At 51.9% G+C, this 68,895-nt stretch overlaps 2 protein-coding genes across 20 annotated transcripts in view; both read left to right on the forward strand.

The window, feature by feature from the left end:
* Positions 1–5,931: 5,931 nt before the first annotated feature.
* On the forward strand, positions 5,932–38,807 carry Ccdc136 (coiled-coil domain containing 136). Of its 17 annotated transcripts, XM_052722225.1 has the most exons (19): positions 5,932–6,059; positions 6,794–6,901; positions 8,899–9,153; positions 9,239–9,313; positions 16,202–16,522; positions 19,864–19,975; positions 20,726–20,894; positions 22,330–22,470; positions 22,778–22,936; positions 23,422–23,592; positions 23,960–24,145; positions 26,093–26,287; positions 26,730–26,954; positions 28,666–29,175; positions 29,531–29,752; positions 30,734–31,015; positions 31,608–31,898; positions 33,664–33,770; positions 38,479–38,591. In XM_052722225.1, the coding sequence occupies exons 1-18, from the start codon at positions 6,002–6,004 to the stop codon at positions 33,763–33,765; spliced, it is 3,582 nt and encodes a 1,193-aa protein (XP_052578185.1). In that variant the 5' UTR covers positions 5,932–6,001; the 3' UTR covers positions 33,766–33,770; positions 38,479–38,591. The 17 variants fall into 17 exon arrangements, with proteins under 17 accessions (XP_052578185.1, XP_052578184.1, XP_052578187.1 ...); XM_052722224.1 differs by lacking the exon at positions 33,664–33,770 and having other exon boundaries at positions 38,479–38,807; XM_052722227.1 differs by lacking the exons at positions 26,730–26,954; positions 33,664–33,770 and having other exon boundaries at positions 38,479–38,807.
* Positions 38,808–43,106: 4,299 nt separating this feature from the next.
* The window catches only part of Flnc (filamin C), a 30,896-nt gene continuing 5,107 nt past the window's right edge, over positions 43,107–68,895 (forward strand). The window contains exons 1-40 of one of the 3 annotated variants that reach the window (XM_052720989.1): positions 43,107–45,102; positions 50,389–50,637; positions 52,271–52,368; positions 52,487–52,637; positions 52,724–52,842; positions 52,969–53,046; positions 53,206–53,368; positions 53,536–53,736; positions 55,058–55,195; positions 55,529–55,655; positions 55,810–55,946; positions 56,158–56,351; positions 56,447–56,560; positions 57,167–57,310; positions 57,542–57,665; positions 57,805–57,965; positions 58,322–58,412; positions 58,503–58,672; positions 58,874–58,991; positions 59,077–59,339; positions 59,693–60,290; positions 60,882–61,055; positions 61,153–61,315; positions 61,586–61,746; positions 62,398–62,565; positions 62,655–62,778; positions 63,233–63,389; positions 63,465–63,654; positions 63,833–63,856; positions 63,973–64,220; positions 64,641–64,739; positions 65,050–65,149; positions 65,470–65,610; positions 65,890–66,018; positions 66,108–66,281; positions 67,209–67,370; positions 67,448–67,651; positions 68,107–68,259; positions 68,348–68,470; positions 68,608–68,850. In XM_052720989.1, the coding sequence (XP_052576949.1) occupies positions 44,748–45,102; positions 50,389–50,637; positions 52,271–52,368; positions 52,487–52,637; positions 52,724–52,842; positions 52,969–53,046; positions 53,206–53,368; positions 53,536–53,736; positions 55,058–55,195; positions 55,529–55,655; positions 55,810–55,946; positions 56,158–56,351; positions 56,447–56,560; positions 57,167–57,310; positions 57,542–57,665; positions 57,805–57,965; positions 58,322–58,412; positions 58,503–58,672; positions 58,874–58,991; positions 59,077–59,339; positions 59,693–60,290; positions 60,882–61,055; positions 61,153–61,315; positions 61,586–61,746; positions 62,398–62,565; positions 62,655–62,778; positions 63,233–63,389; positions 63,465–63,654; positions 63,833–63,856; positions 63,973–64,220; positions 64,641–64,739; positions 65,050–65,149; positions 65,470–65,610; positions 65,890–66,018; positions 66,108–66,281; positions 67,209–67,370; positions 67,448–67,651; positions 68,107–68,259; positions 68,348–68,470; positions 68,608–68,850 (6,730 nt within the window). In that variant the 5' untranslated portion in view covers positions 43,107–44,747. Of the gene's footprint in view, positions 45,103–50,388; positions 50,638–51,576; positions 51,802–52,270; positions 52,369–52,486; positions 52,638–52,723; positions 52,843–52,968; positions 53,047–53,205; positions 53,369–53,535; positions 53,737–55,057; positions 55,196–55,528; positions 55,656–55,809; positions 55,947–56,157; positions 56,352–56,446; positions 56,561–57,166; positions 57,311–57,541; positions 57,666–57,804; positions 57,966–58,321; positions 58,413–58,502; positions 58,673–58,873; positions 58,992–59,076; positions 59,340–59,692; positions 60,291–60,881; positions 61,056–61,152; positions 61,316–61,585; positions 61,747–62,397; positions 62,566–62,654; positions 62,779–63,232; positions 63,390–63,464; positions 63,655–63,832; positions 63,857–63,972; positions 64,221–64,640; positions 64,740–65,049; positions 65,150–65,469; positions 65,611–65,889; positions 66,019–66,107; positions 66,282–67,208; positions 67,371–67,447; positions 67,652–68,106; positions 68,260–68,347; positions 68,471–68,607; positions 68,851–68,895 lie in introns of those variants that run through there. The other 2 variants (XM_052720990.1, XM_052720991.1) reach the window with 2 other exon arrangements.

Consider the following 68,895-nt stretch of genomic DNA (forward strand, 5'->3'; position numbering starts at 1 on the left):
ACAGGGTCTTTCCCTGAACCTGATCTTGCCATTTTGGCTAGACTGACTGGGCAGCAGGCCCCTGGGATCCACCTGTCTCTACTTCCCAGGGCTAGAGTTATGGTTGTATGCTGCCACACGTGGCTTTTTAAGTGGGTTCTGAGTATCCAAACTCAGGTCTCATGCTTACACAGTATTTTGTCCACAGAGCCAGCTCTGGAGTTTAAAGCCAGCCTGGGCTACCTAGCAAGTTCCTGGCCAGTGTGGGCTACAGAGTGAGACCTTGTTTCAAAACAAAACAAACAGCAAAACAAAACAAAAAGTCCAAGAAAGGAAAATCTATTCCCACCTAACTTCCATTTAAGGAGTATAAAATCCGGACATTTTAAGAAAAAGACTGAGAGCCAGGCGGTGGTGGCGCACGCCTTTAATCCCAGCACTCAGGAGGCAGAGGCAGGTGGATCTCTGTGTGTTTGAGGACAGCCTGGTCTCCAAAGTGAGTTCCAGGAAAGGCGCAAAGCTACACAGAGAAACCCTGTCTCGAAAAACAAAACAAAACAAAACAAACAAACAAACAAAAAGACTGAGAATAATTGCCAGTCAACGACTTTTACTGACATGCTGCAAATAGATATACTTCATAAAAAGGAAACAGAAACAAGAAGGAACGGAATGCAAGCAAAAGTGAATAGAGGAATTGATAAGCACATCGGTGAGGCTGGAGATACCTTAGGGGCCCGGTTGGTAGAGATTTAAAGGAAAAAGATCTGGCTACAGGAAGCGTGGGTTCTAGTGCATAAACTGGGCATGGTGGTGCACACTTGGAACCCTAGCACTTGGGAGATGGAGACAGGAGGATCAGAAGTTCAAGGTCATTCTTAGGGCTCCAGTCCTAATGTAAGACACAAAACAAAACAGACAACAACAAAACAAAACAAACCAGAAAGAAAAAGAAAAAAGTGAATCTAATCAAATCACGCTCTGAGGGGGATGATGGTAGACTACAGGCAATGATGGTGGTGAACAGCCTTAGTGGGGTTAGAAACAAGTTGAACCCCAAAATACCAGATGGAAATACGGGCACCGGGAAAGAAGATTGTTGGCATGTGCTAAGCCACTTCCATTTGCTAGAGAAGCATGGTGACGGCAGACTTAAGGATCAAAGAACATAGCTGGGTGTGGTGGCGTACATACCTTTAACCCTAGCACTTGGGAGGCAGAAGCAGACAGGTCTCTGTAAGTTCGAGGCCAGCTTGTTCTACAGAGCGGGCTCTAGGCTAGCCAAGGGTACACATGAGATTGTCTCAAAAACAAAACAAAAAAGGAAGGAAGTGATGAAAAGAATTGTAGAAAAATGTACAAGGAGACTAGAATGAGCAGTTTTTATACGAGCGGCAGCTGGGAAATAAAGAAATAAAGGCCCCAAACTGTGGCCTTTAAATTGGCCCAACTACTTTACAGAGTAATCTGGCTACAATTAGTAAAATTTAGAGGCACCTATTTCGTGACCCAGAAGTTCCCTTCTGTGTATCTGCCCCTGGGACACAGTCACACACGTGCCAAGAAGGCATATACAGAATTGCCGGTTGCAGCATTCACTTTACTATGGAAACTGCAAGCAGCTCAAATGGCCACTAGAGGATGAATACAGCTGTATGGATACACCATGGATACCCACAGTGTTAAAGGTCCGCAGATGAAGGTGGACAGTGTAACATTATTTAAACAGATGTCTAAACCACACAAATCAAAATTATGCAATTTTTGTGAATATATATGTACAACTTTCTTTCTTTTGGTCTTTTGAGACAGAGTGTCTCTGTGTAGCCCTGGCTGTTCTGGAACTAGCTCTATGGATCAGGCTGGCCTCAAACTCACAGAGATCCGCCTACCTCCACCTCCCACGTGCTGGGATTAAAGACATGCACCACCATGTCTGGCTAGAGGACAACTTTCAAACCCAGGATGGTCAGGGTTGGGTTTTTCCAGGTTCCAGTCTGCTAATTAAATAAGGGTTGACACAGATCTGCAAAGCAGCAAGGAAACTTTATTCAAACGCAAAGCAAACAGCGTGGATCAGAAGGAAATCCATGGGATCAGTGGCCCACAGGGTGAGAGACTGTTCAAGGACCCCAACTATGACTTGAGGCTTCCCTTTATGGGGTCCAAGAGGAGTTTAGTTACTAAAGTGCATAATCAGAGTAGCTCTCTGTTTTGATTAATAGGTTAGGTCATATAATTATTTTTCACATATCCCTTTCCATAATGCATCTGGTTTTAATTATAGAGGCACCCAATTACACATAGGCATAAGATGACAAATAGAGAATTCTCCCTAAAAGTTTACTCAAGGACACAGTTTTACCTTTCTGTGGGCACACACCCAAAGCCCAGTTCTGGTCGGACTGCCTTTCTGTTCTTTCTACTCAGGTGTATTGGGAATATATTTGCCTTTTATTGTTGTTGTTGTTGTAAAATTAGCCTTTAACAGCTGAGACATCTCTCCAGCCCCATTGGGAATCCATTTGAATAAAGCACTTGATAGTTGTTAGGGATGGAGAAACTTAAACTACTGTTCAAAGAGTGGTGTGTGTGTACCCTGATGTAGGTAGGGGTCCATGGCTGCAGGTGCCTTGCGTGAAGAGGGCTGTGTATACACAATACATGCAGGTGAAGGAACCAGGCTGCCAAGCACATCACAAGAGGGAGTGAGGAGGGTACATAACTTAGCCCAAACAGGGTCCCAAGTTGCTACACTGTTCTCTGTGCTTACTTACCTTAGAATCAAATTCGGCAAAATATTAATTGTCCCAGAGAGATGGCTTAGTGAATAAGAGCACTGGCTGCTCTTCCAGAAGACCTGGGTTCAATCCCCAGAACCGACACAGCAGCTGACAACCCTCTGTAACTCCACTCCCAGCACGTCACACACGTGCTGCACAGATAGAAATGTGCAAAATGCTCATACACCTCCAAATAAGTAAATTTTAAAATACAGTTGTAAAAACCAGAATTACTTCTGGGAGAGAGAAATTCAGTTTTCTTTAATGATGTGACCCCTTGGTAGGCCAACCACACTCCAGGACAGGCCCGGCTCCCAAGGGTAGGAGGGCAATACAGAATGGACTCGATTAAAAAAAATAAGAAATTGGCCGGGCGGTGGTGGCGCACGCCTTTAATCCCAGCACTCGGGAGGCAGAGCCAGGCGGATCTCTGTGAGTTCGAGGCCAGCCTGGGCTCCCAGGAAAGGCGCAAAGCTACACAGAGAAACCCTGTCTCGAAAAACCAAAAAAAAAAAAAGAAATTAAAAAAGACAACTCAAAGCTGGGGGTAGTGAGGTGAGGGTGAAGAGGGTGGACACGGGAGGACTGGGGGAAGTAAACAGAATCAAAATACACTGCATGGAATTCTCAAAGAATTAATAAAAATATACAATTTGTTTCAAAGTGAAGATTAAGAATGGCTAGGGATGTAGCTGGGTAGGAGGGCACTTGCCTACCATGCACAAGGTCCAAGGTTCACTCCCCGGTATCCCATGAAAAATCAAACGACATGAACAGTCTGGTGTGCACACGTTTGTTACATTAGTCTTTGAACTTTACTTTTCTGCATGTTGCAAATGCTCATTTTAAAAATGTTTTAACGGTTGCTCTGAGCATTTAGAAATCAGGGTAAAGAGGGATAAATGGCTGCATCAGTCCTCAAAAAAGGATGATCTTCTGGGATGGGATTGGGGGTGAGGCTGAGTCCTAACCTCTGGGATTATGAGGATCAATCCAGATCATCCCTCTAAGCTGATCACCTGGCTGACACTCCCAGCATGCCTGGCCTTTCAGAGACACACCCGTAAATCACAACCCCTCTCCCTAGATCTGCTAAGTTCTTTCCTTCTGCCCCCTAACTTCACCCTCATCTCAACCCCATGCTGGCCTGAATAGAGTTTGCCTCCTACTAACAGACTGGTTCAGGTCCCCCTTGAATGTTAACCCAGATCAACAGTGAGTGGTGACTTGCACCCCAAGAACCAGGGAGAGCTTAGTCCCAGTGCTCAGGATCTAGGCTCCCCTCAGGAGAGCTTGGATGTCACACCTGACAACTTGTTCAAGTGACAACTTCTTCCTTTTGCCCACTGCCAACCGCTAGTATGACCTGCTGCTGAGACAGAATCAGGAGGTGCACAGGGCAGAGCCACTGAGCTGCGAGAGTTAGTCTCCTTTGATCCCCATGGCAGCCACATTCCATCATCTCTAACAATTACGTTGCTGCCCAGGCCTGGCTGGACGACCTTCTCCACCGCTGGATCACTACAGCCGTAGGTCTGGAGTGGGAGCCTGTCTTTCGGGGAGACCATGAAAATGAAACATCCTTCATTTCTCCATTCACCGGGCTGGGGTGACTGGGACTTACTACTGACTTTTGGGCATTATTGTTAATAGAAAACGTGAGTTTAAGTTCCTGAGTTAAAATTCTGTGAGGAGTGATGAGGCATTATTAACGCGGTTGGAAGATCCACGTTTACTCATTTTGTTCCACGCGCCAGGTTCTTTGTTGGAAGCTGGAGATACAAAGATGACTAGATCCAGGCGGTGGTGGCGCACGCCTTTGATCCCAGGCGGATCTCCGTGAGTTCGAGGCTAGCCTGGGCTACAGAGTGAGTTCCAGGAAAGGTGCAAAGCTACACAGAGAAACCCTGTCTCGAAAAACCAAAACCAAACAAACTAAAAAACAAAAAGAAAAACTAAAAAAACCAACGATGACTAGGATACTTCCCAACCTTAACTGCAGGAAATACTGTGATGCTCTTGAGGGGAGCACAGCAGAGGTATCTAACAAGAAGAGACGGGGTGTCTTGAGGCTCCCAACCCAGGGCTGAAATTACTGATAAGCAGGGGATGGGCAGGCAAAGAAGTGCTTCGTTCCTGTGGAACATGGAGGGCCCAAGAGCCTGGCAGCCTGAGGAGGTGAACACAGCCAATCCATGTCCAAACTTTAGGAATGAGACTACAAGAGAAAGAACTGTTATGTGTACCCAGCTTAGAAATGCCCCACAATTATGACCCGGGGAGCCTGTTCCTGTGAATCCACTTCTGACCTGAAAGAGACCTGCTGAGATGTCAGCTCTGCCTCAAGATCAAAATCACCTCTTGACTGAATAGTTGAAAAAGGGAAAAAAGCCCCGTGGTTTCCCACACCTTCTGTTAGAGGGAACGTCAGAGGTGCCCACACGGAACAGGCCATAGGGTGCGTGACCCAAAGGACAGGAGAGAGGGCAGGTCTTGGTGCACCGAGGCAGCACGGCTGGACTACGGAGGGCTCCTTCTAAGTAGGTCCTTGGCTCTGACTTGATGGGAACTCGGGAAAGGCAGCAATGATCGCCTTGCAGTTGGCACATCCAGGTCTCAGCTTCCCTACCCTCCAGCCCTGCAGAGGCTCTGGGGCACGTGAGGCCACCGGGAGGGGTGGGGATAGACTCTGTGAACTGCGGCCATGGGGACGCTGACCCTACGTGGAGACCAAGGAAGTGCGCGTGTGTCTGCGCACTTGCTGGAAACAGTCCATTCTTGGGGTTTGGTTTTTTTTTTTTTTCCTCAGTCACCAGGCCGGACCAGGCCCTGAAACCCAGCAGAGACCTCCCTACGAGCCGCTGACCCAGGGCGGGTTCTGCTGCCAGCACCAACCCATCTTATCACTCCTTGGGAGCATCCTTAAGACGCCGTAGCTCACGTCCGCCGTGCAGGCGCACCGGACCCGACCCGGGGCTGCCTCGGGAGAGCCTTGGGCACTCTGGGGACACGCGCTGAGCCTCTTGCACGGGTCCCTACCCGGTCCGGAGCTGGGGACAGGGAGGGTTTCCGGGCGGCTGCGGGCGGGCGGGCACCCGCGTCAGGTGGCCAGGCCAGGCCCCGCCCCCTCGGCCCGCCCTCTCTCCTCCCTGCGCACCGGGCTCCGGGTCCCCGGCCCGGCGGCTGCGGCTTCTGCTCGGGAGGCGGCGGCGGCGGCGGCGGCGGCGGCGGGAGCGGCCATGGAGGCAGGCGGCGGGGCCGGCGCGGGAGCCGCGGGCTGGAGCTGCCCCAGCCCAGGTCAGAGCCGCCCCTCCCTCCGTTCCCCAGGCTCCTTCCCCCCTCGGCTCTCCTCCTGACCCCCAGGTGCTCCGGCTGCTGAGTCGACTCCCTCCACCATGGCCTCCACCCGAGACCGCTCTCCATCCTTGGACCTGGGCCGTCCCCTCCCTAGCGGTCACTCCCCAAGCGCTCCCCACCTCGTCTCTCCAGCTCGTGAGGGGCGGTGGTGGGGGGCCCGGCGGCTCTAGAGCCTGCACCCTTCCGATTCATAGAAGCTCTGGACCACGGGGTGAGGGTGGGGTGGGCGAGGTCTAGAGAGGGAGGGGAGGAGAGAGGAGAGGCCTGGGTTGCAGCCCCTTCCCTCCAGGTCCGGCCGCCCCTCCCTTCCCTGCTTTGCGCCACCGCATCCTCCCAAACCCTTCTTTCGTAGTTCCCATCCTACCCCTCTTCTCCTTGTGCCCCAAGCCAAACACTCACCCTCTTTCTGTCTGGGCGAGGGAGAGGAGCCGGCAGCATCCTGGAACAGGGGTGCTGAGGTTGGGCAGCGCCGGGCCGGGGTCCTCTCCTTAGGCGGAGCGCGGGAGGGAGGCGGCGGAGGGAGTAGAATCACAGAGCTGGGCAGAGTGAGTCAGGCTCCTCCAGGGGGATTACAAATTCCGGGGCTCCCAGACTAGAACACACGACCCTTTCTTTCCCCCCCAGCCCCCAGCCTCTCTCGAATCCCACAGTGCCTACTTTCTCCCTGCTCACAGGACCCACAGTAACCACTTTAGGCTCTTATGAGGTATCTGAGGGTTGCGAGAGGAAGAAAGGCCAGCGCTGGGGGTCCCTGGAACGCCGTGGGATGCAAGCTATGGAGGGTGAGTTTTCGGGGGGGGGGGTGGAGGCTTTCCATCACCTTACTCCCCAATTCCCTTCCATCCTCCTTCCTTCCCTGACCCCAGAGCTCTGAGCCAGGACATGGCCCTTCGCTCACTTCATCTCAGGCCCCTCCTCCTTGGTGGCAGAGCTCCAAGCCTCCCCTGGGCTCAGGCATTGATGGAAGTTTGGGCACATCCCTTTGGGCTCCAGTCACCCAGCTAACCAGGTTGTGTGTCCTGGGGGAGCTGCCAGACAGAAAGAGGTCCTGCTGAACAGAGCCTGGAAGCGCCTTTCAGCAGGGGGCTTGTCCTCACTGCCTGCTGACCTGGATCCCAAGCTGTCTTATTTTTAAAAGCCAGGACACGCGCGCGTGTGAACGGTCTTTGTGGTGCCACCACTGTCAACTTTCAATGGAGCCTTGCGGTTTTAGTGCTTAGGAGAGAGCTAGGTGAAGCCAACTTCCCAACCCCACACTCATGTGACAGGGCAGGTATCCAGGACTTCCTGTGAAGTGTTCCCAGGCCCTTCTACAGTTCAGTACAGGCCTCCCCTAGAGGCTAGATGATATAAGGGTCTCAGATCAACCGTATGCTGTTGGTATTAGAAAGGGAAGACCAGAGATTCTGAATTTAAAAACAAAGCACTCTCCACCAAGGCAAGATTGCTCTTTAGGGCAACTGCATTGCAGTAAAAGGATGCTTCCCAGCCCGCAAATGGGACCAGTACCAGTTCAGGTGTTTTGTTTTTGGTTGGTTGGTTTTTGAGACAGAGTTTCTATGTGCAGCAGCCCTGGCTGTCCTGGGACTGGCTCTGTAGACCAGGCTGACCTTGAACTCACAGAGATCTGGCAGCATCTGCCTCCCGAGTGCTGGGACCACGCCTGGCTCCAATTCAGTGTTTTTTGTTTGTTTGTTTTGTTTTAAATAATTTATATTTACTTTATGTGCATTGGTGTCTTGCCTGCACATGTGTGAGGGTGTCAGATCCCCTAGAACTGGAGTTACAGACAGTTGTGAGCTGACATGTGGGTGCTAGGAATTGAACCCCAGATCCTCTGGAAGAGCAGTCAGTGCTCTTAACCACTGAGCCATCTCTCTAGCCCCTCCAATTCAGTTTTTAAAATAGGTTAACAGTACTGGAGAGATGGCTTATCAATTATCCAGTGTTTGATTTCCAGCACCTACATGGCAGCTCACAAACATCCTATAACTCCAGTTCCAGGGGATCCAATACCCTCTCTGACCCCCAGGGGCACAGCATGCACATGATGGGCAGACATACAATCAGGGAAAACACCCATATGCATAAAATAAATAAATAAATAATTTTTAAATGTGTTAAGGCAGCTGGCTTTCTTTCATACATGCGCTCAACTTCAGACTTACCCTGAAAACCAACATGGGTCAGCAGGAAAGAGGTGGACCTCATGGTACCCAACAGGAAAAAAAATGAGTGTGAAAAATTCCAAAACGGTATTTGATACCATACATTTGAAAGGGTCCCCCACATTTATCCAGTAAACAACTCAGAGTCATTTCCTTCAAATGTTTTCCTCTTTCACCCACAGGCCAAGCCCCCAGTGCTTTCCTATTGTGAAAAGGCTAATATTTGCAAGCCACTTGCTTTTGTTTGTTTGTTTGTTTGTTTTCCCCCAACCTTGTCCCATTTGGCCTAAATACGCAGCTGGTCGAGTCGTCTGAATCCTTTCTTGCCTCTTTATCCCACTACCCGTGATCAGGCTAGAAATGCCAGGTATCCTATGTCAGCTTCTTGTGGCTGAGCCAGCATCAGGATGCTGCAAAGGCTGTAGACGTTCCATATGAGGAGCTTGGCAGGGGAGCGGGTACTTCCAAACTGGACCCACCAGAGCCTCACCGTGAGCTCGGTCCTGCCCAGGGGAACCTTGGAGGACACCAGGTGGCACTATTCTACTATCCAGACCCTGGGGTGGTGACTCTGGAAGGACTGACTCTGGTGGGATGGTTGTCTCTCCTAGGGGAGGTGTTACTCCCAGCTCTGTATGAGGAGGAAGAGGAGGAGGAAGAGGAGGAGGAAGAGGAAGAGGTGGAGGAAGAGCAAGTGCAGAAAGGAGGCAGTTTGGGTTCCCTGTCCGTGAGCAAGCACCGGGGCCTGAGCCTCACGGAGACGGAGCTGGAGGAGCTGAGGGCTCAGGTGCTCCAGCTGGTGGCAGAGCTGGAGGAGACCCGTGAGCTGGCCGGGCAGCATGAGGATGACTCCCTGGAGCTTCAGGGTGAGCACTTGTGAACGGGCAGGGGTGCTGGACCCAAAGGCTCTGTGTTTCCCCAGTTCCAAACCAGATGTCCCTCTCACTGCAGGCCTCCTGGAGGATGAGCGGCTGGCCAGTGCCCAGCAGGCAGAAGTATTCACCAAGCAGATTCAGCAGCTCCAAGGTAACTGCACCCCAAGTCTAGACAGACACCGGCCACCCTAATCAAACAAACCTATAAGTCGGTACCTTTACCAGTCTCCTCTTTTTTCTTTCTTTTCTCACCCCTTCCTCTTCTCCTTGCCCCCCCACACACTCCACCCCCATTCTCCTCTCGCCTTGATTTCCTGTCTTTGCACTTCTACATGGGGTCCTGACCTCCTCTCTCTTGCCTCCCTTTTCTCTTCCCAGCCTCCTCTCCCCGCTCCCTCCACATCCCTGTTTGCCTTGTTCTCCCATCCAGGGCCAGGGGTAGGTGATCAAGATTGAGTTCTAGCTCTGTTTCTTTTTCTGGTCCTCGACAGGGGCCATAGGAGAGAGCAGGGAGCCAACGGGATGTGACTGGGGGACACTCCATGTGTCTTTGAAGGAAACAGATAATAACCTGAGTTTGTGGCCCCTGAATCCCCTGTTCCAAAGCCTGCATCCCTTTGTCTCAGGGAGCAGTGAAGCAGGCGTCCCACATTCCACTGGACTACCAAATAAAGAAGGAGCTTTTGTTACTTCTGTGGGCTTCCGGAAGGTTTTGAGGATCTGCCCTAGAAAACAGCAGGTACTCCGCAGAGAGAGCTGAGATCAAGCCACATGAAAAGTATAAACGGAGGAAAAAATGGTCTGGAAGCTGTCCTGGTGAGAGCAGGCGAGTGTGCAGAAGGAGGAGCAGAAGAGAAGGGCACAAGATGTAGGCAAAGGGAGGTGCAGGAAATGTCACAAAGAGAAGGGAAATGGCAGAGACCCATCGCACAGGGAGGGAAGAAGCGTGGGTGCTGGTTTCACGTCATCTGAGCTCTTGGGCTTAGCTTTAGCATGTACAAATTTTGTTACCTTAGGCAGGTCACTTTTATCCCTCTGAGTCTCAGTTTCCTGTCTGTAGAATGGGGTGAACTCACTGGTCTGTCAACTGTGGAGGTCCATTATATTTAAAGGACCAACAAAGAACACAATTGACCAAATTCCTGAAGAGTAGATTCCACGGCGGGGCAGGATGGCATAAGCCTGTAATCCCGGTATGTGGGAAGTAAAGGCAGGAGAATCAGGAATTGGATGCCAGCCTTGGCTTCATAGTGAGTTCAAGCCTTTCTGGGCTTTATGAGACCCTGTCTCATTAAAAAAAAAAAAAAAAAAACGAAAGAAAGAAAAAAAAGGAAATTCTAAAGGAAAACATAAACCAAGTTCAGTTGGCAATAAAGGCAATACATGTATGAACTCAATATAAATATGTGATATGTGGACAGAGATAACATAGGAGTTAGCTTTACATTGATGACTTTGAAAAGTCTTCTTCAAGAAGATGGCACTTAAGTTGAGTAATGGGAAGGATCCAGCCATTAAAATCTGGTGGAAGAACCTACTGGGCAGAAGGAACTGCAACTTCGAAGGTCCAGAGATGAGAATGAGCTTCATGTTGGGGGGGGGGACAGAACCAAGGTCATTGTACAGTACATGTGAAGGACCCTGGTCAGAGAGAGCGCCAAGAAGAAGGCAGAGGTCTGGTTATGTCAGCCAATAGGGTTAGCTTTCATTGTCCATGAAGTAGACACTATGGGAGGTATTTCCCAAGGACGGTGACTGATACGTTTTACATTTTCAGTTTAGCTTTGCCTTTTCCCTCCAGTGTTGGGGATTGAGTCCAAGGCTTTTGTCAAGTGTTCTACCACGGAGCAAAACCCTAACCTTCCAAAAGAGTCCTTTAGATCAAGAGGAGAGGGAGTCCAGTGTACTAGTAGTCTATTTAACCAATTGGTTTCTTGAATTAAGGCAGTAGAAATGGAGATGGTTCAGAATATATTTTGAAGGTGGAGCCTTCGTGACTTTACCCAGAGAAAATGGGTAAACAGTGATATCTAATTGGCATGGAAAAGGTTGGCAAGAAGTGAGTTTGGGGACTAGGGAAACCAGTTAAGAGTTTTTTGCTGGATGAGTTTGATGTCCAAGTGAGTATGTGAATCCAGAACTGGGGGAGAAACAAGGCCTGGAAATGAGATATTTGGTAATGTTTAGCACACAGACAGCATTATAACCTATGGGAGATGGGCATCCAGTCACACCAAGAGACAGCAGAGGGGAGAGAAAGGGTCCACTTTCCTAAGTAGAGGTCCAAGATAGGAGGAGGAAGGGACAGGAGAAACGGTGATAGAAGGAACCCCTAAGTCCATCTGCCCTGGAAGCCGAGAGCAGAAAATGCTTCTAGGAAGGGATGACCCACTGTGCGGGAAGCTGCCAGGGCAAGCGAGGAGGCCCCTGGAGTTGGCGAGATGGAGAACCTCGAGACAGTGCAGACTGGGTTGGAATTGGAGAGAAAACAGGAGGTCGAATGGAGAACTGAGTACAGATCATGGTGATAGTCATTTTAAAGAGAAATAAGGGACAGTGAAGCGAGGTCAAGGGACAAGGTTTGTCTTTTAAGGTAAGGAGCTCTTGATCTTATTTATACAATGAAAGAGAAGGTCCAGTTGAGTCAAGTATTAGTCTTTGCTTAGAAAGGAGCATTCTGCCGGGAGGTGGTGGCGCACGCCTTTAATCCCAGCACTTGGGAGGCAGAGGCAGGCGGATCTCTGTGAGTTCGAGGCCAGCCTGGTCTACAGAGCGAGATCCAGGACAGGCACCAAAACTACACAGAAAAACCCTGTCTCGAAAAGCCAAAAAAAAAAAAAAAGAGCATTCTTAGCCGGGCGGTGGTGGCGCATGCGCCTTTAATCCCAGCACTCGGGAGGCAGAGGCAGGCAGAGAGATCTCTGTGAGTTCGAGGCCAGCCTGGTCTACAAAGTGAGTTTCAGGACAGGCACCAAAGCTACACAGAGAAACCCTGTCTGAAAAGAAAAGAGCATTCTTTTCTTTCCTGTATGGAGAAGTCTGAAAATCGGAAAGATCAGGGGGAAAAGGAGTTGTTGCTAGATTTCAGGGATTCCCAGGTGAGGGGCTGCAAACCTCAAACCCACCCCAAACCCCGCCCCGCGGGAGGAACCTGAGACGGGTCCTTGCGCACGCGCGTTGCCCGTTTCCGCCAAGTGGGGGCGCTCGCGGCCTCAGAGGTAACTGGTGGTCAGAGGCCGTTCCGGCCGCCACAGCCCCCCCGGGGCGGCACCGGCGGGGAGGCGGGAGGCCCCCTGGGAGACCGCTTGTGGGGGGCCGGCAAGATGCAGGCCTTAAGCAGTAAGTGCGAGTCGCCTTCTCTGCCGGGCAAGCCGACTCCCGAGTCCCCTCCACCGCGCCCCGACGGCCCCAGCCCGCAGTCAACCGGCGCCAGCTCTTTGGAACCTGGTCCCTGCCTTTCCAACTCCTGGCTGGGAGGTCCCATCTGGCTTCCAGGATAGGCCTGGCTCCTTGCCAGCCATCACTACCCCGACTCCCATGATCTGAGAAGGCAGTTTACAGAGCCAAATCCCAAAGAGCTACCAAGTGAGGTTTGAGGGCATGCTAGAGAGACGGAGGTTAGTCGCCCGCCCCCCCCCCCCCCCCCCCCCCGCACCCAATGCCCAGCCCAGGTCCTGGGTCTTCATCACTGTGGCCAGCTGACCCCCACTCCAACTAGACTGAGCTGAGGATCTGGCATCTCACCTCATAACTGCTTGTGCTGTGGAGTATATTTGTGTCGTGGGGTGCCGTAGTTGGGCTCCCCATCTCTTGGCTATGAACTTTATGAAAGCAGGCAACATGCTGATTTTGTTTTCTTCCTTTCAAATAGGAAGTTAGGGCCCGAGGATGTAGTTCAGTGCCTATCATACATGAGGTGCTGAGTTCAACCCCTAGTAAAGGAATTAAAAACAAAATCCAGGAAGTTAAACAACCTAGTGCCCATGCTTGATGGAGGCCTGGAGACCTCTTCTCCCTGGTGTACGCTGTCCACTCACATTGATATCTGCCATATATCCAAACAGATCCTTTCTCCCTTCTGCCCGTTCCCATACAGCTTGACACAGGCTGGTCTCAAACTCCTAGGCTCAAGCGATTCTCTTGCCTCAGCCTCTGAAGTACTGGGACTGCAGGCATGTACAACCGTGCTCTTCAATTTGTCTTATGAAACACCTAGGTTTTCTTGAACGTGTAATTCTGGATACACAGAAAAAACTCAGGAAAAATTGAGTGAATAAGCCCCTCCCTTGTGCATGAATACAGTAAATATTTATTGAGCAGCATTCTGCCAAGATACGGGAGCTGTAATGGTGAACAAAACAGGCATGTTCCCTGTTTTCATAGTTTAGACCCAGGTGAGAATGGAAAGCATGCTAGAGTTCAAGGAGTCATACCAGCTTTGAAGATTCCTCTTTTGTAGGAGGGGGCAGTATGGTGATATTTTATTTGTATTAAAATATTATTTGTATGTTAATAAATAAAGTTGCCCGGGGGTCAGAGCTATTAGCAAGCCATAGGAAAGCAGGGCAGTGGTAGCGTACGCTTGTAATTCCAGCACTTGGTAGGCAGAGCTGGGTAAGTCTCTGTGTGTTCAGGGATACAGCCATTATTGGATACACATGCTTTTAATCTTAATACCAATCATGGAAAACCTGGAGGCCTATACAGACAGGCTGTGAGGAGGCGGTCATGTGGTTGGGTTTACAACCAATGAGAAGGCAGGACAGGAACTCTATATAAAGACTTTAACACAGGGGTAGCTCTGGTTCGGAGAGGTAGGACCACCGCAGGAGGAAGGGTAAGGTTTTAGCTCTTAGCTCTGACCTCTTGGCTTTCTTCTTTGCATTGGTTCTGTGTTTATTATTTAATAAGAAGGTTGGATACATCTACAGGGCAGGGCTAGGAAAAGATGAAATCTGGATGTTTGGTAGAACCAGCAGGGTTTGGGACATGGGGCAGAATGAAGTCCACTTCTCTCTAATCCCTTCATCCTGCCCCCACTTCTGGATTCTTACTGGAATCCATGCCTTTAACTCTCCACTTTGGAGTTTCACTCATTCCAAATGGCGACCTACATCTGGAAATTTGAAATGCAAAGCTAGACATGGGGACTCACGTCTGTAATCCCACCACTTGGGAGGCTGAGGCCAAGCGAGTTCGAGACCAGTCTGTGCTACAGAGTGAGACACTGTCTTCAAAACAACCAAAGAAACCTCAGATGTTCCACAAGCTCTGGCACATTTGCTCTGCACATTAAAAGAGATGCATAATCCATATGTAAAATGTAGAAACTCGTGAAAATCAAGCAACACAGGTATGATAGAGAGATTAAAATACCTGCCACACGTCATCCTACTCCTCTGAGGCAACTGCTATTCTTTTTAATGTATTTTCTGTGCAGGTGTGGCACATGTGTGTTCATGTGTATGCATGTGCGTGTGAATGTGTGAATGCAAATGTATGCGTGTTGAGTGTGGAGACTAGGAGTCAACGTCAAGTGCCTTCCTTAGTCATTCTCCACCTTATTTTTAGAGACAGTGGTCTCTCACTGAGCCAAGAGCTTGCTGATTCAGCAAAACAGGCTAGCCAGTGAGCTCCGGTGACCTGTCTCCTACCCCTACTCCCCAGTCCCAAGGGCGAGGGTCACTGGCTCATGGCACTGTGTCTGAGTTTTGTTTTTGTTTTTGTTTTTGTTTGTTTGTTTGTTTGGTTTTTCGAGACAGGGTTTCTCTGTGTAACTTTGGAGCCTGTCCTGGAACTCACCCTGTCGACCAGGCTGGCCTCGAACTCACAGAGATCCGCCTGCCTCTGCCTCCCAAGTGCTGGGATTAAAGGCGTGCGCCACCAACGCCCGGCTCCATGTCTGAGTTTTATGTGGATGCTGGAGATCCAAGCTCAGGCCCTTATGTGTGCATGGCAAATATTTTACTTACTAAGCCATTTTCCCAGCCTTGAAGCAACTGCTCTTTATGGGCATAGAGCTTTCTGTGGGGCATAGACCTTTTTCCTGTATCTTTAAATGTCTATGTATCTGATTTGTTTTTCTTTCTAGTTAATATAGCATGGAAACACTTCCATATTTTTTAGTTAGTAAAAAGGTTTGTTTTGACTTACTGTTTTTGGAGATCTAAAAGTGGCACCGATTGGCTTCTGCTAAGCCCCTCTTGGTGAATTGATTCAAACAATTTGATGTAATCAGTTGCCATGTAGGTTACTATTCCATGTTTTATTTTATGATGAACTTCTTTTATAACTTGACCTTGAATTCTAAATATGTGCTGTCTTGCATCCTGTGCCTACAGGGAGTTTGGGGTAAGTGGAAGCCTCTGGGGCTCCGAGGCTCTGAATGTCATAAGCTCCCAGGATGTATAGCTGAAAATATTCTGAACATTTTTTTAGACATGGAATTTTTAGAAAGACTTAGGACACTGATAAAATACTGACTGTTAGGTATTTTGTTTTGTTGAGATAGAACACCTAGCCCAGGCTGGACCCAGATTCACAACATAGCTGAGAATGACCTTGAATATTTCATCTTCCTGCTTCCACTTCTCAAGTTTTGGAATGACAGATGTAAGTCCCCTTACCTAGGACTCTTGGTTTTTAACTGCAAGTGGTTCTTTGGGCACACTCAGTACTATTCTAGTTGTTTAAATGTTCTTTTACTTTTTAGATTGGCATACAAAGTAATGGTTTTCTTACGGCGGCGTTTCTGTGCTGTGTTCTCCTAGCACTTCCTACTTGTTGTTCACACTAGCCCACACCCGTGCTGTGAGTGTAAGGCTGCCTTTCCACCACACTTTACTACACAGAGTCACTGTCTAGTCCCTTCTCGGCATCCTTTCGTTCTCGTCATTATAATGCTCTCCTTCTCTGGTGAGGTGAAGGCTAGGTGGTCAGTAGTTTCCAGACAAGAAGTAACTCTGTCTTGAACTCTGCTTCCAGAACACGCTCAGCTCACTCACGTACCTTCTTGACCCTCAACCTTTGGGTTTCGCAGGTGAGCTGCAACATCTGCAGGAGGAGATTTCCCTGCTAGAGCATAAGAACGAAAGCGAATTTAAAGAAATGGAGCAGGAGTTGCATTTGGCCCAGGCGGAGATCCAGAATCTACGGCAGGCTGCAGCGGATTCTGCCAGTGAACACGAGAGTGAAATCGCCTCCCTGCAGGAAGATATCTGCCGGCTGCAGAACGAACTTGATGACGTGGAACGGATTCGAGGGGATTATGAGATGGAGATTGCCTCGCTCCGTGCAGAAATGCAGTTGAAGACCTCCGAACCATCTGACATAAGTATCTCAGACTTCCCTGGGCTACAAGGTATGAGACCTTCTGTTTACAGAATTGAACAGAGGAGAGGACATCATAGATAGCAAGATGGTGGAATAGTAATGCTAGATTATGCATTAGAAACCTCTAGAAAAAAAATTCTCCATGTTTACTTCCAGACTGGAGAGAAAAACTCACTCAGCCATTATCTAACCGGTCCATGGTGGTGGGAGAGTTAGTGCCATAGAGATGTTCCCTGGAGATTCTTAACAGAGAGCTGTTGGATACTCATTGATTTGACTCTGGGAAAGTACTCCCTGGGGGAAAAAAAGGCCTGGGGTGGCTACAGAAGGACCTGCCACCTTAGGAAACCCTTCCTGCTGCTGTGGCGTCGTGGCTTTTTGCCTGAACCCTTTTAGGCCTCTAATCCGGAGTCCGAGATCCAGAATGCTAATTCATAGGTTCATTTAGCCCTCCCCAGAGTAGAAATTTTGGGAGGCATCAAATCAGAGCACAAGACAGCTGGAGAGGAAGAGAGGTTATTTCTAGTAATGCATGTGGTACTCAAAAGCTTCGAGCCCTGTTTTCAGACTCTCCCAGCTAGTTGCTAGGATTCATGACATCAGAGGGTTAGCCTTTATCCTGGCCTGGATTTATGATCTGGGTATAATGGAGGCCCTATACTGGGCCAGGTCAGGCAGAGACAGTCCACAAGGAAGTCAAAGAACTGCAAGTTTTCCCGGCTGTATTAAGCTTTTCAGAAGTGCCTTTGGATGGGCAGTGCTAGAGAGGCAATCCAAGGGCAAGGATGCAGCTGAAGTGGACCTCGCCGGAGTAAGGAACTCAGCTCTAGCAGGGTCAGCTTAGTCAACTTATTACCTCTCTCCAAGCTTCGTTTCTGTATCTGGAATATGGAACCCAACTTGGTTAACCAAGTCTTACAGCAGAATGGAACACTAGGACAGGAAAGGGGCCTCGGGGAAAGAGAAACCTAAATGACAAGTGGAGTTGATCATGACAACATCATGATGTTGCTTCTTCATCATAACAAATGGGCAATGTCAACATAAGAAGCGTAATAGCTGAGGAACCTGGGGGAGGATTCTCCCAGGGAACTTTGTACTGTCTTCTTTGTTTTGTAAGTCTAAAGCTATTCTAAAGTTAAAGGGTTTTTTTTAGGGGGGGAGGGTCTCAGGAAGGGCTGTTTCAAAGATGAAATGAAGGTCCAAATCGTCACGTCCAATGCTTCATGCACAGGTCTCATTAAAGGTTTCCTGCCTTCCCATAGTAATCTTCAATAGTCTAAGAACTTCTTTTTATTTGTTTGTTTGTTTATTATTTAATTCAAGCTAACTATTTATTTATTGAGACAGAGTCTCTCTACAGAGCCCTGACTGTCCTGGAACTTACTATGTAGACCAGGCTGACCTCAAACTCACAAAGATCTCTTTGCTTCTGCCTCTCAAATTCTGGGATTTAAGGTGTGTGGCATCACCGCCTGGACCTGTCTAAGAACTTCTGATTGGAATAAAAAGGAAACATTAGAAGTGATGTTCAGGGATGTTGAGTCTTCTGGCAAATAAAGTATGTCTTGTATTGTAATGAAGGCCAGTTAGTGTGTCTTACATGTCAGGAGCATTAGTGTGCTATGTGCTGTGATTCTTTCATGTGTATTGGAGTGTGTGATGCATGTGTGTTGGGGGTGGGGAAGCCCTCTAGAAGCCGTAGGTTGATGTTGCCTACCTGCCTCTTACCATCTTGGTTAGAATGGCTCACTAGTGAGCCCCCAGGATATCCCTCTGGTCTCCACACCCTTAGTTCTGGGATTATGGGTACATAATCTGCCATTCCTGGCTTTTTATGGAGCTACTGGGAATCAGAGCTCATGTTTATACAAGCAAGCACTTTACCCACTCAGCCATCCCCCAGCTCCAGGAATATTGTTCTTTTCTTTAAATATTTATTTACTTTTGCTTAAGCATATGTGTCTGTGTCTGTCACATGTTTAGGTAGCTGCTGAGTCCAGAAGAGGGCACTGGATCCTCTGGAGCTGGATTTATAGGTGGTTATGAGCCAGGCAACGTGGGTGCTAGAAACTGAGCTCACTCTTGTAGAAAAGCAGCAGCCCTCTTAAAGGCTGAACCACCCCTGCAGTTCTGATGGTTCTTACTCATAAAGAGATACAACTTAGGTATTTGTAGCAATTGGGGAATTTCAACCTTCAGACCTCTTCTCTCAAGCATTTTAGATTGGGATGGGCTTTTCTGTCAACGGATGAAGGAAAATGAGTGTGGCCTGGCAGAAGATGAGTGTGGCCTGGCGGTGGCGTGCACGGTGGCACATATGGTGTGAGACCCTAGGTTTCATCCCGAGCACCCTTTGTCTTAGTCAGGGTTTCTATTGCTGTGACAAAACACCAGGACCATAAAGCGAGTTGGGGAGGAACGGGTTTATTCAGCTTACACTTCCACATTGCAGCTGTCACCGAAGGAAGTCAGGACAGGAGCTCGAACAGGGCGGGAACCTGGAGGCAGGAGCTGATGCAGAGGCCATGAAGGAGCGCTGCTTACTGGCTTGCTTCCCCTGTTTGTCAGCTTGCTGTCTTACAGAACCCAGGACCACTACCCACCATGGGCTGGGCCCATGCCTCATGGAGGCGTTTCCTCAACTGACGACTCTATCTTGTGTCAAGTTGACATGCAAAACCAGCCAGTACACCATTTCTTCCCACCCAAAACAAACAAAAAACCAACAAGGACTATTTGGATTGTGTTCAGGCCAGTGTCTTCAGTGTGATGATACAGGAAATAAAGGACACTCAGAATGAGTGGGTTGTCTCTGAAAGGCAGACCTGGCAGTTCACATCTCTCAGGGTTTTGTACCAAAGCCTCATGGGGGCTGTGGCTGTGCCTCAGTTGCTACAGTGCTTGCCTAGCATTCGTGAAGCTCTGTGTCTGATCCCCAGTACCACATTGAAATTTAAAAAAAAAAAAAAGCAGTCTTGGTGGCTTTTTTTTTTTTTTTTTAAAAAACACTCAGAAGTAGAGGCAGGAAGATCTGAAGTTTAAGGTTAGTTAGAAATCAGCCTATACTACCCGAGGCACTGTCTAAAAAAAAAGGATAATGGGGAGGTAATTATAAATAAATATATATAAATTATAAATACAATAAATTCAACTGACTTAAACCTTCAAGAGCTCCTAAAAGCCCAAGACGATATTTCAGTTGGGGCTTTACGGATGAATACACAGGGTCTGTCTTCTGTGCCTCAGGAAAAGAGAGACCGTGTCGCCCTTTGCTGTTGAGTTTCCATCCATGAAAACGTGGGGATGGATGTTCACCAATGCTTCCGTCCACTGAAGATCTTCTTTCTCTCTGCTTCTCTTCTGCAGAAGAGCTGCACCAGCTTCGGGAGCGGTACCACTTCCTGAACGAGGAGTACCAGACCTTGCAGGAGAGCAACAGCAGCCTCACAGGGCAGCTCGCCCAGCTGGAGAGTGACAGGTACAGGCAGGAGGAAGGAGGACTGCACACTGTCTTGGGCCTTCCCGGAAGGCAGAGGCCGGGTCATGAACGGTCCTTTGCTCCTGGAGAGCAGTCACTTCTATGTGATCCCAAGGGCCTGGCTCAGAATATCACCAAACTGTAGCAGAACTGTAGTTAAGTGAGCTATAAAATGTAGTTTTCCCCTATTCTTGGCGTTGGAAACCAGCTAGCTCTGCTTTATATTAGATCAGCCGAGACAGACCCTTTGTTGTCACACAGATGGGATTTGGTCTAATGGCATAGAGCAATGGTTCTCAGCCTTCCTAATGCTGTGGTCCTTTAACAGGTCCTCATGTTGTGCTGACCCTGACCATAAAATTATTCTTGTTGCCACTTCATAACTGTAATTTTGCTACTATTATAAATTGTAAATATGTGATCTGCAGGATATCTGATATGCGACCCCCAAAGGGCTCATGACCTGCAGGTTGAAAATCACTGGTATAGAATCTCCAGGTTGTAGGTGGCTTGACATCAGGCCCAGTCTTGAAACCAAGATCCTAGCATGTCCCAAAGTCAAAACGCCCATACAGTGAGGTGCTGGAGGTTTTGTGTAATCTTTTCAACACATTTATTTGAGAGGTGAATCATAATAAAAGGCTCTTTAGTCATTTTGACCTAAACTGGAAGCGCTGGGCCTGAGCACACTTGACTGGTGATACCAGGCAGAGAGCTCCTCCCAACAGAGCCCTGGGTTCTGGATTCCAGGACACGAAGAGCAACAGAGCAGTGGCTGGAATCCCAGATGCTAAAGAGCATGACGTCAGCAGAGTCGCAGACTTCAGAACTGGACTTCCCAGAGCCTGATCCTGAGATGGAGCTTTTGCGCCAGCAGCTGCTGGGAGCTGAGGAGCAGATGCAGGACATGAAGATCAAGGTAGTCTGCAAAGGGTGGGGTGGCAGGCGGGTAGTCTGCAAAGGGTGGGGTGGCAGGCGGGTAGGCTGCAAAGGGTGGGGTGGCAGGCGGGTAGGCTGCAAAGGGTGGGGTGGCAGGCGGCTGCTGCCTCCTTCTCACCTCTTCCTGGCCTGTAGTAAGATTAAGGCTAACAAAGGAGCCATGCACTATGGCAGAGTATGGTATCCTGGGGACTCGCCTGACTGATAGAAATATAGTCACGTGTCATGTGATGACATTTCAATAAAAAAAAAAAACAAAACAAAAATGGACCAGACATATGGTAGCGGTCCCATACAATTATATGAATACTGCAAAGTTCTTATCCCTACTGATGTTGTAGTGCAGCACATTACTGAACAGGCGTGTGGTGATGCTAGTACAAACAAGCCTACTCAGTTGTGTGGACGTGTAACACACACAGTTGTATAGTGCAACGACTTGATGGGAAATGACTGCCAGTGTTTTATGTTTCAACTTCTTTTTTTTTTTTTTTTTTTTTTTTGGTTTTTCGAGACAGGGTTTCTCTGTGTAGCTTTGCGCCTTTCCTGGAACTCACTTAGTAGCCCAGGCTGGCCTCGAACTCACAGAGATCCGCCTGGCTCTGCCTCCCGAGTGCTGGGATTAAAGTCAACTTCTTATTTTAAAAAAGTCTTTCTCCTTAGAAACAAAAACAAAAACAGAAACGTTCTTTTTAAAACAGGGATGCCAGCTGGGGGGAGGCGGTGGTGCACGCCTTTAATCCCAGCACTCAGGAATCAGAGATAGGCAGATCTCTGTGAGGTCGAGGCCAGCCTGGTCTGCAGAGTGAGTTTCAAGACAGCCAGGGCTACACAGAGAAACCCTGTCTCAAGAAAATCAAACAAGCCGGGCGGTGGTGGCGCACGCCTTTAATCCCAGCACTCGGGAGGCAGAGCCAGGCGGATCTCTGTGAGTTCAAGGCCAGCCTGGGCTACCAAGTGAGTTCCAGGAAAAGGCGCAAAGCTACACAGAGAAACCCTGTCTCGAAAAACCAAAAAAAAAAAAAAAAAGAAAATCAAACAAACAAACAAACAAACAAAACACCCAGGATGCCATGTTAAACTGACAGCATCTTCAAATATCTCGTATTTGTTGTGTCTATTAATGGCATCATTTTCTTCTGTGCTTAGTTCAATCTCAGGGTGTTTGTTCATTGGCAACCTAGGAACAGGAAAGCATGGTCACCACACACATGCTGTACTATCTAAGTTTGTGTAAGTATATTCTGTAATGGTCACACAATAATTCAGTAGCTTAATGACAAATTTCTTAGCATGACTCTACATTGTTCTGTGACACCTGGCTATATTCAAATCAAACGAAGGACATATTTCCCCTGTTCCTAGTGTGCGTGTGTCATCTGCCGCAAATCAGCCCCATTCCATTTCCCACACAGTGTAAGGACTTGTGTTGTGAGTTGGAGGAGCTCCAGCATCATCGCCGAGCCAGCGAGGAGGAGCAGAAGAGGCTGCAGAGGGAGCTCAAGTGTGCCCAGAATGAGATGCTCCGCTTTCAGACCTCCCACAGCGTGGCCCAGGTAAACAGTGCTGGGGGAAGGGCACAAGGCTCAGAGTCACTGCCTCCAGGGGTGAGGCTGAACTCTGCTGACTCTTACCCTGTGACCAGAACCCAACGGCATCAGCCAAAACCCCTGCATATAGAAGCCACATAGGATGGCATATAGAAAGGTGGTCATTGTTGAGTATCTTCATCACTGAAGAAACCCAGCCATAGATCCAGAAAGCTTCTCAAGGGCTCTGTACCAGAAAAGTATCCCAGTGCTTTGGATAGAGCCCTACTGCTTCTTGAGAGTGACTGCTCTACCCACATCCTCCCTACTGCAGAATGAGGAACTGAAGAGCAGGCTCTGTGCCCTGCAACAAAAGTATGATGCTAGCCAGGATGAACAGAATGAGCTTCTGAAGGTGCAGTTGCAGCTTCAGACTGAGCTCCGGCAGCTTAAAGTCACCAGATGCACACCTGTAGAGAGCCAGAGTGAGAAGGTAACAGCACCAAAGGTGAAGGGACAGTGGAGGGGCCAAGAGCACTGGACTGAGGTTTTGGGGGAAGGTAAAATAATAGTAACTCCAAAGCTGGGGATGTGACTTTTGGTAGACTGCCCGTCTAGCATGTGTGAGGTCCTAGGTTCAATCCCTAGCATTAAAACAAAACAAAAGCAGATAACATTTTTTGAGCCTGGTGTGGTGGAACACATCTATAATGACAGAACTGAGGAGGTAGAAGCAGAAGAATCAGGAGTTCAAGGCTAGCCCCAACTACATAGCCTGGGTTACGTGAGACTGGGTTACATTTATTTATAAACAAGTAAACAAATCAAAAAGGAAACCATCTCCTTCAACTGCTGCTTGGGTGGGAAGACCTGAGCAAGTGAAAGGAGGAGAGAGAGTCTCAGGTGGTCGGTGGCTGAGTTAGGACAAGAGCAGAGTCACAAAACCCAGCACTACTACCCAAAGCCCCCTGCATGCAGGAGTTAATGTGCAGGCTCCAGAAGCTGCAGATCCAGCACCAGAGCAGTGTGAATGAGAAGGAGAAGCTGCTGGAAGTGCAGTATCACCTGCAGGACAAGCTGAGGTGCCATGAGACAGAGCTGCAGCATCTCCGAGGTGTGGTGGACTGCTTGCGAGAGAAAAACGAAAAGGTAAAAGGAGGACTAGGCCAGGAGCACACAGCCAGGCAGGGTCTTCTGTGAGGGCGAGCACACAGTGGGCCTGGTGGAAGTTCTGTGGAGGAACTGTTAGTGAGGTGGACCAGAGACGTGTAAAGAGAGCTGCTTGAGATATCCACAGCTTCCTTTTATTTTAAAGCAGAAGATCAGTCTACAGAAAGGAATTCCATTGCTTCTTTCCTGAGGCAGTCTCTCAAGGTCAGGGTGTCAAGCCTGTTAGAATAGGTCTGTTGGGTTCTTCCTGGCTAGATGAAGTCGGGCTTGGGAGGGTTAGGGAGGGACAGATCCAGAGTGAGGCAGTAGGTGTACATGGGATGATGGCTCCGCCTCCCCTACCCAGAACACAGGGATGCAAACCGAGCTTCAGGAGATGAAGGGACTGTATCAGTCCAGCAAGGAGGAGCTGGAGCGGCAGAAGCACATGTATGACCAGCTGGAGCAGGACCTCATGCTCTGCCAGCAGGAGCTGACAGAGCTCAAGAGCAGCCATTCTGTTTGTGACGACAAGGGCGAGTGTCCCAACAAGGTAATTGTAGTTGAGAGTGCTGAATGCTTCTGGCACCAGCTTGGGAGAAAGGAGGTACAAAGGCAAGAGACGAGATCACCCAGCTAAAGGCAGAAGACAAAGGCACACCCATGTCTACTGTCCTTAAAACAGTTTGTCTTGAACTTGACTTGAATAAGAGCCATAGCTTAGTCGATCAATGCATTTGTTCTCAGTATGAACATCTGTTCCATGTATATAAGCATTTCTACATTGGTATTGTAACTGTATTGATGTCCTGTCATTTGTAGGGAGGGACATACACATTGACCCACATATGTTTAACTAAACTAAAAAGAATAGAGCCAGATTCTGAAGCAAGATGCCAGTGATCTTCTTAGGGGTGTGGTCTGCACCCAGAATGTTGGTCGAGTATTAGAAGAATTGGTGCTCTTTTAGGATGATGCTGTCGGTCTTGGAGTAAATTCTCAAATCTTGAATTTTGCTTTCTTCAAATTAAACCAAATGCTTTTTTTTTTTTTTTTTTTTGTGGGGAGAAGGGTTAAGACAGTCTTCACTGTGTAGACCAGGTTACCCTTGAACTGGTGGCTAGCCTCTTGCTTCTACCTCAATTGCTCAGATTACAGGTGTGTCACCACACCTGGCCAGGTGCAGAACAATATTTTTGTCTTTCTTTAAGAAATAAATTCTGGCCAGGTGGTGGTGGCGCACACCTTTAATCCCAGGACTCAGGAGGCAGAGGCAAGCAGATCTCCGTGAGTTGGAGGCCAGCCTGGGCTACAGAGTGAGTTCCAGGACAGCTAGGCCACATAGTGAAACCCTGTCTTGAAAAAAAAAACCACACACAAAAAGAGGAAAGAAATTCTAGCAGTGATACGGAAGGGTTTATTCACTTTTCTGTGGTGTGTAAAATGTCAGCCATTGCCATTCCCCTGTTGAGCACTGTCAGCTCTGATTACTAATAGGACCCGGAAAGACGTGGAGCCTCTTGGAGAAAAGACACAAGAGCCTTAGGAGACGGTGCGGCTGGTCACATTCTTCTGGGATCCTCAGGCTCCTGCCTCTCCCAGCAGCAGACTGTGTCCCTGGGGAAAGGCCTCAATGAGACAGAGGAGTGGGAAGGTCACAGTCTAGTTGCCTTCCATACCCAGGGCTTTCATTTGCCTGCTTTTTTCACTCCCACTGGATTGAGAGACCTGCTGGATCTGTGACTTACTCAAGACCTCTTAAGTGGTATAGCTTATAAGACGTGAGAGATGCTGGGCAGTGGTGGCGCACGCCTTTAATCCCAGCACTGGGGAGGCAGAGCCAGGAGGATCTCTGTGAGTTCAAGGCCAGCCTGGTCTACAGAGCGAGATCCAGGACGGGCACCCAAACTACACAGAGAAAGCCTGTCTCGAAAAACCAAATAAATAAACAAATAAAATAAAATAAAATATCTGGTTTTGAGAATCATAGGATAATGTAGTCTTAACCAAAATTCAGCAATAGCTCATATTTTTTCTAAAGGCTTTACAGTATGATTAAGACTGGGAATGCAGCTCACTGACTGACTGCCTTAGCATTCATTAGGCCCCAAGTTCAATCCCCAGTACGGTTGGGGATAAAAATGAGGAAAACAAAACTGGGAAAAATTAGATCAAAATTAAGATGAGGAAAATAAATCAAGTCTAAAAACAATTGACAGAGTGGCTTGAGCTGGAATTCCCTCCAGTGTGGGGAGGTGGGGATAGTGTGTCACAGGAAAGGACCGGAGAACCGGGAAGGGCATTGACATCACGGTTTCTCAGGTCACCTCTGAGGGAACTGGCGGATGAAACTCAGAGCACAGACATTGAGAGGACAGGGCAGATTGCTCAAAACTACCCAGTGGGGTCCCCACTTTGTATAGCGGTCTGGTCTGCACAGGGTGATCAGTCCAAATGTACCTTACGTAGTAACTACGCCCTGCACCCCTCCCACCCATAGTGTGATGCGCTGCTGTCCAGACTGACAGAATTGCAGGACAAGTTCAAAGCCTGCCAGCAGGAGATCGGGCACCTGCAGAGGGAGCAGTGTGAAATCCTGGAGGACCAGAGGAGACTGCAGGAGGAGCAGGGTCAGCTGCAGGAGGAGCTGCACAGGCTCACATTCCCACAGCCCAAGTGTGGCCTCTTGCAGAAGGTACTCATTGCCAGGGTGAGACCAGTGACAGGGGAGGCTGCTTAGAGAAGCTCCAGGTCTAACTGCCCGTGGGAAAAAGAAAAGGGAAGAGTGAGCATTTTCCTTCCTTGGCCAAGCCCTTCTTCCTTTCTCGCCATTCTACCCACAGAGCTGATTTGGGTGTTTCTTCATAAGGGCTTTAAACCTTAAAATATATTTTATATTCTGAAATCTGTGCAGCACTGTATATTTAGATATTTGGTCCATCTGGAGCAAGCACACCTGAAAATCACTTTGTAAACTGGAAAGTCTATCCGCACATAAGAATCTTTTTTATTCACTTAGCGCAGCTCTGTAGAAAGAAGGGCTATGTGAATCAATAAAGAGATGGAGCCTGACAGGGATGGGCCTAGGAGGGGGACTTTCCCGTTACTCATCACGTTCCTTCCTCTACCTTACTCAGAGTCAGGAGCTGCTTTCAAAGTTGCAAGACCTGTGTGAAATGCAGCTGCTCTATCAAAGCATGCAGGATGAACAGAGAAAACTGATAAAGAATCAAGAGAGTTTGTTAAAGGAACAGTTAGAGGCACACAATGAACTTCGAAGTTTCAAAGAGTCTAATTTCCAGGAAGTGTTGGTGAGCCCTCATGATGCCAAAGGGCCTAAATCCTCCAACTGTGAGAATAAGGTAACAACAGCAGAAGGAAGGGAGATGGTTCTCACCAGTATAGCAGTGCGCCAGGGAGAGGGGCCTCCGGGGAAGAGGAGTCAGGGAGGCCTGTGTGGACAGGAAGCAGTGCCAGGCTCCTCCATGGGCGCCAGTAAGCTGCCTCTGTACTTAGATGCCCTGAGGATCTCTCCAGAGGCACACACTCTGGTTTGGTGTTTGGAATTATAGGATGTTTTAACTTTAAGAGCTGAAGTGTAATCAGCATCTAGAACAGAGCCCAAGTGGTCCAAAAGTCTTTCTGACCACTGCATTCAGTCCTGTCAACATGGCATTTTCAAGATGTGTGGTGGGATCAATCGGTGTTTGTTTTGGTTCCTTTGCACTGGCCCTAAATGTATCATCTTTTTTGTAAGAGCTGGAAAGTCTACTCCGTTTTCTGAGTTCTTAACCCTTTGAGGCTCCATGAACAGATCTGGGTCCAGGTCTTGCCAAGGAAAGCAGTTGCAACAGACAGGTTTGTGGTACTGACCACGCTGTCCAGAGCACAGGGACTTAGCAGGTGACCAGTGTTTCTCATGCACTGCCAAGTGGTCATGCCTATGAGGTAAGATAGGTGGAAATTTCTACACAAGTCTGTTCAGAGTTGGAGAGTAAATTTGGTCTGAGGTAGACGGTTTCAGTTCAGGCTACATGAACAAGGAGAGCCAGGAAGTAGCAGAAGTCCACACTATAGGGCTTGATTGTTCCAGGGCTGCCAGATATCCAAACTAAAAGCCTGCATAACATAGAGACGGGGAAACCAGGTATAAACTATTTCCTTTATCAATTATATCTAATGCTGAATGAATATTCACTGGGCCTGGGAAGCATACCTCAAAGCCAGATACATAATCCATGCAGATGGTACAGGGACTAATGGGTAGCGAGACTTTGATTCCAAGCCTGTATCTTCCAAGGAAGGAATTCATATTCACACATTTCCAGCTGGGCTGATTTTACCATGAAGGGTAGGGGAGAGGACTGAGCCTAAAGATCAGGATAGTGGGTACACTTGATTTGAAATGATGGTGTAGTAGGGAGCCAGGGTGTTCTTGAGACCCACTTACACTGCTTCAAGGAGGAAGATGTGCCAGAGTACAGAAACCAACAGAAACAGGAGTCCTAAGTGAGGGGGGCCAGCTCCCTCTTATTCCCCCAGGGTACTCTTGAGCAGGGGGAGACGAGGAATTTGTAGATAGAAGGATAGAGGAGAGACAGACAGAAACACAGGATAGCCTCAGGAGGGCCTGGGTCCAAACTCACCAGCCCCCTCTGTCTCTACTAAGGGACTTTTTAAAGGAATGCCAAGGGGTGGAGCAAAAGACCTCCCCCAGCACAGCAAGTGCAGACCATCCCAAACACCTGATGACCTTGCGTGTGGTCAAGCCATCCTGTAGTGCAGCTCTGCTGGGTGAAGCAAGCTCAGATCTCACTAGGAAACCTTTGTGGGCTCCCACACCTAAGACCACTGAGTATCTGCCCTGGGGAGATTTTCCCAAAGGAGCAGAAAACTGACATATACCAGTCATTTGTAGGTTAAGTCAAAGACAAAGGCCTTGTGAGACTGAGATGTGTGCGTACACTTCTCTCAGGTGAGCACTCACATCTACCCTGGGAGAGGGGCAGCTAAAAGGACTGAAATGTCTCAGAGTAATGGTGCTGTCTCCTGCTCCCCCTGCCTCCCCCCTAGTCCAAGGTGCTTATGGACCAGCTGCAGGCTCTGCAGGTGCTGTATGACACCAGTCAGAAGCAGCAGGAGCTGCTGCAGCAGGAGCATGGGCGGCTCCTGGAGGAGCGGAAGAGGTTGCAGGTTGAGCTGCAGCTCTGCATGGAAGAGATACAACTGCTCCAAACGCAGTCCCCCACCATGAAAATGAGTCTTGAGTCGTACAGGAAGAACTCAGGCAGCACGCCCCCCCGCAGCAGTGAAAGCTTCCACAGGAGTTATGACAGCACCATCGAGGACAACGACTGTTTCCAAAAGAGTTATGTAAGCTCCAGGGCCAGCAACGAAAGCTTCCTCAAGAGCTATGACAGCAACACCAGTTCCGGTGAGGCCTTTCAGAAGAGCTACGGCTCCAGCACCACGAGTCTTACCTATAAGAAGAGTTTTGCCAGTTCTGGTAGCTCTGAAACCTTTCACAAGAGTTATGTTAGCAGTGGCGGTGATGAGGACCCAGCTGAGCCTGAAGACATAGAGGTAACCATGGCCAGATGATTGGTCAGAGGGGCAGATGGGTTTCCATCTTTGAGAGAGACATCACCAGGGGAAGGGCATAAGGAGTGAGGTAGGAGTAGGCTCAGAGCTGGCCTGGAAGACTTCCTCAAGTACGTAAGGCTTCTGCTCATGGTTGCCCTGCTTCCCCTCACTCCTGACAGAGGTGACCTGATTTAGACAAAGACCCCAGGGTTCAGGACTTTGAACATAGTCAGGATGGTTTTTCTGGGAAGTAATAGAGTCTCCCCTAGGCAGCTCTAGGGAAGGGCCTAGCGAAGTGTAGGGCAAAGATCAAATGCTTTTTGGGGTGCCATCATCGCTCCCCCAATCCCTGCAGCACTTTGAGGAAACAGTGGCCAAGGTGCTGACCAAGTTGCAGGCAGTGAAGGCCCTGTACCAGGTGAGCCAGGAGGACCACTGCCAGCTGCAGGAGCAGATGAGCAAGCTGCTGGTGAAGCAGAAAGAGCTGAAGGATGAGCTGGAGAACTGTGAGAAGGAGCTGAAGGAGTGCATGGAGAGCCTTGAGAAGCCCGCAGCTCCCCAGAACGACAAGAGTGAGGTAACTGAGCCAGTGGCAGGCTTCCCTCTCGGAAGTCCCTAGAACCACTGGAGAGACTGAGGCAGGGAGGGGCGTGCAGGGAAACCAACTCCAGGAAGCCAGGCAGTCGCTGCAGCTGATGGACATGGTCGGGTGAAGGGTGTCTCTCCAGTGCTCACTGGACTGGGACAGACAGGTCCACCAGTCTTCTTTCCTACCTTTGCTGCTTCTATTCTTTGACTTTGTGCCCCGGGGCACTTGTGGAAGTGTAAATGGAGCTGTATTTTTTTTTGCTTGTCAATATTCTTTTATTATTTTGAATTCATTGTCTTTTTTTTTTTTCAACTAGATTATATACACTTCAGGGACAGGACTCTGACCAGCCATGGTTCACTGTCCAGTGGGAGGGTCACTACATGTGTGCCTGGGAGAGATGGAACAGACCCAGAGAGTGATGGCCACAGAGCCTAGTCTTAATGGTGCTTACTGGACAGACCATAGGCTGCCATCAGCCCAGGAAGACAACCTGAGACTAAGGGGGCAGGCTTATAACTGTGTGTTACCAGGAGGGAGGTGCAGGGTCCCAGCATACTGCCAGGTGTATGCAGCAATTCCCTAAGTAACTGTCTATCAGAGGAATGGGCTGGGTAAGGCAGGAGGTCCTGGGAAAAGAATTAGATAATAATAAATGCCTGACGTTCAGAAGTGGTGGCAGTTCTGTAGTTCTGTAGTTATTCCTCAGAGAGGTCGTGATCAAAAACGTAATAATAATATTTAGATTTAATACTAATGTTTTATCATGCTAGATGCAGACCTTCAGGTAACCTCAACTTAGGGGGAAAGCTCTCTGTGAAACTGCTTAGGTTTCGTTGTCTGCTTGAATTTCTCACTGTCCACGTCCTTGGGGGCTTTAGCAGGGCGAGTTGTGAGGCAGTGGTTCCTTGAGGGCCTGGCCTGACTGGGTGGGACTGCTGTGGATAACTGGACTCCCACCACCAACAGGTCAAGGAACTGCAGACTAAGCTGCGGGAGCTGCAGCTGCAGTACCAGGCTAGCATGGATGAGCAGGGGCGGCTCCTGGCGGTGCAGGAGCAGCTGGAGGGGCAGCTGCAGTGCTGCCAGGAAGAACTCCGCCAGCTCAAAGAGAACAGGCCCTCCATTAGCTCAGAAACCAGGGGGAAGAATGGTAATAAGAACATGAACAAGAATGCCAATGGAGTTCAAAGTAAGAAGGTGAGCAGGGCGTGCTCCGAGAACTCCGAGAGCAGCTCTGAGAAAGAAAAGGTGAGTTACATCCTTTAGTGGCCAGGGAGGCAGGTGGATGGAGGAGGCCCTGGGGAGAAACGTCATTTCCACTAACAATTCCCGCCCAGGACGGTACTTTGAGGAAGGCTTTTGCAGGAGTTCTGTCTTCATAAGAGTTTGCCCATTTTCCTGGGTGCTCTGGGGAGACTGACCGGTAACCGCTTTCACTAGCCTAAACCCATCTCAGGTATTCCTGTTCCTAGTTCCATGATCAATAGATAGAGAGAAAGAAATTTATTCAAGAGGATTGGGTGTGATAAAAAAATCACCAGGAAGGGTAGAAAGCAACAGCTGAGGAGCAGACCCCAAGACTCTTGAATCATGGTTAACTGCTTAAAATGGCTTCATGGCCAAATAAGAAGTGTTGGCTCACCATACTAAATGTGACTGCCCTCCACATCACTCTTGGAAAGATTAGCCTGTAGGCCCAAAACACAGTCCTGCTCAGTGGGACTCTGATGTGGTCCAAGCAGAGCTTTCTGGAGGGAGAGTAGTCCTGTCTTGAGGGTTAGCTTCTTTCTAGGTAACCTAGGTAACCGCAGCCCCGCCCTGCTCTGCCTCCACCCCACAGAGTCTGGAGGTGGTGCTGTACTATAAGGCCAGCCAGAGGAAATTAGAGGAGCTAGAGAAAGAGGAAAAGGAGCTGGAAGAGGCGAAAAGGAAGGAAAAACAAGACAAGAAGGATTTGTGTGAACCAGCTACTAAGCCAGCTGAGCCTAGGGAAGTGCCCAAGCCCACAGAAGATGAGGGTGGGGACTACGAGGAGTACCAAGAAGAAGAGCATAAGGAAGACAATGGAGATGAGGAGTCTTCCGAGACTGCCGAGGAAGGCACCCCTCTTAGGCTTTCTGAGAGCAGAAAGGTAACCACAGCCAAGGCTGGATCGAGTGGGAATGAGCCTGGGGCCCAGGGGCCCTGGTTTTCAGGAGTGGCTCTGCCAGGAGTACACTTCAACAAGAGTAGAGGCGAGCGAATATGTGCTGGGCGTGGGAATGGGGAAGGGGTTGGTGAAGGTGGTCTTCCTGAGGAAAATGGCAGGCTTAGCCTAATTGGCTGTGGAGCCATGGCACAATGACTCCCTTTTCTTGGAAACAAGGTGGAGGTCATGTGTCCTTTCATGTACACTGCCGTCACCTCCCTACATCAACAGTGTCCGCTCATCCCTCTCCCTGACACAGAGGACCTTGATGGTGTAAGCCCTTCATTCCTGCTAGCCTCAGCAAGTCACTTCATCCTCTTTTTCCCATGATGCCCTGTGAGAGTTAACCCTTGTTAGTGCTGTGGCATGTAGGCTTGTATCACCCGCCAGGGTTCGCATGTCATCGGATGTGAGAGTTGGGCCTCAGGGAGGGAGTGAACGGGTGACACTGGAAGTTTCTGTCTGCACAGCAGGGATGCTAGCCAGTCTGCCATTAGCCACTGCTCTAACCCTTTATAGTCCTTGGATCTCTGAGAGATTGGAGGGGAGGAATCTTGGGGTGTATGCAGATGACAAAGGTAAGTTAGGTGCTTACAGAAGTATTTTCATCTTTTAACAACTGATACATTTCCATTGGTATGTATCAGCTGAATTCCTACTCTGAGGCTAGTTAGCTAGCTGAGTTCCAAGTTTACAGTGCAGAAAACTGTCTCTTGTGATGGGTTATCCCATTCACTTTATAGATACCTGGAATTTTCTAGCAGTTCAGTCTGCATGCCTGGTTCATGATCCAGTATACAGTTCCCTATTAACCATGAGGTGGAGGACTTGTTACTTAGGGTGTAAACAGGAGTGACTATAGCCCTTCCTCAGGCCAATATTTCTTGGGAACTTACCGTATTCTACCACAGACTGGTTCAGAGCTTATAGACTTCTTGACCTCAGGAACCACTTTTCTAAATCTAAGCTTGACTTTTGTACTTCACATACATTGTTGAAATACACATGTAGATACCCTTGTGCCCCAGTGGGTCCTGAATCTTTTGCAGACAGCTCAACTGGCATTCATGTTATTGCATACAAATTCAGTTTCTCTGTGTAACTTGTTGCAATCAAAGAACTAACTTTCTCCATTGTTAGGTTGAAGTAGTATGTTTTGTCTCACAAAGCAAAAGCATTAGATTCCTAGGGGATCATAGGAACCAGAGCTCTGCATACCACTAAAACCGATGGAAAGTAAAGCTAGTAGGGTGGCCTTGCTGAAGACAGCTCTTCCTGGAGTGAGCCAGGAAAAATTATCTACCCAATTCCTGCAAGGAAGTCCACTGTCTTCTCCGAAGCTTCACTTCTCCAGTGTCTGACTCAAGAAAGATCTAGGTGCAGGTAACTTCTGCTTGACAAGATGTGAGCTGCACATGGCTGGAGAGAAAACTGGTCCAGATACCTAATTTGGACCTGTCTGCTGCTTAACTCAGTTTTGCAACTGTTGCAGGCTGCCAGTCGGAGGAACTCCTCTGCTCATCTCGAGGCTCTGGGAGCAGAGAAGACATGCTATTGCTCCAGCTTATGTGGTTTTTAACCTTTGACTCTTTTCTCTTTTCCCTTTGTTTTCTCATCTTCATTATCTGTTGGGTTTGTGTGTTTGTGTCTTTTCATACAACCCCGCGTCCCCCGGTCTCTCCTGTGCTTCTCATTTGACGTGTTGCAGCCATCCCCTGCCCCAGATCCCCCCATATTCTCCTTGCCTCTTGTAGGCCTGGTGGTCATATCAGCTCTGCTCTGGTGCTGGTGGGCTGAGACAGCGTCCTAACCCAGGTACTGGTATAGCTTCCTCTTCCCTCGGCTTCTTACTTCTCCCGTGACGTAATAGGCAATGCTCGGGTCTGAGTTGTAGCCCTGGCTTTTACCAGCCTTCTTGAGCATGTCATGAGGTACATAATGCACAGGTAGCTGGAATGCTTACCAGAGGTACAGTTTGAGTTTCTGTCCTTGGTACATCTCTGTTGCTACTGACAAAGCTCCTAAGCTACTTCTGATGAGCTGATGTTTGCCTGCAAGGCAGGCCTGAGCTTTGTCTTTGTTTAAACCCCAGAGACAAGCTTTTGCCATTGTTTCAATCCAGAAGGAATTGCTCCCTGTGTTGAAGGGTGACAGAGGAGGTCCAAAGAGCTGTGATCCTTCTGATCCTCTCAGGAACATTTGGATGAGGGCATCCTCATTTGGTCCTTCCACCTTGAGGGAAGTAAAACTGAATCCCTGCTATATTATATATTCCCACCTTGAAAGGTCTCTAGTTAGGAACTTCTGGTTGCCAGAAAAATGACAACAAAATCCCACAAAATTATGTACAGTTGTGTTCATTCCTTTGAGGGACCAGATTCCATTATAATTGGCTTCTCAAGCCAGGCTTCTGGAGAGGATGTGATATTGGTGAAAAGTTCCTAATGACTCGAGATGTAAATGTTCTCAGGAAATCAAGACTGATGTGTTCTGGGCACCTCTCCATTGGCCTAGCTCATGTAATCCGGTCTGTTGACAGAATTGCCAGTTTAGGATGAAGATTGTTTGATGGGCTAAGGTAGGAGCCTGTGGCTCCACCTGCCTCCTGGAACCTGTAAGTTCGATTTTGACTTCCTTCTCAGACTCTGCTACTTCTCTCTCCTCGCTTCTCCTGCCTCTCTAAATAAAGTGCAGTGGCTCAATGCAAAGTTTCAGAGTGACAGCTTTGGTTGGTGACACCCCTCACCATTTCCATATATATATATATATATATATATATATATATATATATATATATATAATATATATATATATATATTACATGTATTTGGTGAGCTGGTGTGTGGAGGTCAGAGGACAACTTTCAGGGCTCTAGTATTTTTTTCCTTCTTCCCTGTCTGTCCCAGTGATGGAACTCAGGTCATCAGCTTAGCAACAAGGGACTTTCCCTGCTGAGCCACCTTTCTTACCTCCCCTCGTGGCTGGCTTCCTCTTCTCCCCCCTCAATCTTCTCACAATCCCCTGCCCTTCAGTCCTTCTCTTTCTCTCTCTTAGGCTGTTCAGTTACTTCCCACAACAGTCTGTAGCTTCTCCCATGAGGGGCCTCTGCTTACACCTGTTCTCCCTGCAGACTTCCAGAAGTCTCAGGAGTCCCTATGGAATGAGACACAAGGGATTCAGCCACAGCCTTTTGCCAGGCTCCACCATGCCCCGTCAGAGAGCAGGGAAGGAACTGTGGTTAAGAGTTCTCTTGGGGGGCTGGAGAGATGGCTCGGGGGTTAAGAGCACTGGCTGTTCTTCCAGAGGTCCTGAGTTCAATTCCCAGCAACCACATGGTGGCTCACAGCCATCTGTAATGAGATCTGGTGCCCTCTTCTGACCTGCAGGGACACATGCAGACAGAACACTGTATACATAATAAATAAATAAATCTTTAAAAAAAAAAAAAGAGTTCTCTTGGGAGCCTTTTCTGCCCTGAGCTCTGGCCAAGTCCTCAGTGTACAGCTTCTGCCCAGATCTTGAGGCACCATAGTGTAGAAGGTAGTGACAAGTGACAAGAGCTTGACCAAGTCTGTGTCCCCTGTTAGCTTTGTCCCAGGGAATGACATACATGGTTTAGACTTCAGTTTCTTCCAAGGTAAATGAAGGCTGATTCCACCCTGCCTTTCTTACAGTTCCTGTGAGGAGCAGATGAGTTAACGTAAAGACTGTCAGAAAGATGGCTCAGGGGCAAGAGTGCTTGCCTCAGTTTCTTCCCTGGGATCCACAAGGTGGAACCAGAGAGCCTGCTCCTACAAGTTGTCCTCTGACCTCCACACGCGCACACACCCCAATAAATAAATAATGCTTTTTAAAATTAGAAAAGTAGATTGAATTCAATTTTTAAAATCATATGAGTAACAAAAAAGCATGCACTTAAACAGCATGTGCTGTGTGCCAGGCACTTCTCTAGTCACAGTACATATATGGACTAATTTAATCCCTACAGCAATCCCCTGAGGAAGCCCTTGCTGTTTCATTTTACACGTGATAAAACTAAAGTGTAGACAGTGAATACAACCAGGAGTTGTGGGTATGACTGTAAGGAGTTGTTATTAACAATTCTAAAGTTAGACTCTTGGCAGGCAGGCTGTGATGACGTGTTCCTGTAATCCTATCACTTCAGTTAGAGAGGCAGGAAGATGGGACTTTGAGACCAGCCTGGGCGACAAGTAAGGACCCTGTCTCAGAAAAAAAACAACCAATCCTCTGTCAGTTTCTTAGCGCTTTCATTGACCCCACTTCCTCCCCCGACATTTTGTTTTGTGATTTTTTTTTTCAGCAGAGTCTCTTGTAGCCCAAACTGGCCTCAAATTATATGTAGAGGAGGATGACCTTGAACTCCCAATCCTCCTGCTGCCACCTCTGGATTACTGGGATTGTATGTGTGTGCCACCACACTGAGGTTTGGGGGTGCTGGGGATAAAGTCCGGGACTTTATACATACTAGAGAAGTATTCTACCAACTGAACTCCATCCCCAGCCTTATTGACCACCTCTTCTCATTGTGAGCACCGCCTGTTGGTTGGCCCCCAGGCACAACAGATACACAACACAACACACTAGACTGTTACCCTGTTCTGCTTACGCAGCCTCCACCCTCGGTGGCTCTCCTGGTAACTAATATTAATTCATTCGTGTCTTGTTTCTGAAACTCTTTTGTATACTGTGCACACTAAGTATCCTCTCCCATTCTGTACTAACACTTGATTGTTTGGGCCAAATTTTCCATTCTTCTCTGTTAGCTGCAGTTCACTCCTGTGACCCTTGAATTTTTGTGGGTTTTGTTTGGTTGGTTGTTTACCTTAATCCTGTGTTTGTACAATATTCCTCTCTCCTGCTGGCTTCATTCACATCCTGGGGGTGACAAGGCCGCTGCTGCCTTTGTGTCCAGCCAGATTGCATGGAAGGACCCAGCCTGGAGAGGCTTGTCTTGCCAAGGTCTCTTTATTCAGCAATTTGGCCACTTAAGAAATGACCGTACAGCAGACTATACTGTTATCCTACTTGTCTGTCTGCCTGTGTCTGCAAGGCCTTCAAGGACATCTTGTCAGACACCTTGCTGAAGTCCAAATATGATTTCCTTAATCTGTCAGTCTGGTGATACATCCAGAAGCCTGTGGCTGCTAGAAGGCCCAGAAGCTCTTTGGGACACTCAAATAAGTCAACCGAGTGTTGTCTGTGTGCACATGGGTGTCGGGCCACCCACCTGAGCTATTAACAGTAGCTGCATCAACAAAAAAAAAAGGGGGGGGGGCTATCCATCTCGCAGCACCCATCAGGTATCAATAGCTCCTCAGCTAGCAGTGGTATCTGGAGGTTTTCTGGGCTTTGGGACAGGATCTCCCAAGACTGACCTCCGACTGGTCATGTAGCTAAGCGCTGGGATTATGTGTGCTACCGCAGCTGGAGTCAGTTTTTTCTAGATTGTCCCTTTGTCTTGAGAGGGCCTGACATGTAGACAGCATTCATATATCCTCCTGGTTCTGCTTCAAGTTTCTTTTATGGATTATTGTGTACATCTACTTCAAGATGAAGTTTTTTTCATTTTACATATTCTGTTCTTAGTAACTATTCCTACAAATTTGGGAGATTATCTTAGCTCTTTGAAATTAAATTTTTCCTTTAGATCAGTTTTTCTCTAAGCAAATACGTTGTTAGCTTGAATGGGCTATACTCCATTTTTTCCTTCAAGCCACCTTTCTTTTCCCTTATGCCATAACTTATGATTCAAAATCCAAATTCTGTCCTTTAAACCATACAGTAAAAAAGAATAGCAAGGATAGGAACATTCTCTCTCATTTCTCTTATTTTCATGTCCAAGAGAATTCATGTTTCCTGAATATTTTCTTATGGTATCATTTGCTACCCATGAATCATCAGGGCTGACCAGCAGTTGGAGTGTTTAGAAGCCTTAGCACACTCTAAGTGTGTGCTACAGGTCAGTCCATGACCTGGTGACTGAATGTGGGGAGCTGGGGTGAGGAGTGTGTGTCTTGCTTCCCAGGACCGGCAGCAGGTTCCCCTGAACTTTCTAGAAATAACGCCATCTGACATAAAGTCCCTGGCTACCAATGCACTCCTTCTTCATTCTCCAGTGCATTTGGTCACTTCTGATCTCTTCCTCTCATGCCCCAGCCCCTCCACCTCTTACCTCAGATCTCACTTCTACAGAAAGCTCATGAGATGTGCCTGCCTCCTCCAAAGGCCCGGGTTACCCCACTTCACACACACACACACACACACACACACACACACACACACACACACACACACGGAATATCAAGCACAGATTCAGGAATAACCTAAGTGATACATACAGTGTCCAGCCACAGACTAGTGGTGCCAGAATGAAAAGATCATAGTCTCCATGATTACCCAGGAGGTGAGAGAGGCTAAGCTATAATGTCCCTGAGGCGTGCCCTCTAGCTTTCTAGAGGGGTTCAGAAGGCTTGAAACTCACTGTGTTCTCTGGTCCCCACAGAACATGTTTGGGATGTGGAAGCCTGTGGTATTCTTGGCGATCGCAGCCGTGGCTCTGTATGTGTTACCCAACATGCGACCGCAAGATACAGAATACTGCTACATGAAGTGATGGCATACCTGGCCAGCCCAGAGGGCGGATCCCAGAGGCTACCACCCTCCCCTTTGGGCAGAACACACTGTGCAGAGCCCCCAACCCACTCATGTGTCCTATCTCCTTTGCCTCAGCCACTCAGACTGGAAAAGCTTATGGGAGTTGCTGGCTCCTAACCACCTGCCTTGTGTAAGAACCTGGGTTCCTTGTAATTAAATGTCAACCTAATTACATGAGACATTGTGTGGCTTTTTCTTCATTAAATGTTTCACATAGCACTGAACAGAGCAATCACCTGGCCTCCGAGTATCCCACCTAAGAGTCTGCCTTTTAAATACGACTTTGCAGAAATGAGGTTGGCTCTCTTGGCTGCCAGCTGAATCACAGAGACTGCGCTGTACCTGTTTAACCCTATCTCAGGGAACTCTTAGGAACACAGAACTGGAGTGAACTGGGTACCATGTGTGGGGCAGGGAGCAATGGGCAAAAGACCTCTTAGCTTCTGTGCCCTAAGAAGATCTTCATGGGAGCCTTTGTGCCTTAGCCCTCTGACTCCAGGGACTCACCTTTGGAGACATTTTAATTAATTAGTCATGAGCCTGGCAGCAAATAAGACACTTGACACTTGGACTGAAGAGAATTTCATGAAGCAATTATGTATGGAAGACTGGAGAACCAAGGAGAAACTGTCAAGTACCCAGGTCCTAACAGCAGTGAAAAGTTGTTACCACCTTAGGCTGGAGGAGGAGGAAGGGACTTACACTTCAGGTCACAATCCATTATTGAAGGAAGTCAGGGCATGGGCCCAAATCCGAACCAGTGGAAGGACGCTGTTTGTGCAGCCCAGGCCCAACTGCCATGCACTGTGGCACCCAAAGTGGGCTGGACCCTCCCACATCAATCAGTCTAACAGTCCCTCACAGATAGGATCATAGGCCATCCTGATCCTAGCAATCCTCCTCAGTTGAGACTCCCTCAGATGACTTTAGGCTACGTCAACTTGACAGCTGAAGCTAAGTAGGATACTGAGCAAGCCTGACGACCTAAGGTCAATTCTCTGAACCCACAGTGGAATGAAAACCGATTCTCCAAATGTGCACCATGGTGTGCATACCTTTACTCAACTGACACGCAAACCATACTTTTTAGAAGCTGGAGCCCTGAGAAGGGATCCTGACAGGAAGGAGTGCTGTGCCAGATCTATGATGATGAGGGAAGTTTAGTACCCTTTCCTCACATCTTCTGTATCCCAGTGGCATTTCATTAGCTGAAACTATCAGTGAACCAGAGAGCAGATATACCAAGGTGATGTAATCTTTCAAGGTCAGCCTCCTAGAGCTTAATGCCGGACAGGATTGAAAATGCATCTTAAAGGAGATAGCAGCTTGGCTGGGACAATTTATGCAGGCTTCTATTTACTTCCCTGCCTTTATGCCTGGTTGTTCTCAAGAGCATTGTTCCACATGCAAGACCCCCAACTGTTTTCTTAAACCACAGTGAACAGGATGGCTTTTATGACCTTGAGACCCCTTCTGCCTCTGTTGTATGACAGATTTTTCCTAAGGAGTTGCAACAACATGCATCTACTCACTAGGGCACTCATGACAGACTTAAATACAGATATCACCAAAGTCCAATTGGGTGAACCAATGAGTTTTATTGGGGTTACTTACAGGAGCAGAAATGACTCAAAGATGGCTGCATCACCAGAGCCCACCCCAGCATGGGGGACAGCTCACAAAAGCTGGGAACCTGGAGCACACTGCACAGCCTGCAGGCAGTTGGAGAGTGTCGGAGAGTGTCCTCTCCAAGTTCTCCAGCTGGTCTAAGCCTCTTCCGGGTAGCTTGGCTGGTCTCAGAGTCTTTGCAGCCCCGCTCATCTGAATCTTCACGGAAGCTCCACACTTTGAGAGTTTTTTGCAGCTTGCCTCTACTCCGTGTGAGCCACACAGCAGTAACAGTAGATGGCAGTTCAGATGACACGGAGGACCACCGATACCATTTGAAATTAGAAGAGAAGATTCCGCTAGGCAGTCCATCTGCCAAGAGACCTGGACCAAAAGCCTGGATCATGACAGAATATGGTCTGTCTTTCCCCACAAACAATTGTTCCCTTTAGGATGCCTGGCCTTCTCCCTGTTTTAGAGTCTTGCCCTAGGGCTGGAGACAGTAATTACAAGTGCTTTCTGCTCTTTCAGAAGGCCAGAGCTCAGTTCCCAGCACCCACATCGGCCAACTTACAACTGCCTGTAACTCCAACTCTAGGGGACCCAACTCCCTCTTTTGGCTTCCGCAGGCACTTACACCACACACACACACACACACACACACACACACACACACACACACACACACACACCCCTTCTGCCTCTTCATTTAGCTTGGACTTGGTGCCTTCAGGTCTTATTGACCCTGTGTTCCCAGAGCACATGAAACAGGTCTCTTTTAAATGTGAAACGTTCGCTTGACTTAGCTTTAAAAGACAGAAGCTGATTTGAAATCTAGAGAAAGTGTGTCTTCAAAACCACAAGCAGGCAGGCACCAAAATCTGGATACAGTCAGAATGAAGAGCCCATGCCTCTGCCCTCTGCATAGCTGCCTGCTTTCTACCCACTGCCTGCAGGCCAGGCTCCCCATGCAGTCCCCTGCCGAGTGACACCTGCAACTTCTGCCAAGGACAGCTGCTGTTGAGGCCCGGGTAGGTGTCTCTAAAGAGCACAGTACTGCTGGTTCTGGCAGGTTAAGTATTAGGATGCAGGGAAAGGGTGAGAGGAACAGCATGGAGATCTGGACTATGGACACACAGCTGTGAGGAAGGACTCTACTCCCCAGAGGAATTTAGTGTCCTAGCAGCAGATGAGATCTTGCAGCCCCCTAGTAAGTGCCAGGTACCACACTAGTCATCATCCATGCTTTTGTTTTTTGTTTTGTTTCTTATCTCTATACATCCTTTGAGGATGCTATTAACTCCATTTTACAGATGAAGAAGTAGAGGCTCAAAAGAGTTATGTAACCCACTGAAGTTATGTAAGCTGCAGAGCTAGAAGTGGAGAGACTGGGATTCAGTCCTCTATCTCTCCCCTCTACCACCCTGCCTGACATCCAGGCCAGGCCACAGTATCACTGGCTGTCAGGATCCCGACTCTGGAGGCCTAGCAGCATTACAGGTGACCATGGAAATGTCCCCGATTCCAAAACTCAACATTTTCAAACATTTGACTCACTCCAATGGCTTCAGCCCAAGTCAACACCACTGCCGGTGACTGATAAGCAGTGTCCCTCGATGGGAGAGGCAGGCCAGGTGATGAGCCAGGCAACTCGGTCTCCTGAGATAGGTCAACAGATAGTCAGGGGGCTATAAACAGCCTGTGGCCCCAGCCAACACTTCTCAAACACACGCATCTGATGAAACCACCTGTAAAGCCCCTCTTGGGACCTCTGCCTGGCCTGTGGGAGGAACATACTAGCTCTTCTCAGGGAGGGGGCCCCCCTTGGCAGGCCCCAGGACAGCATTGCGCACGGTCTGTTCTGCCTGCATGGCTGAGGCCGGGGCCTGGGCTCATGGGCTATATTGAGGGCTGAGTCACCAGCCTGCTCCGGGGTAGGCTGACTGTGACAGGCTGCTGGGGCCTGACTCAGGCCCCGATTTATCCTGGAGAGCAACAGGCTCAGGTTTCGGGGAGGGGGGTGCCGGGAATCATCCATTGGCACTCTGTGCCTTGCTCTGCTGACCATTCACTCCCTCTTGCGTGGGGCCTGCACAAGGGGCCTGCACAAGGATCTTCCCAGAGTGAGATAATGAACCGAAGAGAGTGCGGGGTGGGGGGGAGGGAGCTATCCTTGGGAGGTCTCTCCCTTTGCTAGCTTCTCTCTGAACATTCCCATCCCAACAGAGTCCCTGGCCTGACTAGGGACCCCCAAAACACCCCCACATGAGACTAAGATCCATGAGGGACTGACTATAAGGGTACTCCGCCCGACCTCCTTTCTCCCTCTCCAGTAGCTCAGTGTCATCCATTCTTTTTTAGATCTATATTTTGGTTTCTTCCACTGCAGAGCCTAATGCTCCTGGATCCGTGAGCTGGTTATCAGAAGTCCGCCTTCACACACACACACACACACACACACACACACACACACACACACACACACACATACACAGAGCGAGCTTCCCTTGTGAGGCCTAGCTGTGTGTCCGGAGCTCGGCACCCCTCCACAGGAGACAGTGCCTGCTGGGGGTTTTGGCTGAGGGATGAAGGTGGCTTGGGGAGAATGACAGTTTAGGAGACAAGGAGGGGGGTTGCCAACAGGAGAGTGGAATTCCTGAGCACCTCGTCACAGGCAGCCAAGAGAACATGAGCTGCAGGCCCAAGCTATTTATACCTCTCCTGTCATTATCAGGGCCCCAGAGGCACCCCCTGACACACACACCATACACTACAGGTCCCTTGTTTCTGGCCCCTCCCCCCCCAACCCCCTTCGCCTAAGGACCAGGCCTTCTCAGTAGGTGAGAAGAAAAAGAAATGATTGATGGAAATGTCATCATAAGCACCGACTCCCTCAAAGCCCCTAAACTCCTTTTTAAGTCCACAATGGACACTGCTTTCACTCTGCCCTTGGGGAAAGAGCCCCCAAAGATGTTCACTGTCCCCTTCCTTTTCACTGTGATTGTGAGGAGAGGAATACCATAAAATGATTTACCTATAAGGTTGAAGAACCATCCCAAGCCTCAACTACTGCATGGCTTGAGTTAAGGACTGTCTTCCTTCCGCGCTAAGCTTACTTGGTTTTGAAGGATGGGAAAGCGGAGAGGTCAGGACATCTGACCTCTCCTTGATATACAGATACATCTTTATAACTCTTTCCCTTGTCTGCCACAGCTGTGACTGCCTCAGATTCTCTGCTCTCACCCCATGCCTCTTGCCTCAGTGGGCTTATGCTCTGCCCAGTCCTGCCTAGGCTCCCAGCCTGCCTCCCTTCATGCCCACCTGCCCCTGCCTGGCCCTGCCCACTTGCCCCAGTCACATTTCCCCTGGCTCCTCTGCCAGGGCTCTTCCTGATATCTGGCACACTCCTGCTTTCCCTGGAGGATCTGCCCAGCGCATATGGGCAGATTGCCCAGGGGGCTCCCTGGTACTGGGGCAGTCTTCCCTCCCCTCATCAGCTTGAGTCAGACTTGGGGGGGGGGCACACCAAGTGACTCACCGGGTACCCTTTTCCTGAGCTCACCTTCATTCTGAGCCAATAAGTCTAAATGGGCTAGTGACAGGGATACTGAGTCAGGGTCAGGAGCCTTGGTCTTTCTCCTGCAGCCCTGGGTCCAGGTTCCAAACAAGGGTTTTCTGCTTGTAAAGTGGCAAAATAAGGGGAGCCCCTTGAACTCGGTCTTCCCCCCAAGATGGCCTGGTCAGTGTCCCTGCTTCCTCTGGGGTTGTCCACACACACACACACACACACACACACACACACACACTCACTCACTCACTCACTCACTCACTCTTACTTCCTTTCTGAGTTCACAGGTGGACAATACACCAGGCTAGAAGCCAGGACTCCTAGGCCGTGTCAACAGCCTTGTCACCAGCTCCAGAAAATTCTGTCAACACCCGATCAGTGTGTTCAGCCCTAACCACTGCCTCAGTTTCCCCCATTCATTTCTTTAACCCAGTCAGGGTGCGGAAGGAGCGGACTTCACCCGCTAAATGACTGAGACTAGATTTGGGGTGTAGCGTGCGCGTGGGGGAAGCGCGGGGCCAGCGCCCCCACCCCATCCCGCTCCCGCGGGCTGCGTGGAGGAGGGGCGGGCGGAGGCGGGGCCGTGGGGCTCAGCGCGGCCCCCACCCGCGGGCCGGGCGGCATTCCTGGGAGGCCGGCGCTCTGACGTGGACCCCGGGGCCGCGGGCGCGGCGGGGGGGTCGGCAGCCCGGGGGCTTCTTAAACCCCCTGCCCGGGCCCGGCCCGCACTTTCCCGAGCACCGCTCCGCCCCGGGAGGGAGAGAGAGAGGAGAGCCCCAGCCGGCCAGCCCAGCAGCTCAGCCCAGGAGGCCCGCGAGCCCCGCCAGCCAGAGCGCGAGAGAAGTTTCCGAGAGCGCCGTGTCCCGCCCCGACAGCGCCCCGACAGCAGCCGCAGTCCGATCCCCTCCGGCCGCACGTCCCCGGCCCCCCGCCGCGCCAGCATGATGAACAACAGCAGCTACTCGGACGCCTCCGGCCTCGGCCTGGCCGACGAGGCGGACGAGATGCCGTCGACCGAGAAGGACCTAGCGGAGGACGCGCCGTGGAAGAAGATCCAGCAAAACACCTTCACGCGGTGGTGCAACGAGCACCTGAAGTGCGTGGGCAAGCGCCTGACCGACCTGCAGCGCGACCTCAGCGACGGGCTGCGCCTCATCGCGCTGCTCGAAGTGCTCAGCCAGAAGCGCATGTACCGCAAGTTCCACCCGCGCCCCAACTTCCGCCAGATGAAGCTGGAGAATGTGTCTGTGGCCCTGGAGTTCCTGGAGCGCGAACACATCAAGCTCGTGTCCATCGGTCAGTGCGGGCGACAGGGCACGGTCACAGCGGGGGTTGGGACGGGGTCCACAGGTGTGGCTACCGCGAGCCGGGAGAGGGAGAGCGGTTCCCCTGGCACGAGAGGACCCCGGTCGGGTGTCTCGCTCACCAGCACAGGCTGCAGCCCTGACACCCCTCTAGGGACAGCAGGCACCCTTGGGAAGTCCAGCAACTTCCGAAGTTTTTCCGAACCTCTCAGTTTCAGCCTCCCTTCGTACACTCCTACCAACCTGCTCAGTGTCCCCTTCCTTTCCTTTCGGGTAACCCTTGCGCATGCTTGCGAGGACAGGGCTGGTACCCATTGTTAAGTCCTGGGGGCGTCTCCCGCCACCCCCGTGAAAGCAAATGGCTTCCCATCTCCTTCGCCGCTGGGCAAAAGCAGACTTCAGGCAGGTCGCAACCGTCTCTGAGTCCTCGGGGCCCTGAGGCCAGGGAGACTAGTGGCCCGAAGCTCCACCAAGGCTGTTTGCAGGCATGTGCTCCCCATCTGGGATCAGGCCGGGCTAGGACAAACAGAGCCCAGCCTCAGAAACCTAAAAAGGCGCTGAGCGACCGGCCGGGAGCTTTAACTCCTGATTGCCCTGGGCGCTTCAGTCGCCTGGGAGGGGGACTCCTGACTGTCCATGCCCTGATCCAACCCACCCCCTGGCCTGCGATTGGCTGCAGCTAAGGGTCAAGCTGCCCTAGAGGGAGGGGAAGGCTGAGGAAGAGAGGAAGTCATTGAGTGTAACCAGATTTGGAAGGTGTGTCAGTTCTGAGTGGGGGTGGGGAGACACACTAGTCCTGGCAGTCCAGAAGCCCAGGGTGGGTTTTGAGTGGCAAGAGGCTGCCCACCCCTCACAGCCCTGCCCCGCTGGGACTAAGGTTTCCAGTTTGCACCTTGGGTGAACTCTTAGAGCCCTACTGGGATACACTGGGAGGATCCCCTGGGAGGATGAACCCCAGGCCCTAGTAGGGGAACTGTACATGCATGGTGCCAGGTGTTGTCCCCCACTACAGGATGCCCCCAGAGATTTCACTACTTAACTAGATGTCTGTCTACTCTCTAGTCTCCCTTAGGACCATCTCCGGCCCTCCTGAATTAGCAGCTGAGATCAGTCTGGGGCCCTTTGCCCTGTCCAGGCTTCTCCCGGGGCCTTACCTCTTCTAGCCCCAGTACTACCCCCCCACACACACACCCCACCCTCCTGCTCTGGCCTGGAAATAGCCCTGACTCCGTGACACAGCAGATGTCTCTGAGCTTTCCAGAAGGACAAGCCTGAGGACAAGGGGTGGGGGAGGGGGCCCTGGTGCGTGTGTGGTGGAGCTAAGAATTAGGAGAGTGTTGTATGGGTGTGGAGGTGGGGGGCTCAAGACAAGCCAGTCCTGGGGCTGCCGCCCCCCTCCACCTCCCTTCACACTGGGACTTGAGAGGCAGTACTGACTGTCCCAGGTGGGGTCTCCAGGGGAAAGTCTGCAGCCTCTGTAAGACATTATAGGAAATGGCCCAGCCTCCCTTCCCTGCTGGCTGCGGGGGCGGTGGGCCCCTCTCCAGGCCTCATCCTTCCCCTGCGCACCTCTCCCCTCCCCCACGGCGGTGCCTGGCTCCAGCCCCCTTGGCTCTGCTGCGGAGGGGCCAGCCCAGAGTCGAGGGGGGAAGAAACCAGCGCTGGTTTGGGGGCGGGAGGGAAGCTCCAGGGTTCCCGCGGAGAGGAAGGGGGATTGTGCCCCGTTTGGGCCAAGTGGCTCACCCTGTGCTGATGAGATAAGCTGTCAGCAATTCCGCGGCTGAGCTGGGGTTGGGGCTGAGGCTGGAGAGAGGGGCACAAGCGCCAGCCAGCGCGATTCCTAGGAGATGGAAAGGGAGTACCGCAAAGGGGTCATTTCACTTACTCTGGCTCCCCATCCTATCTAGAAGTGGGAAGGGGTCTCCGACCAGATACTGTCTCAGGACTGAATGAACATCTGGGCACCTGAGGGTGGGGTTCTCAGAGATTTCCCACTTCTCACTAGAAGGAAAGTCGGGGCCTGGAAAAGTTCACCTGGAAGAAGGGTTCTAGGCCTGGCTTGGGTTGAAGGGCTAAGGTTGCCCTTCTTACCCCCAGCACGGGGTGCAACCACACACCCCCCCTCAGCCCCTCCAAACAAAGAGGCCTACGAGGCAGCTCTGTCCCGCAGCTGTTCCCCAGTTGCTAACCCTTCTCTTCGAGCCAATAGCTGAGGGAGGGGCTGGAGGGGACAGCAGCTGTCCCAGCCCCTCCCTTGGCCAGCCCTATCTCCTCCCCTCTATTCTAGGCGAAGGGTGGGGGTCACAAGCTAGCTGTCTGGCCCCACCCACCCCTTGGGGTTCTCCCCAGACAGGCCGAGTCTTGGTGGGATGCTGTGGGGGAAGAAGAGAAGCCTGAGTTGAGTTCAGCTCTACCAGCCTCTTCCCTGCCTGGCCTGGAAGAGGGTGGAAGGAGAAGGTCATAGCTCCCAGGGTGGAACTCTGGGCCGGCTACCCCGCCTCCTCCTGCCCCAAGCTGGGGGGACCACTTGCTGTCTGGCCCAGGGCCAGTTGCTAGGGAGAAACCTCTCTCTCCATCAAACATGAATGACACCCCCCCTCCAGCTCCACCCCCTCCCAACACTGCAACTTCAAGGTCTCCCTCCCAGGGGTCCGGCTCCAGTTTGCAAATAAGCCTCTTGGGTCTGGGAGCTGGGCAGCTGTGAGAGTGAGCGGCTCGGGGGTACCCGGGTCCGGACTGTGTGAAAGTGTTGTGAGCCTGTGTTTGAGAGAGTGTTTGAGAGCAGCGGGGGAGGCCGTGTGTCATGGAATCTGAGAGTTGCCAAACCATTGTGCTGCCGTGAAGCCAGGGGAAAGGGGCGGGCTGCAGAGCTGCTAGGGAAGGAAGAATGAATCAGTGGCAGTGGAGCCTGGGGGTGGGGCGGGGAACACAGATTCCTGTGCCCTGGGGGCAGGTGGGGCAGAGTGGAGGATGACAGAGGCTCTCCAGGCTACCTTGTCCCCTGGTAAGCACCCCCTAGATCGGAGGAAAGGAGAACAGGAAATGATGTGTGAGGGGGGGCCTCCAGTCTCTCCCTTTTCTGTCTCTCAGGAACAGCAGTAAACAAAACTGAGCCTCTGTCCCCGTGCATCCAACAAGCAGGGCCCAGGGAAGCTGATAGACTTCAGACCTCCATCTCCCTATACAAATAAGCTGGATTCCAAAATCTATGGCCTGCCAGTTGGGTCCAAAGTGTGCCTTGAGAGTTGAGGCCCCACGTGGGATACTTCCCCTGCCTCCTGTGAAATGCCATTAACCCCCACCATTAGGCAGCATGACTTCCAAGTTTTAGCTGAGCATATACTGTACCCTTCTCTCCTCCCAGACCCTGGATGTTACAGAAGTCCTTTTAGCTTTCAGGCGAGGATGTAGGCAGGATTGATCTGGTTCTATTCAACTTCAACTTAAGCTTTCAAAATAGTCCACTTTCACTGAGACGCCGGCAGTTCGAGCTCCACTGGAGAAACAAAATCCCAGGGAGATGCCTAGGTTGGTGAAGTACTTGTGATACAAGTGAGGACCTGAGTTCAGATCCCCAAAGCCTGTGTAAGAAGCTGGTACACCTGTAACCCCAATACGGGGGGCAGAGAGAGAAGAATCCTGACCAGCTAGACTAGCCAAATTGGTAAGCTCCAGGTTCAGAGAGAGGTCCTGTCCAAAAAATGAGGTAGGGAATGATTGAAGAAGATACCCGACATCATCTGGTGTACACACACACACACACACACACTCACATATATACATACATATACACACACATACTTACATATATACACACATACACTCATATACATATGCATACGTATATACACACATATACACCCACTCACATATATACACACATATACACATCATACACTCATATACACACATAGATACACATACTCACATATATACACATATACACACATATAGACACACACACATACACACATATATACACACACTCACATATATACACATGCATATACATACACACATACATATCATACACTCATACACACACATAGATACACACACTCGCATATATACACATATACACACATATAGACACACACATACACACATATATACACACACTCACATATATACACATGCATATACATACACACGCATACACACACACATCATACACACGCATAGATACACACACTCGCATATATACACATGCATATACATACACACACATCATACACATACACACACATAGATACACACACTCGCATATATACACATATACACACATATAGACACACACATACACACATATAGACACACACTCACATATATACACATGCATATACATACATACACATACACACACATCATACACTCATACACACACATAGATATACACACTTGCATATATACACATGCATATACACACACACACACACACACACACACACACACACACACGATATTCAAGGTCTACAGTGAAGGAAGCTAGAACAAAAAGAAAAAGAGAAAAATGTCCCAATTGAGTCTATTGAGATAAAACTAGGAAATGCAAGCTATCTGGAAAGCAGACGGAAGGCAGGGACATGACGGGCAGGAGGGAGGATCGCAGGAAGGTATATGTGAGAAGATCTGAGGAGTGATGGTTATATTTATCATTTTTTATTTTATGCCAATGGTTTGTGGGCATGCCTTATTGTCAAAGCTTACCAGGTTGTATTCTCTAATATGAGCAGCCTGTGCGTCGTCAGTTAAGACAAGGGGCCTTGGGATGTGACTTGGTTGGTGGAGTGCTCACCTGACGTACGTGAGACCCTGAGTTTGATCCCAGTGCCGTATAAACTGGGTGTGGTGCTTACACCTGTCATGTCAGGACTCAGAAAGGAGAGCCTGGAGGATCAGGATTCAAGGCTTTCCAGTCCAGGCTACATAAGACCCTGACTCAAAACAAAACCAGTGTCTGCCTGCCCCTAAGAGGCCTGCATTTCGGGAGGGCACTGCTTGGATGGGAGGTAGACCCCAGTGCTGAGGATGGTCTTGGGGTAGAGGAAGGGTGTCAGCAAGGGAAGCAGCCTATTTCTGAAGATGACACTGGAAAGGACTTGGCATCTGTCGAGGGCCACGGGAGTGAGTGAAAGAGAAGGTAGGCAGAGAGGAGAGGTCCCAGAGGGAGGAGGGCTCAACCCTGTCGCTCACACAGCTGCTCCAGGGGCCCTGTGGGTGATGGAGGGTACCACCACAGGGTGCCCTTCTGAGCTGGCTTGTTCTTTTCGCTCTGCAGACAGCAAGGCCATCGTGGATGGGAACTTGAAGCTGATCCTGGGCCTCATCTGGACGCTGATCCTTCACTACTCCATCTCCATGCCCATGTGGGAGGATGAGGATGATGAGGATGCCCGCAAACAGACACCCAAGCAGCGCCTGCTCGGCTGGATCCAAAACAAGGTGCCCCAGCTGCCTATCACCAACTTTAACCGAGACTGGCAGGATGGCAAGGCTCTGGGTGCCCTGGTGGACAACTGTGCCCCTGGTGAGTAAGCAGGCACACCGCCGAACTGTTAGTCCAGTAGGAGAGTGGGGGACAATCTGGAGATGCTGAGACACGCTGTGCCTGCCACGATGTCCACCTAGAGTCCAAGGGATGGGGATCCCCTGCGGGGTTTGCTCCATCCAGAAGTCACTGCTGGAGTCAAGCTGTTCCTGGGTGCTGGGCTAGATTGAATAGGAGCAAGCAAAGGATTCTAACCAATCATTTTATAGGCAAGCCTAGAAGTCCAGAGAGGACTAGTGATTTGTCTAAGAACACACTCCAGAAGTGACCTCAGAGCCCAGGGCTATTTTGTCACACGGACACTGTTCCTTTACTCCAGAAGAAAGAAAGGAACTAGGTGGGACTTAGAGCAAGAAACCCCGAGTGAGATACAGAAAGGAGTCTTCGCTGGGCAGTGGTGGCGCACGCCTTTAATCCCAGCACTCGGGAGGCAGAGCCAGGTGGATCTCTGTGAGTTCGAGGCCAGCCTGGGCTACCAAACGAGTTCCAGGAAAGGCACAAAGCTACACAGGGAAACCCTGTCTCGAAAAACCAAAAAAAAAAAGAAAGGAGTCTTCGTATGACTCTTGAGATGGCTTTGAGAAAGGGGTGAGGCCCAAGATGGTGTCATTGTGTTGTCCAATGGCAGGTGATCCTGGGCTGCCCTTCTGGGTCCGCCTGGTTAGGCCCTTAGAGGACTGAGCAGCACAGGCCGGAGCCCCACCCAACAACCAGATCCTTCTTCTCATCCACCGTGGGGCAGTTGGCCTGAGGAGCTTCAGCCCCTTGGGGGAATCCTCCCCCGCCCTGGGGTCAGCTGGGGAGCAGGGGTGGGAGGCGGGGGCATGCAGCCTGGGAAGCATTCCCAGCTGCTGAGCCGTTGCCCAAAGCTGGTGTGGCTGCCAGCAGTGAGCTCAGCTGTTCCAGCCAGTCACGGATTCCAGCCTGTGAGCGGCCCCTTCCTCACCAGCGCTGTCAGACCCTCTATCTCTGTCTTGGACCAAGCTGACCCCCCAACCCCACCCCGACCCTACAACCAGCCCTTCACAGGGTGATCTGGGACTCCATCAGCATCCCACCTGCTGGGAGGCTGGGCTCTTGATGTCCATACAGAAGAATCCATCTTCCAGCAGCTGCTTTGATGCCTCAGTTCCTCCAAAGGCAGTTAAGATGGGAGAGTTACCCCTAAGGCTAGTGCGGAACAGCTTAGGGACGTGGGACTTTCTGGCACCTGTGAAAAGATACATCGTGGGGTTGTGGGGGACCGGGCTTTCACCTCCTACCCACCCTTAGGCAGCTGGCACCAAGTGGAGGGGGCCTTGGTTGGGGTTTGGTGCTCAGGGTCTCTGCTAGGTCTCGGGTTAAGCAGGAGGCTGGCTGGCAGGGCTGGTACCAGGCTGCGTCACCGTCACCGGGGGAGAGAAAGGATGCATTGTTGGTGCTCGCAAGGACTGCTACGCCTTGACGTGGTGGTGATGAGTTGCTACGTCAGGGGACAACGGGAACCTGGCTGGGGAAGGGCCGAGAGTCGGCCAGAAAGGATGTGAAGCCGTGGACTCTGGGATTATTGGCCAAGCAAAGGCTTGGTGCTAGCTCCGTGGCTTACTGTTACGTTCTTCCACCATCTTTCTAGGGCTCTGCCCTGACTGGGAAGCCTGGGATCCCAACCAGCCTGTGCAGAATGCCAGAGAAGCCATGCAGCAAGCGGATGACTGGCTTGGGGTGCCCCAGGTACACTGGCAGGCAGGGTGGGAGGGGCGATGGAGAGAGAAGGACCCTGAGGTGACCGGCCAGGAAGCAGGTGCGAACCGGGAGGGCACTGGGCAACCATCCTTTCTCCCTGTGGCAGGTGATTGCCCCTGAAGAAATTGTGGACCCCAACGTGGATGAGCATTCTGTCATGACCTACCTGTCCCAGTTTCCTAAGGCCAAGCTCAAACCTGGTGCCCCTGTTCGCTCTAAGCAGCTGAACCCCAAGAAAGCCATTGCCTATGGGCCTGGTACGTGTTGAGTCCCAATGGCCTTCCCGAGGCACCTGGGCAGGTGTAGGGTGGTTGAGTGATCTGGGCTTTGCTTCTGCCTGCAGGCATCGAGCCCCAGGGCAACACGGTGCTGCAGCCGGCCCACTTCACGGTGCAGACAGTAGACGCTGGTGTGGGTGAGGTGCTGGTCTACATCGAGGACCCCGAGGGCCACACCGAGGAGGTACAGTGGAGTGCTGGGGATGAAGGGATTGGAACCAGAGGCTACCTGGGACCGAGGAGTCCCGGGATTATGACACCAGTAAAGGTTAACAGTCGTGTGATTTTCAACCTTTTTCCTTCCCAATAGGCCAAAGTGGTTCCCAACAATGACAAGGACCGCACGTACGCTGTCTCCTATGTGCCCAAGGTTGCTGGGTTACACAAGGTATCTCCCCGGAGGCCCCCTGCCTTCCTGGCTATCCACTATCTGCTGCCCTCTCGGCCCACACCCCACTGCCATTGTCCACCTCTCACCCTCATTTTGCCTCTCTACTCCCTCAGAACTAGTGTCCCCTAAACTAACCTTTGACCCCCCTCGTCCCAGGTGACCGTGCTCTTTGCTGGCCAGAACATCGAGCGCAGTCCCTTTGAGGTGAATGTGGGCATGGCTCTCGGGGATGCCAACAAGGTATCAGCCCGCGGCCCCGGCCTGGAACCTGTGGGGAATGTGGCCAACAAACCCACCTACTTTGACATCTATACTGCAGGTAAGGGTCAGCCACGGCGGATGGAGGGGCAGCCTCTGACCGTGTATGGGTGTGGGGCTGAACTGGCTGAGACAGAGGTCCTAGGCGGCAGTGGGGTAGTTTGAGGATGAGGGAGCCCGATCAGAGGTGTGTATCTAGAGCGGGTACTGACTGCCCGTCCTTTGCAGGGGCTGGCACTGGGGACGTGGCTGTGGTGATCGTGGACCCACAGGGGCGGCGAGATACAGTCGAGGTGGCCCTGGAGGACAAGGGTGACAGCACATTCCGCTGCACATACAGGCCTGTGATGGAGGGACCGCACACGGTGCACGTGGCCTTCGCTGGGGCCCCCATCACCCGAAGTCCTTTTCCTGTCCATGTGGCAGAAGGTAAGGGCACTTCACCTCACCAAAGCCAGACACAGAAAGCTGCCCCAGCAGCCCCGGTTCTGTGGTGGACACAGACTTCCGTTCTAGGACTGAGGAGAAACGCAGCGCTTTACCCACAGCGGGGGAGGTGGGGGCGGCAGCTAGCTGTCGGGGAGACAGATAGAAGCAGCTAGGTGGGGCTCTGGAGGGATCTATCGGGTCTTTATCATCCCTCCACCCCAAGGAGGCTGGTCTGGGTAAGAGGAGGGCCAGAGACCACAGGGAAAGAGACCAGAATATGGGCAACACGGAAGGGTTGGGAGACGGGGACGGGGCCACACGGGCAGAGCACACATGGCGTGCTCTCACCCAAGTGCAAGGCTCTCAGTTGGTAAACCCGCCCCCGACTGGTTCTCTCCCTGTACTCAGTGCCCTTGCTGCCGCCCACCCCCTCTGTGCCCATCGTTCACCAGGCCAAGAGAGTGGCGCCACGTTAGTACTCGCCAGTGGAGGTGTGGCCGGGCATGGCCGTAGCTGACAGGCCTCACCTGTGCTTGTGGCATGCCCACATGGTGTGGATGGCTCCCATTCTGTGGCATTCTGTGGCAGGCTGGAATCCATGGCATTGCCTGTGTTCTCTGACAGGTCTATTTTCTTTTGCTGTTTGCCTGGTAGTGTCTGTCGTAAAATTTAGAAAGTGTCTCACTGGCTATCAGTGTTCCATGCCTGGCCTCAGCTGCTGAGCCACTGCCCGTATTCTGTGGCAGGGTCTGAGTTCTGTGCCACGAGCTGTGTTCTCTGGCAGGCCTGGATTCTGCGTGGCTGTTAGTTTTGTGGTGCCCATGCCATGAGCTCCATGCCATTTTCTGTATTTAGCAAGCAGGCTGCTTTCCATGCATTGCCCATGCGCAGCGGAAGGTTTCATGCTACATGGAAAACCTCTTGTTCCATGGTGGTGCTGGATGTTTTGTGGCATGCCACAGTTTGTGAGGCAGCTGTGGTGGTACTGAGAAGACCTGGGGCTGTAGGTGGAAGGCCTTAGGTGTGGGTAAAGAGTCTTCCTCGTCTCTCATCCCACTCAGTGCAGACTGTGCCGTGTCTTTGTCTCAAGTGGCTTCTGAGGAAAGGCCCTGACCTGGACCTGCACCCAGCATTGCTCCCAGCAGCCCCAGTTCTGTGGTGGACACAGAAGGCATGGGGCAGGGTTGCATGAGACCATGCCCAGTTCCAGGGAGGGCTCAGGAGACCCATGCACAGCAAGGTGATCAGTGATGAGGAGCTTGACCTTTTTCCAGGGCCCTTCAGCACCCAATCCTTCTGTTTCTCCCCCCCCCCCCCCCAGCCTGCAATCCCAATGCCTGCCGTGCCTCTGGGAGAGGCCTGCAGCCCAAAGGCGTGCGTGTGAAAGAGGTGGCCGACTTCAAGGTGTTCACCAAGGGTGCTGGCAGCGGGGAACTCAAGGTCACGGTCAAGGGGCCAAGTGAGTGCCAGGGCCCAGGGATGGGGGTCTAATGGCAGCCAACACACACAGCCCCACCCCAAGATTCCAGAGGCACAGTGGCCAGAGACACCGTGGACTCTTCTCTCTGCCTGTTGCCCAGTTTGAAAACTGGAGCTAGTTTTCTCCACCAGGGGTGCTAGGCGGGCTGCTGGGCTTGGGGGTGACCCGTGGTTCTGACTCTAGTCTCAGCTCTGCCCGCCAGCAGCACCCCCCTCAGACAGGCCTAGGTCCCAAGGACTCCTCGAGGGGACCAAATCCCTGGGACTCCCAGACTTTGGACCGGCGCTCTCTGACCCTTACTTATTTCCTCAGAAGGCACCGAGGAGCCAGTGAAAGTGCGGGAGGCTGGGGACGGTGTGTTCGAGTGCGAGTACTACCCTGTGGTCCCTGGGAAATACGTGGTGACCATCACATGGGGTGGCTATGCCGTCCCCCGCAGGTAAGCACAATGCCCCCTCCCTGCCTGGGTCTTCCTGTCTGTGTCACTGGCTGCCGGAAAGGAAGTCGCTCCCTGCAGATCTGGAAGAAGGGAAGAGGGATGGCTCTGACAGGTGTACTTCCTAACGCTGATGCAAAGTCCTTCCTTTTCCTAGTCCTTTTGAGGTCCAGGTGAGCCCAGAGGCCGGAGCCCAGAAAGTGCGGGCATGGGGTCCTGGTTTGGAGACTGGCCAGGTGGGCAAGTCTGCTGACTTTGTGGTGGAAGCCATCGGCACAGAAGTGGGGACACTGGGTAAGTGGCTGGGTGGCCGGGGAGCGAGATATAAAGGACTGATACTGAGGAGCTGGGGGAAGAGGTAAAATGTTGAAGGGTATCAGGGTAAGCATAGACGGGGGGGGGGGCATAGGAGTAACTGGGGTGGGGGCAGAAGGAAACATGGGGGGGCCTGCCTGAGAGGCCTGGCTGCCTCTTATGCTCTCCGACCCTTCCCACCTCTCCCCAGGCTTCTCCATCGAGGGGCCTTCACAAGCCAAGATAGAGTGCGACGACAAGGGTGATGGATCCTGTGATGTGCGGTACTGGCCCACTGAGCCCGGGGAGTATGCCGTGCATGTCATCTGTGATGACGAGGACATCCGGGACTCTCCCTTCATCGCCCACATTCAGCCAGCCCCACCAGACTGCTTCCCAGACAAGGTGGGGTCCTAGCCCCCATATCTGTCTGGACTGGGCTCCGGTGCACTGGTCCTCTTCCCGTCCCCAACCCAGCCCTCCTCTCCTGTCCTGCACAGGTGAAAGCCTTCGGACCTGGCCTGGAACCCACTGGCTGCATCGTGGACAAGCCGGCCGAGTTCACCATTGATGCCCGGGCTGCTGGCAAGGGAGATCTGAAGCTGTATGCCCAGGTGGGACATTCACTGTCTCCACTGTGCCCCATTACCACAGACAGGGGCCTCCAGAAGGGAGGCTGGAACATCACAGAAAGGCAGGGCTGGATCTCATGTAGCCATAGTTCTATGGAAAATTAAAACCCTATTTGCTTACTGATGATAACCTTAAAAACATATTACCCAGAATTCATTTTTGAGTCAATAATTTGCAGTTGAAAGATGATTTCACCAACTATGACACTGGCTTCAAGTCAGTTTCACAAACTAGCGTCCACTGACCCCTAAAGGTCTTGACGTTCCAAGGAGACAATTGTTCTTTGAAAGGCTTGTTAATCAATTTTAGGAACATTGGCTAAGCCCAGCCTCTCCCTGACTAACACATAAGCTAAACATAAGCTGGGAAGCAGGCCACACGGGTGGCCTCATGCCAGCTCTTTTGGCTCCTGGGGTAGGTACTGGCCACTGAAGCACGTGGCACTAGACTCCGTGGCTGGGCCTTGGAGTGGGTGTGTAGATACTGCATGGGAAAGGCGCAGAGAATGCCTGACCCGGCAGAGGGCGCACTGAGAGACCCTGTGGCCGCTTCTGCCCTTATGAGCATTGCTTCGCTGGTGCCCACAGGATGCAGATGGCTGCCCCATCGACATCAAGGTGATCCCCAACGGTGACGGTACCTTCCGCTGCTCCTATGTGCCTACCAAGCCCATTAAGCATACCATCATCGTCTCCTGGGGTGGCGTCAACGTGCCCAAGAGCCCCTTCAGGGTATGTCTGCCAACCCTGCCCCTTGCACACACACTACCAGGAGTCCCAGAGGAGTCTGGGCCCCATGCAGCAGATACGGGCTGTCGTGGACCCTCTGCACAGTTTCCTGCCTCAAGGCCTCAACAAAGAGGCTAAGACTGGTCACCTAAGCTGAGGCTGGGGTGGGGAGCCACTGGGCAAGGTTAGCCTTGAGCAAGGCCTACTCCCTGAGCATCAAACCCCTGCCCGCAGGTGAATGTGGGAGAGGGCAGCCATCCTGAGCGGGTAAAGGTCTATGGCCCCGGAGTGGAGAAGACCGGCCTTAAGGCCAATGAGCCCACCTATTTCACAGTGGACTGCAGTGAAGCCGGGCAAGGTGCGCAACTCCCTCGGGGGCGTGTCCTGGGTGGGGAGGGCTTGGAACCATTGGAACTAGTCGGCTGGTGCAGTTCCAGGAGACTCTAGTGGGAGAAGCCCTTGGGTCTCCTCACAGCCCCTGCCCTTCCTCCCCTCAGGTGACGTGAGCATTGGCATCAAGTGCGCGCCTGGTGTGGTGGGGCCTGTGGAAGCTGACATTGACTTCGACATCATCAAGAATGACAATGACACCTTCACAGTCAAGTATACACCTCCGGGGGCCGGCCACTACACCATCATGGTGCTGTTTGCCAACCAGGTACTGCAGCCTTCCCTCGGCTGTTGGTAGCCGCGGGCTTGCGTGTTAAAGGTCTGGGAGGGTGGCTGGGGCAGAAGGCACACTTCCACAGAGGCTGTGGAGTCCTTTACGTGTGTGTGTGTGTGTGTGTGTGTGTGTGAGAGAGAGAGAGAGAGAGAGAGAGAGAGAGAGAGAGAGAGAGAGAGAGAGAGAGAGAGAGGGAGAGAGAGAGAGAGAGACACGAGAGCTGGGCCTCACACAGCACAGGAGTGCCTTTTAGAGGTTGCCTTTCCCCGAATTGGTCCCTGAGTGTCCTGACCAGCATGTAGCTCAATACTGCCCCCTGGGAAACCTGATCAAGACTTTTCCACATCCAGGAGATCCCGGCCAGTCCCTTCCACATCAAGGTGGACCCATCCCATGATGCTAGCAAGGTCAAGGCTGAGGGCCCCGGGCTGAGCCGCACAGGTTAGCTGTCTGGGCAAGGATGGGTTTGGCGTGAGCTGGGGTTGGGGCTAGCTGGTTTCCTCACTACGGTCTCTCGGTGGGGGCTTCCAGGTGTGGAAGTGGGAAAGCCGACTCACTTCACCGTGCTGACCAAGGGAGCCGGCAAGGCCAAGCTGGATGTGCACTTTGCTGGGGCAGCCAAGGGCGAGGCTGTGCGGGACTTTGAAATTATTGACAACCATGACTACTCCTACACTGTCAAGTACACCGCTGTCCAGCAGGTATGCCTCCCTCCCTCACGCCTCCCTGTGCTGCTGATGGGATCTGAGTGTAACCTCCTCGGCATCAGAGCCATTCCGGGTCCTTGGCCCTTGCCTGCCTCCCGTCTGCTCTGGCTTTACATCAGTGAGCTGCAGAGTCCAAGGAGCTGTTACCAGCTGAATCCAAGCCACTCCATTCTGACTTTCTCTTGTACCCGATAGGGCAACATGGCAGTGACAGTGACCTACGGTGGGGACCCCGTCCCCAAAAGCCCCTTTGTAGTGAATGTGGCACCCCCATTGGACCTCAGCAAAGTCAAAGTTCAAGGCCTTAACAGCAGTAAGTGAAGAGCCACCCTGGGATTGCGGGGTATTGGGTGAGTGGCTGGAGTCTCTCCTGATGGTGTCCCTTGCCCTCCTTGCAGAGGTAGCTGTGGGACAGGAACAGGCATTCTCGGTGAACACAAGAGGGGCTGGTGGTCAGGGTCAGCTAGATGTGCGGATGACCTCACCCTCCCGACGACCTATCCCCTGCAAACTGGAGCCTGGGGGTGGAGCAGACGCCCAGGCTGTGCGCTACATGCCCCCTGAAGAGGGACCTTACAAAGTGGACATCACCTATGATGGTCACCCGGTGCCTGGCAGCCCCTTTGCTGTGGAAGGTGTCCTGCCCCCTGACCCCTCCAAGGTAAATATGTAGGGGCTGGTGGGATCCCGGAGTTGGGGGCTGGTAGGAAAGATGGGTGAGTTATAGGCAGAGACCAGAAGGACACATGGGCCTGGGGTAGGCACTTCTGGGGCCAGGACCATCCTTTACGTAGGACCTGTCTTAGAGACAGCTTAGTTAAGAGCTTGGCCTTGGAATCAGACCTGAGCTTGAATTCCCCTACTTCATCTCTGTCTCAGTGTCCTTTCCTGGAGGCGTAAAGACTCTGTGGTAACTGCTACAGCCCAAGGTGCTTAGCTAGGTCACAGCCGCAGAGTCTGGGAGCTTAGGAGAAGCCAAGTCCAGGGAGCTAACATGTGTGTTCATCTTCCTAGGTCTGCGCTTATGGCCCCGGTCTCAAAGGTGGGCTTGTAGGCACCCCTGCACCGTTCTCCATTGACACCAAAGGGGCTGGCACAGGAGGCCTGGGGCTGACTGTTGAGGGTCCCTGCGAAGCCAAGATCGAGTGCCAGGACAATGGCGACGGATCCTGTGCTGTCAGCTACCTGCCCACAGAGCCAGGCGAGTACACCATCAATATCCTGTTTGCTGAAGCCCACATCCCAGGCTCACCCTTCAAGGCCACCATCCAGCCCGTGTTCGACCCAAGCAAGGTGAGGGCCAGTGGGCCAGGCCTGGAGCGAGGCAAGGCTGGAGAGGCAGCCACCTTCACCGTGGACTGCTCAGAGGCGGGCGAGGCTGAGCTGACCATTGAGATCCTGTCGGACGCTGGCGTCAAAGCCGAGGTGCTGATCCACAACAACGCGGACGGCACCTACCACATCACCTACAGCCCTGCCTTCCCGGGCACCTACACCATCACCATCAAGTACGGCGGCCACCCCATCCCCAAGTTCCCCACCCGTGTCCACGTGCAGCCTGCAGTCGATACCAGTGGCGTCAAGGTCTCCGGGCCTGGTGTGGAGCCACATGGTAAGAGAGGAGCGGACGGCAGAGTTCTGGGACGAGGTCAGAAAGGAGGGAGGAGAGCCGGGAGGTGAGCAAATGGAGCTGTAGGGGGCTCAGCGTCCCAGAGAAGGAGCAAGGGGGTGCAACAGGGCATGAAGCTTAGTCTCCACTCTTGTGACAAAACGGCCTCTGCCCCTGGGCACTTCCCTGGTAAGATCTTTGGACTCGTCAGCGTAAGGCATCTCGGACCCAATGACACCGAGACGACGTAAAAATGGCAGAGTGAGAAAGCTAGGTCTGCGGGGGCGGGGAGGGGGGCGTCAAGAATCAGGGGAGAGTTACACGAGCGGGCGGCTTGCGAGACAGCCAGGCTCGACTAGGAATAAGCTGAGCAGAGGCAAGTCCGACACCGTTCTCAGGCTGGCGGGGCACTAACCAGGGCGGAGGGAGGATGGCGCTCCACAGGGAAGGGAGGAGAGGCAGAAGGTCCGAGCAGAGGCCTGAGACTCACAGGGTGCGGAGAGGTGGCTAGGCTGTGCGTGAAAGAACAGCTGTGGAGTGAGGGATGAGGAAGGCGCTGCTGCGTGAAGGCTGAGCCTGGCTCCCCGGATCTAGGCGTCCTGCGGGAGGTGACCACTGAATTTACCGTGGACGCGAGGTCTCTGACAGCCACAGGCGGCAAGCACGTGACAGCTCGTGTGCTCAACCCCTCGGGTGCTAAGACAGACACCTATGTGACGGACAACGAGGACGGCACCTACCGAGTGCAGTACACCGCCTACGAAGAGGGTAAGGAGTCCCTGTGCGTGGGCCTGGGTCACAGCACGCTCGCGAGGGCGGGGAGGAGGGCTCGGCTCTCTTGACTGACTCTGGGCCCGGCTTCCAGGTGTGCATTTGGTGGAGGTGCTCTATGATGAAGTAGCTGTGCCCAAGAGCCCCTTCCGAGTGGGTGTGACTGAGGGCTGCGACCCCACCCGCGTCCGGGCCTTTGGGCCAGGCCTGGAGGGTGGCTTGGTCAACAAGGCCAACCGCTTCACCGTGGAAACCAGGTATCCTTCTCTTGGCCTGACCTTGACCCAAAGCGACGGCCATCTTGATCTCTGCTGTTTGCCCTTCCTCTTTTCCCTGTCACCCACTTCATCCTGTTCCCGGGGTGGCGGCCAGGGATCATTCTTCTCCCTGCATTCCCAAACGGCCCGTGCAGCCCCTCCCTCCAGCACTGGGGCCCCAGCAGCCTGCTCTTTTGTCCTCCCTGCCCCCCAACCCCTTCCGTACCTTCCGTTGGCTCTAGAACAGCTGACGGGAGTGTTCTTTTATAGGGGTGCTGGCACAGGAGGCCTCGGCCTAGCCATTGAGGGCCCCTCAGAAGCTAAGATGTCCTGCAAGGACAACAAAGATGGCAGCTGCACGGTGGAGTACATCCCCTTCACCGCTGGAGACTACGACGTCAACATCACCTTCGGGGGACAGCCCATCCCAGGTGGGCCAGGAGGCTGGGGTGGGCTCTGGAAAGAGGAAGGCGGGAGGCTGGGGCCACGAGGAGACCTGGGAGGGAAGGTGGATGTGGAGATTTGCAGAGGGCGAGAAGCAGGGTAGGAGGTGTCGTGGACATGCTAGCTCTCCGGTTCATTCCCAGAGGCCCCCGCCTGCAGCACCAGCTCTCGGTCATGCAGGTCCACTCACTGGATTTGCTGTCCCACAGCCGCTTGGGTGCGTCGTGTCTTCTTCTGTCATTACAGGAACTGGGTCTGCTGAAACAAGACACTGTTTCCTCCTTATTGAATTTTGCATGGCCTCTTCATATTTCAACCACAGTGTCAGGAACATAAGTCGTCTTTAAAATATTCCATTTTTAACACTTTAATGATTTAGGAGGGTTTTCTTCCTGGGCTGAGCTCTAGCAAGTGAGGTTTGCCCGGCCTCATTCTGCAGTCAGATTTGCCTACTCTTGTCTCTTATTTCTTAGCAAGTTCCAAACGGCTTTCCCGTGTCGGTCTGCTGTCCTTGTGGGTCTCTCAGGAGCAGGGTAGTTACCTTCTCCTTAGATTCTCAGCCCAGGGAGACAGACCTTCCCAGGCAATGGGTGGAGGCTAACCCCATCTCCTCCTCCTCCTCCTCCTCTTCCTCCCAGGAAGCCCATTCCGAGTTCCTGTGAAGGATGTGGTGGACCCTGGGAAGGTGAAATGCTCAGGACCAGGGCTAGGGACCGGTGTCAGGGCTCGAGTACCCCAGACCTTCACAGTGGACTGCAGTCAAGCTGGCCGGGCCCCTCTGCAGGTGGCCGTGCTGGGCCCCACAGGTATGGAATGTCGGGGGTAAGAGAGGGAAATGGAGTGAGGTTCCAGGAGGCTCTGTTGACCCCCCCCCCTGCCCCACGCCTTTGTCCAGGTGTGGCTGAGCCTGTGGAGGTGCATGACAACGGCGACGGAACCCACACTGTGCACTACACACCTGCCACCGATGGACCCTATACAGTAGCCGTCAAGTACGCTGACCAGGAGGTGCCACGCAGGTGAGGGCCAGCCTTGGGCAATCCATGCTGAGCTCTGGAGAGGTTTTCCTGGGGCCACGCCTTCAGGGCCAGGACTTGGCAGAGTCCCCCTTGTTTGTCTGAACCTCCTTCCTTCCTGGGACTATCCCATCCTGCTGCACTCCGGGGTTCTCTGCCCTGAGGATAAATAATATCACCCCGGAAGCTTTGACACCAAGTCAGCATCTAGGAAAAGAGCCACAGAAAGTCTAGGGACCCACCTCTTTAAACAAATGACAGCATCTTCCTTTGGAGAAAAAAAAAATGCTCAGACTAGGTTAAATGGGTCCTCCTCCAAGACGCAAGATGTCACCTGGTCCTGGGAACCAGCCCCTCCACGCTGCCCTTGGAGAGTGCTTCCTCCTGCCCATATGTGGGAAGGCTCCCAAGCCCGAGCTCCAACTCTCTGCTAACTGTCCATTCCTTGTTTTTCAAGCCCTTTCAAGATCAAAGTGCTTCCAGCCCATGATGCTAGCAAGGTGCGGGCCAGTGGCCCTGGCCTCAACGCCTCCGGCATCCCTGCCAGCCTGCCGGTGGAGTTCACCATTGATGCTCGGGATGCTGGGGAGGGGTTGCTCACTGTCCAGATCCTGGTGAGTCTAGGCACAGCCCCCTTCCCAGTTGAACTCTGTGGACATCGGCAGACTTGACCTCTCCTTCTCCCCTAGGATCCTGAGGGTAAACCCAAGAAGGCCAACATCCGAGACAATGGGGATGGCACATACACTGTGTCCTACCTGCCAGACATGAGTGGTCGCTACACCATCACCATCAAGTATGGCGGTGATGAGATCCCTTACTCGCCCTTCCGCATCCATGCCCTGCCTACAGGGGATGCCAGCAAGTGCCTTGTTACAGGTGAGCACCAACGCTCCACCCCCTCTCACCAACCAGTCCCCCTAGAGTGCATTTAGGCCCCCAGCACAGTCCCTGACGAATGCTGGCCAAGAGTCCCCTCTGTCCCAGCCCTGCCCCCAGCACACACACACTAACTCATCTTGAACCTTTACGGCCTAACTTTCTTTTCTATTTCCAGTGTCCATTGGAGGCCATGGACTGGGTGAGTAACCTTCTTTTTCTTCCTTTGCTAGGGGCTGGAGGCTGTGGATGCAGCTGGAGAAGAGAGAGCCAGGCATGGCCTCCACAGCCCCTGATCTGGCTCTTTCATTGCGGCAGGTGCCTGCCTGGGTCCCCGAATCCAGATTGGAGAGGAGACTGTGATCACGGTGGATGCCAAGGCAGCGGGCAAGGGGAAGGTGACCTGCACTGTGTCCACGCCAGATGGGGCAGAGCTCGACGTGGATGTGGTTGAGAACCACGATGGTACCTTCGATATCTACTACACTGCACCTGAGCCGGGCAAATACGTCATCACCATCCGCTTTGGGGGTGAACACATCCCCAACAGCCCCTTCCATGTGCTGGTAAGTTCATGGCCATGGTGGGGCTGGAGGACAGGGGTAGGTAGGGGAGTGCAGACTATGCCTCTTAGTAGCTGCAAGGGATCCTAGAAGCTGTCCTCAAGGAAGCAGAGAACTTGTCGCCATGTCCGACGAGTGGACCCTGGAACCAGAGTACTCCAGCATTGAGTCTTTGTAGTCCCTGCTGTCTCCCAATCTGCGAGGAGGTGGCACAGCTCCACCTCTGGCCTCAGGGGTGCCATCCCTCTCTGGAGGAGCTCACTGTGTTCTCTGGCCCTTCTCTGTCGCCGGCTCCTCTGTTTCCACAGAGGTAGCCCTGCAGGACAAGGGTGGGACACCTGAGATACCCACCCAGGACTTCAGTCCTGGGCCAATCTGAGTCACTTCTGGGACCCACCACATTGTGTGTGCCTTGCTTCCCAGGCCTGTGACCCCCTGCCTCACGTGGAGGAGCCTGCGGAAGTGCTGCAGCTGCGCCAGCCCTATGCCCCCCTTCGGCCTGGCACCTGCCCCACACACTGGGTACTAGAGCTCCCCGTGACAGGCCTCACCATCCTTCTCTTCCCCACTTCCTCCATTTCTTCCTTCTATTCTTCTGCAGGCTTGGGCCGTGGTTGGGCCTCCTGGGGAATAGGCAGGCTTTCGGATGGGCAGAGGGAGCCCAAAGCTGGGTGTGGCACCCCTTCTTTTGCAGCTGACGCACCTCTCCTGCCACTCGGGTTGCATTATTAACCTTCTTGTTCTTTCCTCCTTCTCTCTGACTTCAGTCACAAGGCAGGCCACACCCCCAGGCCTCCCCCGCCAATGCGCTTTCCTCTCTCACCTGCTACAGGCCACAGAGGAGCCCGTGGTGCCCGTGGAGCCATTGGAGTCCATGCTGAGGCCCTTCAACCTGGTCATCCCCTTCACTGTGCAGAAAGGGGAGCTCACAGGTAATGGGTCCTGCACACATGAGGCTCTGGTGAGAACTGAGTGTACCTGTTGGCCTTTCGTCTAAGATCAAGTGTAGGGATGCGCACCGGAGCCCGGAGAGAGAAAACCTATTAGTCTGGGTCTCACAGTTGGGCAGAGCTAGAACTCAGGTTCAAGCCCTCTGTCTCCCAGTTCAGGATCATCCTTCTGTTCCAGGAGAGGCTGCTTCCCAGTGTCTGGCCTCTGGGAAAGTGGAGTCACACAAGAGCAGGCCCTGGGGCAGGTGGGGTTGGTGGTGGGAGAAACCAGCAACCCACATGTAAGTGTGTCTGCCCTTCAGGGGAGGTGCGAATGCCCTCTGGCAAGACAGCTCGTCCCAACATCACCGACAACAAAGATGGCACCATCACAGTGAGATATGCGCCGACCGAGAAAGGCCTGCACCAGATGGGGATCAAGTATGATGGCAACCATATCCCTGGTGAGTTGGGGGCAGGGTGAGGCTGTGGCAAGAGAAGCTGACGCCATGTCGGCCCTGCCTTCCTCCTTTAAATAAGTATTTAAGCACCTGCCACGCACAGGCACCAAGGGAGCTTCTGGGAAAATGTGTGTCCTGGTGGGTGATGGGCGCCTAAGAGCCAGGTCCGTATGGCAGAGACACGGGGCTCAGCAACCAAAGCTGTTAAAGATGCTGGGGGCCAGCATGGGTCCAGGAAGCCCCTGCCCTTGTGCTGACCCAGCTCCATCTGTCACTACCCAGGGAGCCCTCTGCAATTCTACGTGGATGCCATCAACAGCCGCCATGTCAGTGCCTATGGACCAGGCCTGAGCCATGGCATGGTCAACAAGCCTGCCACCTTCACAATCGTCACCAAGGATGCTGGGGAAGGTGAGGAAAGCTGCCCGAAGAGGCGAGGGGATGTGCCAGGCGCAGGCACAAGGGCAGACCCTCTGACCTCAGTCCACTGTCTCCTGCAGGGGGGCTGTCACTGGCTGTGGAGGGCCCATCCAAGGCAGAGATCACTTGTAAGGACAACAAGGACGGCACATGCACTGTGTCCTACCTACCCACGGCACCTGGAGACTACAGCATCATCGTGCGCTTTGACGACAAACACATACCAGGGAGCCCCTTCACGGCCAAGATCACAGGTGAGGGGCACATTCGGGCGTGTGCAACCTGCCACGCACACGCTCAAGTCAGTTCACTCGGGACATTTGGACAGAGACTGCTGGGGAGGAGAGCATCTTGAGATAAATGTAAGGATGCTGCTCTTCATAAGAGGCAAGAAACATCCCACCATCTATCTCATACTTTAAAAGACATGATCATCTTTGTTAGTTCAAGGCCAGCCTAGTCTACATAGTGAGCGCCAGGACAGCCAAGGCTACAGGAAGACCCTGACTTGGTGGTACAAGCCTTTAATCCCAGCAGTCAGGAGGCAGAGGCAGGTGGATCTCGAGTTTGAGGCCAGCCTGGTCTACAATGTGAGCTCCAGGACAGCCAGGATTGTTACACAGAGAGACCTTGTCTTGAAAATAGAAATCAGCCTGATGGTGGTGGCGGCGCACGACTTTAACCCCAGCACTCGGGAGGCAGAGCCAGGCGGATCTCTGTGAGTTCGAGGCCAGCCTGGTCTACAGAGCGAGATCCAGGACAGGTGCCAAAACTACACAGAGAAACCCTGCCTCGAAAAACCAAAAAAAAAAAAAAAAAAAAAAAAAGAAAGAAAAAGAAAAAAGAAAAAAATTTAAAAAGAAAGAAAAAAGAAGTCATTTCACTTTCAAGTTACTCTTGCAAAGGTAGGGCATTGGCACTCCTGTGGTACCTTGAGACAGCTTAGCACTGTGACCAAGAGTCACACAGAGTCTAGTCTGCTGTCTTGTTCTAGCACACCATGTGACTCAGGACTGACTATGTCAGGGTTCAAGGAGGGACTCAGCCCTTCCTGGCCTGAGACAGGCACAGAGAACAGGGATGCTGGGGCCTTCCGTGGTTCTTCGTTAAGGTGGATGCAGAGCAGGGGTGCCAGGGTCTGTCTGGAGCTGACAGCCTGGCCCACCCCAACCCCCGCGTAGGTGACGACTCGATGAGGACATCACAGCTTAACGTGGGCACCTCCACGGACGTGTCGCTGAAGATCACCGAGAGTGACCTCAGCCAGCTGACAGCCAGCATCCGTGCCCCGTCAGGCAACGAGGAGCCATGCCTGCTCAAGCGCCTGCCCAACAGACACATTGGTGAGCACAGGGATTCATGGGGGTGCTCGAGTGGGGGAGGCCTCGGGGATGGTCTGCTCAGTGTCCCCTCTCCGCAGGGATCTCCTTCACCCCCAAGGAGGTTGGTGAACACGTGGTGAGCGTTCGCAAGAGTGGCAAGCACGTCACCAACAGCCCCTTTAAGATTTTGGTGGGGCCTTCGGAGATCGGCGATGCCAGCAAAGTTCGAGTCTGGGGCAAGGGTCTTTCCGAGGGACACACCTTCCAAGTGGCAGAGTTCATCGTGGACACTCGCAATGCAGGTACTTCTCGCCCCAGAATCTGCCCCCCATCTAGTTGGCACTCCACAGATTCTTTTCCCTCTTTCCTGCCCAGGACCTCCCCCGCTGGCCACACCCTCCTCCCCTGGTCTTCTCGGGCCTGCTGGGATTCAGCCTGGAGCCCACTGGGGGAAAGTGAATGTCCCCAGCCAGCTCTGTCACAGTTGAGAGAAAGCGCAGCTATCCTGAGCTTGTTGGTCCCCACTCACTGGAATCTACCAGGACTGTAGTACGGGTTTCCAGAAGGCCTCTATAGTGGGCCCTGACGACAAACCGTTGGCCCGCCTCTCTACCTCCCATGGTGCCATTCTCCTTAGTGGGTACTATACTCACTGGCATCTGTTTTAGGCAGAGTCTACAGAACCGGTCAGGAGAGCAATGTGGATGCGGGTGTCATAGGCTCAGGGGAGACATTTTCCTCTCTTTCCTTCCCTCAGGATATGGAGGCCTCGGGCTGAGCATTGAAGGTCCTAGCAAGGTGGACATTAACTGTGAGGATATGGAAGACGGTACATGCAAAGTCACCTACTGCCCAACCGAACCCGGCACCTACATCATCAACATCAAGTTTGCTGACAAGCATGTGCCCGGTAAGGCTCCGGGCTGGGGCTGGGCGGGGACAGATCTGGTGACCGGGCCGGTGACCCCTGAACCCGATTCTTCTTTTCTCACTTCTAGGAAGCCCCTTCACCGTGAAGGTGACTGGTGAGGGACGCATGAAGGAAAGCATCACCCGGCGCAGACAGGCACCCTCCATCGCCACCATCGGCAGCACCTGCGACCTCAACCTCAAGATCCCAGGTAGACTCTGCAAAGACAGAGAGGAGCCAGGGAGGGCCAGAGCTGGCCAGGGGATGCACCTGCAGCCTAGAGCCCACACAGGGGGCCTCTGTCCTGCTCGCCTCTCTCCTCACCTCCCGGCTCTGGGCTTTCTATAGGAAACTGGTTTCAGATGGTGTCCGCCCAGGAGCGCCTGACGCGTACCTTCACACGCAGCAGTCACACATACACCCGCACAGAGCGGACAGAGATCAGCAAGACGCGGGGTGGGGAGACCAAGCGTGAAGTCCGGGTGGAAGAGTCCACCCAGGTTGGCGGAGACCCCTTCCCTGCTGTTTTCGGTGATTTCCTAGGCCGGGAACGCCTAGGCTCCTTCGGCAGCATCACTCGGCAGCAGGAAGGTGAGCAGAGAGCGCTGGGACCTGGGGTCCTCACAGGGAGACTGG

This window comes from Peromyscus californicus, unplaced genomic scaffold, assembly GCF_007827085.1.
Source record: "Peromyscus californicus insignis strain IS unplaced genomic scaffold, ASM782708v3 Scaffold_6__1_contigs__length_162567912, whole genome shotgun sequence".
NCBI lineage: Eukaryota > Metazoa > Chordata > Mammalia > Rodentia > Cricetidae > Peromyscus > Peromyscus californicus.

Coding starts and splice junctions, on each gene's coding strand:
- Ccdc136 (XM_052722224.1), top strand. CDS start 6,002: ATGGAGGCAGGCGGCGGGGCCGGCGCGGGAGCCGCGGGCTGGAGCTGC. Junction 9,154..9,238: donor TGACTCCCTGGAGCTTCAGG/GTGAGCACTTGT, acceptor CTCTCACTGCAG/GCCTCCTGGAGGATGAGCGG. Junction 19,976..20,725: donor GCCCAGCTGGAGAGTGACAG/GTACAGGCAGGA, acceptor TCTGGATTCCAG/GACACGAAGAGCAACAGAGC.